This window comes from Calonectris borealis, chromosome 1 (assembly GCF_964195595.1).
Source record: "Calonectris borealis chromosome 1, bCalBor7.hap1.2, whole genome shotgun sequence".
NCBI lineage: Eukaryota > Metazoa > Chordata > Aves > Procellariiformes > Procellariidae > Calonectris > Calonectris borealis.
In genome coordinates this window covers 197,694,370-197,753,527 of record NC_134312.1, presented here as the reverse complement: position 1 = coordinate 197,753,527, position 59,158 = coordinate 197,694,370, and the positions used below count along the sequence as shown (strand labels likewise).

General features: G+C 44.6%; 1 protein-coding gene across 1 annotated transcript; it reads right to left on the bottom strand.

The window, feature by feature from the left end:
* Positions 1-24,640: 24,640 nt before the first annotated feature.
* LNX2 (ligand of numb-protein X 2) lies at positions 24,641-58,882 on the bottom strand. The gene is made up of 9 exons (XM_075139860.1): positions 58,382-58,882; positions 43,201-43,439; positions 41,932-42,131; positions 37,868-38,239; positions 36,184-36,330; positions 33,747-33,924; positions 31,741-31,972; positions 29,795-29,953; positions 24,641-27,019 (listed from the first exon to the last, which is right to left on the bottom strand). The coding sequence occupies exons 1-9, from the start codon at positions 58,780-58,782 to the stop codon at positions 26,884-26,886; spliced, it is 2,064 nt and encodes a 687-aa protein (XP_074995961.1). The 5' UTR covers positions 58,783-58,882; the 3' UTR covers positions 24,641-26,883.
* Between the last annotated feature and the right edge of the window lie 276 nt (positions 58,883-59,158).

The following is a 59,158-nucleotide window of genomic DNA, read 5'->3' as shown; positions in this document are numbered from 1 at the left end:
GGCGTGTTTGTGCAAGAGCTGTTTTACACATGGGAACTTTCCTACTGACTTTGAAGGGATAAAAGGCTTGAGAAAAGTTATGTATGCAGGAGAGTGCTTAAGAATTGGGACTGCTGATGGGCTCATTGGTTAGTACCTGTGTGTATCTTTGCTTAGAGCTTTAGATAATGATAGCTACAAGAATTATACTACAGTAAAATTAGTAAGAGCAAATCATGTTTAATTGGGGTGGAATGTTTTTTACAATGACCTTATGTAGAGTCTCTCGCTTACAAATGTGTCCTGTGATCTGCAGTATCTCGAGAAGACAGGACCCTCGATTTTGATACTTGTGTAATATATATAGGAGCAGAATGACCAGAAGTTGATTCCTGTCCCTTGAGGATGCAGGCCTGTGGAGCTTGACCTAGTTTTTAGCTATTAAAAAGATCAACACATGTCAAGCCTGATCCCAATATTGAGTTTCACCACACACCCTCAGATCCCACCCTCTTTGCTGTGTGACTCTGGAAAGCCCACATGTACGGGTGTTGCTGTGGTATTTACACAATACATGCCCTGGCGTTGTCAGCTAGATACTGTGCTGATCTGCCAGCTGTATTTTGCTGTGTGTGATCTGACTGTTGCTATTCCCCTCCCTGACTGCTCCTATTTTGCAGGTGGGGGACTGCCCATGTGGAAAGGTATAGCAGCTTATGTGGGAAGTATTGGCAGTAATGGCTATATTTGCATTTATGCTACAAGTGTGTGATGAAGGAGGAGAGTTGTTAAAATAATACTTTTTTCTTTGTATCCATGTGCAACATACGGCAAACATGTAAGATGCTCAGTGTGGGCAGCTGTGTGTGCTGGCAAGGTGACTCAATGAGGAGTTAAGATTCCTGGATTTAGTATTTGCCTCCTTCTACCCTAAGACCTTTAAAAGTCATTTCATTTCTCTATGCTGCCATTTTCCCTCCCACCTGTTATCTCGTCAGGTTAGCCAGCAGGCTCCCTGAGGAGTTTTCACTGCGTTTCACTTGATGTTCATACAGTGATGTTCATCATGGGGATATGCTTACCATGGCATAAAAAAGGACTGTCCATCCACTGAGCCTTAGTCCCTGACTGCGCAGCCACTTCTAATCTGTGGGATGCATGAGGAAAATATTTTAGCATAAACCTAAATGAAAAAGGTTCAAGTTAACACAGTTGATCGGTTTTGGCACACCAAGAGCTTACCACATTCACCCTGGCTCACCTCACTGAAGAAACCAGGCAGGTCAAGAAGAATGTCTGAAGCTGATAAACCAGCTGATAAACCAGCTTCAGAAGATTTCTGTCATGTTCTGAACATATTTTTCCTCCCGCAGCAAAGATTCCAATATGGAAGGAAAATAAAATGGCAGGTTTATCTCATTCCAAAGTTATTCTGACTTTGTCAATTTGATTTTAATGTAAATGTAAGAATGAGGTATCCTTTCCATTTTTAAGTTAGAATAACCTTCCCTTACCCTCACCCTGCCCATACATACACCCCCTAGTGCTGCTGGTTGTAGTAATTAGCTCAATGTGCTAATGAGAGTTTCCAGGGAAAACGCTGACAGGATTAATTAATGGGTGAATTTCACTTTAATAAATGTATAGGCAATTTTCTAAATGTAGATGGCACCACCACCCTGATAGGGGCTCAGCCTGGAGCTACTTAATACAGTAAGTGTCTGGGGAAAGTGGTTAATTTGTAAAATGCTACATGATACTGATTAGAAGAGAAATAATGCTTATGTTTGCTTCCCAATGCATTATTCATTTTTCAACAATTTGGAAATGTGGTGTCCTTTTATATGTTCAGCGTTTCCAGACCTGTCCATTGAATCACGAGAAAGGAATGGAAGTGCAGTGTCATTAGAGCAGTGTCTCTCATGTTTTTCCTGCAAGCCTGCACCTCCCATCAGTCGTAAGGTTTATTTTGTATCATAAAAGCAAAGTGTAGCATCGGGACCCTCACTTTGGTTATAACAAGGGCTAAGAAGTGTGACATACATTAAAACTTTTGATTGCAAGCACCAATCCTGCCCTTGCACGTATGCTTGACAGCGCCTTTCCAAGGAGCGCAGCTAGGTTAGAGAGGGAGGGGTGTGCTGTGCCCACCGACTCTAGGGGCGGTCAGGATCTAGCAGTCCTGGAAAAGAGAGGAAAAGTCCTGAAAAACCATTCATTATTCTCTTTAAGTTCAACCATAATATGATGGTTGAACTCAAAAGCAGGATGCCATGTAAGATGCGTAAGAGCTAGCAAACGTCAGGAGGGTCCAAGCTCCTCTGTAAACATGGCATTTATTAACTTAATTTTGTCAGGCGACATTCCCAATCTTAATACAAGGACAGAAAAAAAGTTCTTGCCCAGCAGTTTTCAGTGTTTTGCAGTTTAGCTTCCTTCTGACGCAGTAATCAGCAATGTAAACTGTTGATTACTTTTTTTACCGTGCCTTTCTTAGTTCACACAGATGCTGTTCTTTGAACAGAGGTGCTCACGTACAAATGCACCTTCTCTTTCGGAAAGCTTAAGCCAGCTGCCAGTGTCCCAGTGCCAGGTAGCGGCTGCGTGTGAAGTATCACCTCCAGTAGAGACCTGAGGGCAGAGAACAGGGCTTGACATCTGCGACAGTGATCCTAAAAGGAAGGGAGGGACACGTCAATGGGTCTTGGGAGAGACTGGCACCTGACAAGGACTAGTGGTGGATGCTTACAGAAGGATGTACAAAGAGCAAGTCAAGAGATTCTTCCTTGGTGTACCCTTCTGGCTTAGGAATAGTTGTGTTTGTGTGCATTCATGTGCATGTTTATACTTACATATCTGTTCCAGCTTATATACTTGTGGAAACATATATTTCCATTTTCTTGAGCTAGAGGTTGCATTGCCATCGTTGCTTGCATTAGCACTTGATTTTTTTCTTATGCTATTTGTATCTAATCCCTTTTACAACTCATATGTGCCTGTGTCTCATATCTTGTGACAGCGATTTCCACAATTTAAGTAAAACAGTACTTTTCTTTTTCTTTGAAAACTTATTATTCTTTGAGACATAGCAAATAGCCATTCTTCTTTGAGAAACAGCAAAGGGCCATTCTCTTTTGCTTTCTCAATGTCATTCATAATTTAACATTTCACTGCCTTACCCCTATTCATTCATTCTTTCTGTAAACTTCAGTGTCCTCATATTTGTGGTCACTTCCCATAAAAGCCACTCCATATCTTTAGTATCCTTATCTCATTGTTTGTGAGTTCTAGCACATGCTTTTAAGGTAGGGAGACCAGAACTGTATACAGTATTCAAGGGCTGAGTACATCCATACTATGGCATAATGGTGTTTTCTATTTTGCTCTCGGTTCTTCTCCTAATAACTCCTGACATCATATTTACCTTCTTGACCACCACTGAGTAGTGAGCTGGTATTTCAGAGAGCTATTCAAAGATCTCTTCCCCGGTGATAATAGCTAATTTAGAGCCCATCACTGAGCATACATAGTTAGGATTGTTTTCCCCCCTGCACATTACTTAGCATTTATCAATGTTGAATTTCATCTTCCATTTTATCCTCAAAGTCACTCCACAGCATAAAATCCACCTGCAGCTCTTCATAGCCAGTTGTCATTGTTACTCCCTGACAATTTTGCAACATCAGCAAACTTTTTCACCTCGCTATTCACCCCTTGTCCAAACCACTTATGAAAATGTTGGCCAGCACAGCTCCCCAGTGGTTATCTCCTTCATTGTGAAAAACTGCCTCATCTTTTCCACCTTCTGTTTCACATCTTTTAACCACTTTAGATTCATTATTAATCCTCATAGGAGGATTTTTCATGACAGCTCCATTTCTGTAAGAGCCTTCATGAGGGACCTGAGTGAGAGCTTTTTGGAAAAAAGGAAAAAAAAAAAAGTAACAGTACAAAGTTCCTTGTGCACAGAGGAGAAAGTACTTATGAAGGTGGGTGAAGCAAAGCTCCTACTGACCTCATCGTACCTGAAGGTAAGATGCAAGCAAATGGGAAATGAAATATCTGAGACAACTCTTTGGATGAAAAGACACTCCACGGAGCCAGGGTGTTCTTCCAGGCAGCCAGGGAATCCCCGTCTTTGCAGAGCTTCAGACCCTGACTGGAGAAGGCCCTAGGAAACCTGATCCAGGTTTTAAATCATGCTTTCCAGTAGTCAGTACAAGTCCCAAACCTCCACCCACAACAGCTGCAACTCTGGTTATTTTCTTTGTCAAGTTGTCCTGTAAATGTCTTGGCCAAAGATAGTGTTGGTCTAACCTTCTGTGATAGTCCCCGTGTGCAACCCAAATGATGTCTTTGAGCAGCACCTGCGTACGAAATCATTTCATGTCCCTCATTTTAGATAGCAAATTATCTTTCTCCCAGACAAATCTGATATTAATTGTCATTTATTACCACAAATTATTGTAATTAGAGATGCTTTGCTATTAACGGGCTGTAAAAAAGTGAATCACAGTTTAATTCAAGCTGCCATTTCATGATTTGGTCATGACTTGCCTGTGTCCTCAAGGCCAGCGGCAAAGGTGATGTATGAACTGCTCTGTCTGGAGAGTGCAGTGAGCTCCCCAGGTGGAACTGGGGCTCTGGGGTGCACTTCATCACCCTGGAAGACCTGGTAATGGAGAAAGTGATTTATGTCTCAACTGAAAGGGCACAGCAATGTGAGCAGATAGGCCCACTGAGGAAAGAGCTTCAGGTCTTCTCTGATTCTCTCACTGCTCCATGTGCACCCACCTCAGCTATAACTCCCCTGGGCTCAGTGCAAGACCCTGAGCCAAACTTGAGCAGCTGTACGCTGCGATCACCCCATCTTACTCCTCCCTGGGGGCCCACCACTTTCCTCCAAACTCAAAGCTTTGCTCAGACCTCAAAGTCTCAGGGGTTAAAAATATACCTGTATTCTTTGTTCTTCAAAGAACTAAAGTGATCCTTTTCAGAATTTCATTTAGAGCGTTTGTTTTATTATTTTTTTTATAGAGCTTAATTTACTTGGAGATAAAGGTCATAGACCAGAACTTCACAAGACAGTTTGTATTCCATGTTTATCTCTTCAGTCTTCATCACAGAGGAAAGTGTGACAATGTACATTGCATACTTCCTCTGTCTTTATCATACCGATCTTAAAAGAAACCCAACTCCTCTAGGAAGTCTTACATCGTTAGCGGTTCAACACAAATTGCACTAGCTAAGCTTGAAGGGGAGGGTTGAAAAATGTTGTAGTTAAGGTTGAGAAGTCTTCTGGGGGCACACACCTCTCACTTTGGTCCTGACTTACACTGCTCAATGGTGTTACTGTATGAAGCAGTCTCAGCAGCTGCTGTAAGTTGCATTTCTCTTGTTCCAGCCCATGCTATGTCACACCACCCATTGAATCGCACAGAAAGTACACCTGTGCTGTGAATCCTGACTGAAAAACTGATCTGGTTTAAAAATAAATATTTTGCAGGTTTTTTTAGAGGTGAGGCCAAGAGCCCTGACTGGGTTCACAATGTGGCTGCAAAATGGTTGCTCCAGAGCCAAGACGTGACACGGTACCAGGTGGGCAAAGGAACATGCTGCAGGAGTGAGGGGCCAGACATGCATTGCTGCTCACCACAAAGCCACAGCTTCATGTAAAGACAGTTCTCCATCAGCCACTGCTGTCGTCTCCTTTCCCTGCCCTTTCATTCCCACCCACCATGCTACCACCTGTGCTGTACTGGCACAAGTGGTTTTGTGTGCTGAGCCAGAGAGCTGATAGAGCTGAAAAATGACTTTGCAAAAAGGTGGGTTATTTTTCATCCAAGTAAGTACAGTGGTCCTGGTCAGCCTATGCTGCACAAATGACTGTGCTGGCACAACTGGTGAGCAGAGGAGAGCAGAAGCAAATGCTAAAGATGGGGTTGGGAGGAAATATGCATTGACTGGCTTGTTACTGGCAATGTAGAAATGTACATGATACAAATATATTTGACATGTATACAGCCCAAGAACCAGCCTCTATGCTCTCCATGTCGGCCACGGTCCTACCACATACCCCACACCCGGACACCAGGATCCCTCAGGGAGCACTGCCCCACCATCACCCAGGGCAGGTATTCATGGTCAGCTGGCTGGTGGTAACACCCTCAGCAGTGATGTTGACTTTGCAATGGTGGGATAGATGACACTCTGTCAGACTCCAGCAATACTAGGAAACATGCTTCAGTACCACGCGGTGTCACCAGGGTATTGCAGAAGTGTTTCAGGTGGCTGTGGGGGGCGCAGAGAACTTGCTTTGTCTCCTGACTGACCTAGTGCCTGATGGTGGAGGTGGCAGCACAAAGCAGAGCCTGTCTCTGAGAGGAACACACGTGTCCGGGGTAGGTGTTGCTGAGACTGCCATAGCCCGAGGGCCTGATTGTTTGGTATCATGAACATCTGGACTGTGATACTGCTAGGGCGTTGGTGTGCCCCATCACCACCTTGGAGCCCAGGGAAGTGCCCACGCACAGGCAGAAGAGTCAGTGGCTGCTCCTGACATCTGAAACTCTCCATGTACATCTAGTTGTGTCTCTCATATAGACTCCACGGCTGTTGGGTGTATTAAAATGCACAGTTCAAACACCACAATGGCACACACTGATGCATTCGTATTAACACCTTTCCCCCTGCTCTCCAGCTAAAAGCCGTTTCCAAGGCACGAGACACAGGACAAAGTCGATGTTGCTGAGCAGGTTTCCATGTCAGCTGTCTGTGTGTGTGCGCCTTTCCTCTCCTCGCTGTGGGCCAAAATAAGCCAATGCTCCAGCCCTCCCCATGAGCTCAGGGCACACGTGACAGGTAAGTTGTGGAAGTTGACAGCCCGTGACTGCCTCTGAGCCCTCTGTCTTGGTAAGGTGACTGTCCCCTGTGAGCATGCCATCGGGGCTGTGCAGGGGTGCAGGAAAAGGCTGGTCCCTCCTGCACCCTTGGAGCAGGCAGGTCAGGGTCCCCTCTGGCATGGCAGGAGCTGCTCGTCTCCCCGGATGCAGGTAAATCAGAAATCTGGATCTCTAGACAACTTCTGCTCCAGTTCCTTTCCTTAACCTGTTAAAGCAAGTCCTACCATCCCCGCCTCACCCAGCACTGCCCCGAGACTCTCTTTGACCAAATCATTTCTCAGTTTAAAGTGATTTGTTCCAAGCTGGCTGTAGATCGTGCAGGTTGAGTGTCTCCTCCTCCAGATCTCTCTCTCAGGCCAGGAACACCAAGGTGGACAAAGCACGATCCTTCAGAGAGCGTCCCCAGCCTCGAGGGCAGCAGAGCCCCAGCGGCATCTAATGTGGGTGAAGTGCTGGGACATCCTGGGCATGGGTTGGCCACCAAGGGCACAGAAGCTCTACATGATAGCAGGGCACTGGAGGAGGCTCAGACAGCCCATCGCTGCCTGTGCGCAGGCAACCTGCTGTCATCTGTCGGGCATGAAATACGCTCCGTGGCAAAGCCTTTCCAAGGACACCTACTCACAGGGGCAGCAATCGTGGACTGCAGGCTCTGGACCCGCCTCTGCAGCCTTCTCTGGAGGCTTCTCTGGAGAAGGCTGTGCAGAGAGCAGGAAGCATTGCTGGGGTTAAAAAGCTCCATCCGTGCAGGGGCCGTAATTACTGGCAGATAATCCATTCATCTGGTCATGTCGGCAGTCTGGGGGGGCAACTGTGTTCGCTAGTTGTTATTTTTAGTTGCTGTTGTGGAAGGGAACACACTTTTGTCCATCTTCAGAAGGGAATGGCGCTAGATTTCTCCTGGGGGAAGGAGAGATGCTTAGAGAGAATTACAGAGCCTTCAGCTCCTCTCTTAGTACAACCTGGCACACCATGTGCTGTGGATCATTTTCCTGGGAAAAAGGCTGTGTCTCTGCATCCAGCCTGGAGAAGGATGTAACGAGCAGCTGTCAGCATCGTGTCTGCAGGTTGCTGTGCACTGCAGTGAGCTGGTTGTCAGCTCTGCACCAGGTTCCTGCCGTCTGCGCTCTTTGAATGGAAAAGTCCTTGAAAATCCACCCATTTCTTAAAATGGAGAGATTTGATGAAATTCATCTGACAATAAACTATGTAATAGGATCAGTCTGGTGTTGTTTGGTTTGCTAGTACAGCAATGTATTTGTCATTGTGCACACAAACTTCCATTTTCACTAAGCTGCACAGTGATCTCTTTGGATTTGGGTTTGCTGCTGCTTAAATTCCCGCGCTAGCCCACGCCTCGGAATGGCTTGTGCCAGGCTGCTTGAGGACTTTTAACACAGTCTCATTGCCCTGATCTTAACAGGCTCACATCAGGGCTTAATGCTGTCGCCGTAAGCAGGGAGAAAGGAAAAATACTGATGGGGGTGGGAGGAGGGGACTTCTTCACCACTACCCACGTTGTGCTTCTGGGGTGTAGAGGGAAAACTTAAACCCGAACTTTGAAAAGTCCAGAACAACCTAAACCAGTGACCACGTGGTTTTCTGGGTTATTCAGGCTGGGATCTGTTGCAAAGCATCAGCTTGATTGACAGGAAATCTGATCGTGATTTTCTGTGCTGTATGCCATGTCAGAGGGACCCGCCGGGGGAACTGGGGCTTTTTGGGGGTTGCACAGGCAAAGGCAGAGGCGGGAGGGAAAAGCCAGCCATGGCGATGCTGCTGCCCTGTGTCTCCTGCTAAAGCATGAAGAAATGGGAAAAAGCTCTGTTCTGTCTTTCTCTGTACTCTCACCAGCGTGCCTGCAGCTTTTCTGCCGTCTGTCTGTCTGACTGTCTGTCTGTCTCTTTCCTTAACACACATACACAGATAAGAGCAGTTTTGGCAAGAGGCAGGATGAAGGATCTAAAAAGCACATTCCTTTCCCTACTTGGGTCTCTTCTTGCAAAAATAGTGTTAATTTTTATTACTATTACATAAAGTAAATGCTAAACAGCATCCGTTAAGGAAAAACCAGAAGCCAGGCCCGAGGCGGCACAGCTGAGGTGCTAGACATGGGGCTGGTTGCCCGGCGAGCGGCTGACGCTTTCTGGCTGGATCTGCTGCTCTGCACCGAGGGCGGGCGCCGTGTCCGTGACTGCCAGAGCTGGAGTTAACCTCGAGCTGTCTTCATCAGAGACAAAGGCGAGTGTGGATATCTGTTGGGGTTTCATCTGTTTACAGTGGAAGGAGAAGAATTGATATTTAACTGGCTCCCATGATAAATCTCTCCCTTCCTGCCTCCACCACACTCTGATGTGTGCAGAGGACCTCACAAAAAATCCTGGTTTCTCAGAAATTTCACAGGGTATATTTTATTTACAGAGCTAAAAGTCTGGAAAAATCAGCAAATGTGCTATAGTTGTGCTATTTAAGCGTTTTCTCCATCACAGTCCTTTCTGACCTGTATCTTAGGTGCGTGCCCAGGTGCGCTCCCCACTGACCTAGCTCTTCAGCCTGCAGAGCCTTCTCATGAATTCGCAGTATTTAAGGGCAGAAGGGAACCTCAAATCGCCTGGGCAGACTGCCTGTCTATCACAGGCTATTACATTGCATTTGCTTACCTCTGTCTGGAGCCCAGTTACTTGTGTGGGAACACAGGCATCTGGCCTTGAGCTGGCGATAGCTATTGCCTTTGGCACTGGGAGTTAATGGTTAAGCACCCTGGCTGGTGGACGTCTGTGCTCCACTTCCAAGCTGAATTTGTGCGGCTGCAGCTTCATTCCTTAGTTCTTGCTATGACTTTCTCCTCTATATCATACAGTCCCTTTACAACCCCTATTTTCTCTCTGAACAAGTTCATACAAATTGTAGCAAGGTCAGCTCTCAATATCCTCCATAAGCTCTTCAGGTTTTTCACAGCAGCATTTTCTTCAAGTCTTGAAATGGGTTTTTTTTGGTAACTTCTTAAATATTGAACACCTTCCAAAACTGCAGAGGCCAGAAGTGGATACAGTGTTAGTATGCATGGTTAAAATAGCCCTTTCAGCCCCAGTTGGATATGCAGAGCCCTTTAGGCACACAAGGGAGACATTTTCCCATTTTTGCCCTGAATTCCTCATCCCTCTTTGGACACAGCCCCACTGTCCTGCTCCCTTCCCTACTGCTCCGTGTCTGGCTCCAGGATTCAGAAGCCTTTTCTTCATAAGGCTTGGCAGACTGAGAAGTCCAGCTTACGGTGCACGGCTGTCCTGTGCCTTCCACCGGTCCCTGGGCCACCTGCTGCTCTCCTGGCCACCGAGGAGACCACCAGACCCTGCTGACTCCTGGGGAAGCCACACCATTCTGCACGCACTCCCCGAGTGCTCCGGCACTGCTGGCAGGGGTTGGCAGCCGGCTCGTCACTCCTTTCAGGTGTGAAATTTTTTAAATAATTCCTCAGAAATGCCTTTTAGCATCTTTTAGAGATGGAGTGATGCAAGAATCTGGCCATATAATGGAAAATGCAGGACAAATCACAGGGACCAAAGACAGAAACCAAAGTGAAGGTCCCAAGGGCTCGGGCACACATCTGAGCGACTGAGCTCGCCAAGCCCCTGCCGTGTGCTGGCTGCTGGGCTCCAGCTGCTCCTGGGAGAGCTTCTAGGCAGTGGCAAGGCGAGGCAATGGATGTCGGCTTCCCTGGCAGGGACAGAGGCCCAGCCCAACCACGATGTCTCGCCTGTGATGAGCGGTGGGAGAACGGAGTCAGAAAACTGCTGAAGCCCAGACGGGACGGTGTAACCTGGCCCAGCACACTCACCTGGCTGGGTTTTACAGCTGTCTTGGGGGCCTGAATAATTGCTGTGATTTACAGAGGTCACCCAGCAGCTGCTCCAGCATTTCATAAATCCTCACTATGGAGGTTACTGTAGAAACCCGTTTAAAAATCATCCTGGTGGAAGAGCTCACGGGACTTCGCTCTTGCCTGTCCATCCCCACAGAACCTGAGCATCTCCAGCCTGTGGAAGCAGCTGTGAGCAGGGTGGACGGTTCAGCCTTCCCTAAATTGATGGATACATAGTCCGTCGCAAGGGCATTGAGCCAAATTTGCACTGGTGCAAATAGATGCAGCTCATGTTAAATTCAGTGCAAAACCAGACGTATAAACCAAAGCTGAATTTCAGTTGAAGCCTCTTTATTCTGTAATAAATTCCTAAATGGATTGTCAGATTCTCTCATAAATGTCTAATTAAGGAAAAAGCAAACCTCTGCTTCATAAAATCCCTGAGTGATAGTACTAATAAAATGTCATAAATGCAATGAATGTTGTGATAATGCTTTTAGAGACTAATTGCCTTTCATTATCATTAGCACAGAACCGATCAGCACCCGGACCAAGATACCGCTGTGCCGTGGTGGCATCGCCGGATGCAGGACAGGGACTAGCCCGGAGGAAGAGGAGAGAGGAGGGGTCTTTGTGCCAGCAGCTGGGTTTGGTACCTTCCTCACCTGTCCCTGGAGATCACCTTGTGGCCCCTGGAGCGGGGACCCCTGTCCCCCAGGCGCTTGGGTGTTCACCGACACGGATTGTCCCCGTGCACGGTCTGCCCTCCGCCCTGCGGAGCATTACCCTTGCGGCAGGGAGCTTAGCGTGAGGATCGTGGCTTCCACCACAGCAATTTGGGAAGCCCCCAGCTCAGCCCCTTGCCTGTGTTGGAGGCAAGGAGGAGGCTCTCAGCCCGACTCGCATGCCCCCGGGCAGGGATGCAGGCAGAGCTTTGCTTTGCTGCTCCCCTGGCGTCACACCAGTGAGCTCTGCCTGCATCCTGCGCTCACCCCCACCCCGGCTTACAGGGGTTTTAAAGTTGGAGATGGTTGCGTGGAAATTATGTGCAAATATGCAAATTATTTCATTATGTTGCTGGCATGAAATGCCACACACAGAGCGGATAAAAGCTTGGCAGCTACAGAAATGGGGAAAGCAAAAAGGAGTTCAAAGTGGGATGTTAAGCTCCCTTGTCCTCCTCTTGTCCTCTGCGTGAGCGAGCTGCGGGGGGAAAAAAGCCTCCAGGCTGGCCTGGGAAAGCGTGACATCTCCACCTAGCTTTCCATGGCTACCTCCATCCTGTTTGGTTAATGCAGCTAAACATTGATGCTCTGGCTGGAATTTATTCACATATTGAGCTGCATCCATGCCGCGTTTGCAGTACGTGTGTATTCTCCCCAGCCTCGCCTAGTAACTCGTGAGTGGTAGAGACAAGGAGGGACCAGGAGCTTCTGTTTTCTTTATCCTCCAAAGCAAAAAGTCAAGACTAACAGCAAGAAAAGATTTTTTTGCGTAATTTGTTGTCTAACACAGCGGTGCCGGGGGTCAGGAAGGTCCCGCAGAGGATGGGACATGCACATGTGAAACACCTGGAGTTAAAACACCGCGGAAGTTTTGAGAAAATCAGAGTAAACCTTCCCAGCACACGTATTTTCCCACCCCTGCCTGGTGTCACGCTCGCTGCTGTTAGACGGCTGTACCGATCCGAGGCCGGCGGCTGCCGGCACTCACCCGGCATCGCACGCCGCAGCCGACCCGGGAGCCCGCCTGCTCCAAAATCCCGACCCCGGCTGGCTTCTGTTGGCCGTGTCCAGCCTCACGCTCGTACCCTCGGCAATTAGATCATTTAATAAACCATCTCATTTCGGGCTGTTTTGTGTAAAGCATTTTACCCGGCTTTATTTCTCGCATTGCTTTGTATTCCTTCAAACTCCAACCCCGCAAATCGATGCGGTGCCGCTATTGTTGCCTCTAAAATGTTTACTCCTGGCTCTCTTTAGGACCTAAAAGGCTGAAAACTGCATCGTAATTGCCCAATTAGTGCTAATGCTGCGTGGTGTTGACTGTTTAGTTACCATATATTGTGTACAGAACTAATTGTGGTGAAAGTAAATGAATGTGAAGGAAACAAACAAGCTACTAGAAAATAATTACTTGGAGTGTTTCTTTTTAGTACCTGTACAGCAGATTTCATTATAGTCAACAGCTTCTAAAGCTGCTTGAAATAGCGGTATTTGTCATTTTCAAAGAAACTTGATAATGACATTAATTTATCTTAATGGTCTGTTCTATTGTTATAAATAGTAAAATTAGCTTAAATTGTCTTGCTTTTGCTGGTTTTGGATGGCTCCAAAGGGCCCCACAACAGCAGATGAGTAGATAATTTGGTGTGCTTGACAGATTTCCAATAATTTGTTATGTGGAACATGAGGTAATGCTAGTACCATTAATGTTCATTTTCGTCTAAATTCATTACTGCCCTTTTCCCTTTTATCTTTTTTAATGTCTGGGCCATTTTTCTATATTTCAAGTGGAGCTACAAAGCCTATTCATATTCAGCTATAGTAGCTATTAACATTCTGCACATAGAGAACATCATGTAGAAAAACAACTCTTTATGAAATGATGAGGCTGGTGGCTATTTATGCTGCAAAGTAGGCAAAATGGGTTGTTTGCTGGTATCAGGGATTGGCTGTAATTAAGTCAAATGTAATTTTAAAGAAATTTAAATGTTTTCATTTTTATAGCCAAGGTAAAACACAATTCAGGGAAATTCTAAGAAGGTGTAAATGCATTAATAAAAACTATTTTCCCTGTTTTCTACCACTCCTGTTCAAACTTCACCGAGGATTTTATGCACGGCTAGTTATTTGCACAATATTTTCTACCCAATTTAAACCTAATTAGTCTTGGGAAAGTATTAAAATTAACGGTACTTTTATGTGGCTTTGCTGATATGGTAATGATCTGAACAAACAGGAGAGCTTTCCGTCAGGGAAGAATTATTTTGCCTTCTTCTCCTTTTCTTTCTTTTTACTTTTGTATCTAACCAGCATCAGCAGCCTCTTCCCCTCCAGGTGCAGAGATGCAGAGCAATGGAAGGGGAGGAAGGGGATGAGGTTTTGCCATTCATATCTCGCCAGCGTGTACGTAGCATATATGAAAACCCAAGCAGAAGCAGCGAGACACGAGGCTGGCTGCCATGGGGTGACTGTGGAGGGATGCCCGGCACCATGGCCACATCCCCATCATGTGGCAGGGGAGCAGGGGCAGGCCAGGAGGTGACAGAGCTTTGCTCTGGGAAGGGGGGTTCTGGTAGTGCCTTGCTGGTGAATGGTGGTGATGGTGGTGGCAGTGAGCCCCCATCCAGCCACACAGGAGAGGGACGACCCTGTGGGCACCCCCTTTCTGCTGGAAAGCGCTTGGTGAGCTGTAGCTCTTGGCAGGCCAATGTGAATGCTTCCACCAAAGCGTGTCATTTTGATGAAGCTTCAAAGAGAAAGCGCTCCTGAGTGATGAAAGTATTTTTGAAAATTGCCATTTCATAAAATCTCAGAGTCGTCTTTCAGGAAAGGCTTCATTTAGAGCATTCTTAATTTCTGTATTTTTACATTATTTTTAGATTTCACAGAATCACAGAGGGGTTGAGGTGGGAAGGGACCTCTGGAGGTCGTTTGGTCCAACCCCCTGCGCAAGCAGGACCACCTAGACCCGTTTGCTTAGGACCATGTCCAGATGGCTTTTGGGTATCTCCAAGGTGGGAGCTGATATTTATTCAGTTTAGGTGTATCAGGCAACGTGCGCCTCTGAGAGACCACAGGTTAACATGATAGTCAAAACAGTGTGTTATTTTAAACTTCTCTTTAAAATGAACCGCTGCTTATCACCAGTGTAAGTGTTCTACTTCTAAGTTCACCTCCCAGCATTGCCGCTTGGTTGTGACGATGTAATGATGGGACCCCCTCACCCAGGTTTAGCCACGCAGGGGGGCCCTCAGCGAGCCCCCTTATCGGTCAGGGGGCATAAAAGCCTCCAGGGCTGGCCCAGCCCTTGCTTGGGCAAACACCTAAGTACGTGGAGGGATCACCTTCCCGGCTCCCTGCTGCTCGTGGAGGCACGATTAGAGGAAATGCTCAGCCTCCAAATGGCTGAAGTTGGCTGAGATGGACCCTCCCCACAGCTGCCAACAAGGTGGATGGGCATTTTCCCTCCACAGAACTGGGGAGGTGGGTGCCCTAACCCCAGCTGGCATCGCCGCCTGGCTCCCTGCAGCTGACGGCAGCAGCCAGCGAGGGTGCAACGAGGGTAACCTTGAGGTTACCCCTGAAGAGGTCACGTTTCCCTGACAGCCCCCAGACCACAAGCTTTGAGCTGGGTTTTGTCTGAGATGCATCATTTCCAACCCAGGAGCACCTTACAGGAGGTGGCTTGTGGTGATGGCCCCCCAACATGGATCTCCCCGAGTACCCCATCCTTTGTAACTCTCTTGGGTGCCCCATTTTCATGTGTGCTTAATGTTGTCCTATGCCGCCTGCATGCCGGGAGCGGAGCTGAAATATTCTTCATTGCTTAGATTTTCGTGACTGCTCTCAAAACCAGCCTCTCTTGGGAACTTTACATCTGACTTATTTGGAGAACTCCTGCGAAGCACTAGCTGTCTGCGGTAGGATTCATCTCACCTACCTTTAGACACTGTTGTGCCAGTACCTCGGCTGCTCATCCCCACTCGCTTTCAAGACAGGGGGAAAAAAGCTATGCCTGTAGTGTGAGTCACCTGATTTATTTTAGACAACTACATTAGGATGAGATGAACAGCATCTGAAAGTGCCAATTTCTTTCCAGCAAGGAGAAAGGGAGCCCAAGCTCCCCCGTATAAACATTACGTATCACCATGACGGATATCTGTGCCTGGGCAGAAAATCTCTATCCTCATGCCTCACATCCAGGCCATCGGCAGGAGAGACGCCCGTCTGGTGAAATTCTCCTCCATCGTGAAGCTCCCGGGCTTCAAAGGTTGCACAGTTACAGCTGTGTTTTACTTCAAGGTATGGAAGCGCAACATAATTATGCATTGCAAAGTCTTTCTGGACTTCCAAAGCTTGTGTTTCTTTCCAAGTTTGGGCTGAAGCTTACCTGCTGTCTTCCCAGAGGTTTATTTTGCAGTTCCTGTTTTCTATATATGAGTTCTAAATCTTTTCTTTTTTAGAGACGTTCTTGTCTTATTTTTAAGTTCTGGAGATGTTGCTGTGCACGCTGAATTTTAAGAAAATCCTTTTTGTCTGTCGCTGCTCCTGTACTGAGAAATATATTGACTTGACTGAGGATTTATAATTAAAATATCTAATATTCAAAGCTTCCAAAGACTCACCGAATGACAGCCAGACACACCTGGCTGAAGCTGGAAACGGCACATTTTATCTGTTGTTTGCAAGTGCCTGTCACAACATGCCAGGTTTGCTCCTCGCTCCCTGGTTAGCTTTTATCTATTTGACAATGAAAAATCCCACTAAACGACAGGGAAATTTGCATCGCAAAGATGCATCTCTGTGCTCAGCCTGCCTGCCTCGTGATAAAGTCGATAGGTTTTTCATTTCAGCATCGCAACCCACATGATTGGTAAAAACCCACTCTCAAGCCCAGGTGAGCAGCTCCTTATTCTTTGCTGTGAATGGGAGAGAGCAGGAGAGCAACGCAGCGCCTGAAGGTTACGGCTGATAAAATGTTCACCCTAAACCGAGGAAGATGTCCATCTGGCTGTTCATTTGTAAAATAATAACCGAAGAATGAGCTGCAAACCTTGCGTCTTATTCACTTCGGTTGACTTTACCTGGAGTCCCTTAAAAGAAGCTGTGGCTTGTGGCCGGGAAGCCCCTGCCGGCCCACGGCAGCTGATGGCCCCTGCGAGGCCACCAGCGTCAGGCAGCGGCCTGAGGGCTGGGGCAGCCGTCGGAGTGGCTCTGAGCCAGGGCCACTAAAACCTCCTCTTTCTGGGCTTTACCACACGTGTGTAAAGGTTGATTTGCTTTGGGGCTCTGCACAGAGGACTTTTTAGGGAGCAAGATTTTGTTCTAGTTGTCTTTCAAAGAACAGATACTTGAATGCTCAAGCCGTGAGAAACAGCAGTAGCTGAGGAGCTGTGGCTTCTTGGGCTAACAGAGCACGAATTCAGGCAAAGTCAAGCCATTACGGACACCTCTTGTTGATAATCCACGCACCGCATAGTCGTGTAGCCCATGAGACCATAATACATGCAAAGACTCGGGTGTAGTTATCTATTTGCTAATAGAATTAACCAATTCTAGCAATAAATGAAGGATTTTCTAAATGCAGATGAACGCATTAGACTTCATTAGATTGGGGCAAGATTCCTCTGCCTGATGCAGGGTGGGCGAGCAGCAGCAGCCGCCTGCCGAAAGACGTTTCTGTGGCGCTTCTCGATTGACTCCACTCCTGACAAAAAAACCCTCCCCCTACCTTCCTTGCCAACAAAAATAATGAGACACAGAAATAAAATGAAGTAAGTGTAGCCAGAAGCATAGCTGCTGGATGCCTTCATAGCCTGCCCTGGGGTTGAATGACCAGTGCTGGCTGTAGCTTGCAGCAGCAGTTCTGGTCCAGGGGTGCTGGGTGGGTGGTAGGGTCAGTCCTTCCCGGGTCTTGGCACTTTGGGAAATGTATAGATCATATAAAAGGTGAGGGGAAGGTGAATTAGGAGAGAAAGAAGCAAATGAAAAATGAGTGTGGGGTTTTTTTTTTTAACCTAGCTAAGACTGATTTACAGCTGTGTAAGGAAGCAGAGCCGTGCCTTGAGGAGCTGCGAGTCTGGAAGGAGAACAAACAAGTGAAATTCAGTCTTGCCCATGCTGGGCCACCCAAAAGGCTGCAAACTTTTAGGTAGTTATCTATAATTTGTTACCTATAATGTATAGGTTGTTATAGTTAATTGTGTGGGTAATTATAGTATATGGGTAATACATAATACATAGATCGTAAAAATGTATTATCTGTAAAATATGCTAGAAAATTACCTACAATTTCCCTGTCCTGAAGTTTTGATTGATTATGCACCCTCATTCCTGACCACATCCAATCTTGCCTACTGGCAGGATGCTACCAAAACCCGTCCTTGTGCAAGTGGCTCTGGGCCCAGGCCAGGGGTTTCAGAGCACGTTGTGGGAAATTGGTGCCAACCAACATCTGAGAAGGTACCTGGGGAGGCCACTCGGTACAGGTTCATGTGCCATTACTGAGGGTGTGAGTGTGCGAGTCCCAGGAGACTCAGCTGGTGAAAAATATTTTTCTGGTGTCTCACCAGATTTCTGGCAGATGCTTTTGGAGAAAAAAAGAGGGAGCAAGTGTTTCATTAAGAAGTTCCTTGCAAAATACAGTATCTTTAGACTGCAGTTCAGGTTGCTCCGGACAGCTGAGAGAGATGCTCTGAAAATACAACTATTAATGTCAGAGCAAGTACTGAAACTCGCATAGATGGTGCTATCATCCAGGGGAAAGGCGGTAAAACTGGCAACGCTGACGCCTGAACACCCCCCGGCAGGACACAGCATGTGGGTGAGGACTGACCCCGCACCCCAGGGGGACAGCCCGAGGAGGGGACTTCTTGGGCAGGAGGCGGTGCGCTGGGGGCTCTTCCTGCCCAGCTAAATGAGGCAGGAGCGGGGAGCCAGCCCCCGCGCCAGGCTGCTGGTGGCACTCAGCCCCCGCTCTGCTTTAGCCTCACAGTGCAAAGGTGTTCAGTGGATGGGAGATAAAAATGTAGACCCTGAAATAGTATCCATAGAGGAATAAGGCACAGGGTCACAGGTTTCCGGAAACACCGTGGCCGGTGCTGGAAAGCAGCAGCTGCAGCACAAGCTAATAGGGATCACCCAATTCAGCATCTGGCTGTGCAAAGGCCAGTGCCAGGAAAAGCTTCCCAGTTATGGGAGACGAACATTGACCGAAAAGGCTGAGCAGCTACCTACAGCTGTTGTGAGAGTGGACTTACTGACCAGGGGCCAAAGGTGTTGAAACGTTTCTCGCGTGAGCTGTGGCACTGAAGGAGCGGGCAGGGCTGGTGGCCCATGGGTGCTGATGGCTGAGGGAGAGAGGGTGCCCCTGCGGTACACCCGCTCCATGGAGAAAAAGCCCTGTGGTTGCTCCTGGTGGTTATTCCCACTGCTCTGGACCTCTGGCATCCCCAGTGTAGAGAGCAGTGGGACTGGTTTCACTGTGGGAGGTGCAGAGTTGGATCCTCAGCCCAATTCATATGCAAAACACAGCGGGGAAGGAGGGACCACTGGCTTTTCCGCTCACTTGCAGAGTGATGCCATAGCCGCACCTCTGCTCGGTGGGCAAGGAGCTATGAAAGGAGGCAGATGCAGTAGAAGACACGTGAGCTATTTTGCCCCTGCCTATGGGGCAGGTTAACTGGGATGTAGGAAAGGGGCTGGCTGCCTCTCTCCCTGAGATTGGCTGCAACCCACCAGCAGCACTCCAAAATTTGCCAATTATCACAGCTTGAGTTTAACTGAGCCGCGTTGGAGATGGGGTAACTCAAATTCAACAAGTCTTGGAATATTTGCTGTTCTGCCCCTGCATGAACTCATGCAAATCTATTTTTCAAGTTTTATGGTAAAACCTTTTCATGCAGCTCGGGCCAGGCTGGAGCTCTTTTCTGCACCATTAATTCCTTAGCTTGTTTTTCTTTTTCCAAAGTTCTCTGCAGGTCATTCCCCCCAAGTGCAGCGAGGGATGGAAGAGCACATTGAAATCATTATCGATAAACAGTTACATCTCAAAGCTACACAGAGCCATTATTTCACAAAGATGCGAACAAAATGGTTTTGCATCGTGTGAATTATTTTCCTATTTGAAACACAGAATCTCTCTCAAATAGCTTTAAAACCCATATTGTAGTGAACCATCCAGTTTGTTCCATTAACTACTCACGGAGTCAACTGGAGAACCACTGTTATTAATTTCAGTGGAAAGCTAAAATGCAGTTCATTTTCTGTAATTGCAGGCCCATCACCTAAAGACCCGGGAAAAGCTTTTAATCCAAGGCATTTTTAGAAGGGTATGATTACATCGCATATCTTCATAAGGTGCATAATTACCAGGGCGTCAATCAGAAAGAAACACAAAGAGCCAAACTTCCCGGGCTGTTAGAGAGCACTCCCCTCCTGCCGCCCTGGGGCCGCCGGTGCATGGGGTGCTGGGGCGAGCACCGGAGGTGGGGGACCTCTCTGGGACCCAGCCGTGATGCTTCCCCCAGCTGTCCCGGCGCCGGGCTGCACCCCCAGCGCCGATGGTGCCAGCAGCGATGGAAAGCCCAAAGTACCCTTAGGCCTCCCTACGGCACGCTACCTGTCAGGGGATGATGCAGAGAGACTGTGAGCCTGGAGGAAGGATTAGCGGGCTGGAAGACGCCTTGGAAAAAGCAGCTCTTAAAGGCTCGTAGGGGAGCGGCTGACCATGACAGCAGTGGGACAGGGGACACACGAAAAGGTCAGAAAAAACGATGGAAAGTTTGGGAAGAAAAATCTGGGTGTAAATGCTATTTATTTAAGGATGAGAAAGAGTCTGTGAGGTGCAGAATATTCAGCAGAAGAAAATTTCACCCCAAGGGCGCAGGAGAACTCACCACAGCCGACGGCTGCCCCGGGACCCCTGGCTGAGTGCTGTGGCGGTGCGGTGGCTTATGGACATCGCCCCGTGCCAAGCTGCCAGCCGCGCTCACACTGCAGCCAGAAGGGACCGCGCGGTTTAAATCCGAGGTCTTTGCTTCCTTGACTCTGTTCAATCAAAACAAATCGCATCGCTCCTCCAGCCTGCCTGGGGGAAGAGGAAACTCCAGCTGGAGGGAAGAAGAAAGGAAAATCTTTGGTTTTCAACTATTGCTTGGCCTTTTCGCTCAAGGAGGGACAGCCGTGACCGCCTGCTGCGATTCAAGGCTGCTGCAGCCCGAGGCGTGCCGGCAGGGCTTGCAGCCACGGGCAGAATTTCAGCGCAAGGCCACCGTTTCCAAGCAGGGTCCTTTGTACTCACAAACCTGAATCACGGAGGAAACTCAAACCGGTGGAAACACATAGATGCCAGAAGACGGACCCACTTAAATCAGGCATTTAAGGTGCATTAGCAGCCCCTTTCCTCCAGCTCTTGGCTCCAGTCCTCTCCTGCTTTAAGCACCGCTGGATGCTGAGTGGTGGCTGCACCGGCAGAGGTGTGAGAGAGCTGAAGCTATTTCTTTCCACGGCTGCTTCACCAGTAAAGAGGAGCCACCTCTTGCTGCGTCCCACAACGAGGGACCCTTTAATTGCTTGCAAAAAGAGCTAAGTGTACTTAGCACCTCAGTAGATGAGGACTAAGGTGGGTAATAGCGGTGGCAGAAGTAGCTGTTTGGGAAGCAATTTAATTAATAAAAAAGTAAGAAACAAAAAGGTCAAGCCTTGCCTCCGCTGTGCTGCATTTAATCTGCACATGTATGCAGGACTTCAGGCTCCTGGCTTTTTTTTTTTCATCTGGCACATTTCCCCAAACACGATAACGTTTTTTAAACTTTAGTGGATGACATTTTGTAATATGTTTAAGGTTCTGTAATATTTTATGCTTGTAGCTTTTTGTGATTGTTGTTCCAATATGGCACTGATGCCGGTATTAAAGTTTAATATGATTAGAAAGCTCAATTGTATAACCACGGGGTTATACTCTTTATCTATTCTAATCTGATTAAAATGCTTCTCTTCAGTAGCTTTCCACAATCGCTTTATAGCAAAACCTGGGCGCAAAGCCACCAGCACTTTGGTTTGTCCCAGATCGAAAGAAATACCAAATGGGGTCCTTAATTGTGTATTTCATTTGCTACCGTACAAAGCTGGGTCCAAACTGCAAACCTGGCTCCGTTTGGCTTTAGCGGAGCTGCTCGCGGAGAAAGGGCCGTGGAAGCGGCCGGATGCCCGGGCTCGCCCTGAGGCTGGTTAAGGTTTAATACCTGCCTGCTTTAGGGGCAGAAAAAAGGCATTTTGGGCCTTGCTGCCTGGTGCCGAGATCGCTAAGCAATGAAGTCACTACAAGTAGCTAATGTCACGGCCTCATCTAAACCCCATCATAGCATTAAATGCATCATTATAATTACATTCTCTCACTGCCTATGATACCATCTCCCTTACGTGATATTATCTTGTCCAGCCTAGTGCTAAACTAGTTAATGCAAGAGAACACATCCGCCTCTAATTTCCATTGCCATTTAGTGCTCATACGCCACAATTTATTATCAACCTGAAGGCACAGCACAGAAAATGTACAGTCTAGCTGCGATAGTCCATCAATAGGTAAAAGCATGCCCTCTGTTTTACTAAAACTTACCTCCTCTCCTTCAACTGCTCCTCTAATGATTACCAACACTGGTGTGGCAGAAGAGCCGTGGAAGACCAAACACAGCTTCTGAAATAGTGGTGGGTTTGCACCCCATGCATTGGGGGTAAAGCAGAGCTGCTAGATGATCCCCCCCCAACAGAGGTTATTCTGTGTGCTACGGATCCGTAGCATTAGGCAAGCCTAACTCCGACACCAGAGTTAGAGTCCTCCTTGCAACTGTATCTTAGAAGGCAGGGGTGGTTGTTTTGCAGACCACCTCCCTGCAAGATGCCCAAGACTGAGTCACCACCGAGACCATGGCCACTGACTCCGGCGTAGCCGAAGCTGGTATTCGCCACCGCGGCAGCCTACTGTGGGAAGCAAAGCAGCCTCGGTGCCGCTGCCTCTTCTCTCTAAACCTCGGCCATGGTCTCCACAGCTGGTTGCTACGGCTGAGGCAGGGTAGGAAGGGTCTGGGAGGGGAGTTGAGGTGTTTAAGGTAGCTACTACTACTTGGGAAGGAGGGTGAAGAGGGGCAGCCCCTCCTAGATGCGCTATTTGCCCCTAAGAGTCGCAAAAGAGGCTCTCCCATCTCTTGCCCAATTCCTCCCCCTCCTGCGATGGGAGCGGTTGGCTCTCATTCCTCCTTTGGCAAAACAAACTTGGCTTTCCCCGCAGAGGAGCGTGCTGTTTCTGCTTGGCTGTGCTCGCAACCCACAGATTCCTCCAGCCAGCCTTTACCAGCATAGCTTAACAACAAAAACAACCCCCAAACCCAAACACATTCCTTCTCCTTCTAAAACAGCTTCAGGCGCAGTGCACACCACGGCTGATGCTGAGCAGGCTCCACACCTTTGACTGGAGTTTCAGGCCTCTCTGATTTCTGAGTTGTCTGAAGTTTTCTGCGTCACTCTACAGAAGGGAGCTCCTCACCATCGTATCAATTGCAATGCATCACTGACATGGGCATCGCATCCATATTGCACTGCTAATATTCAGGGGACCCATCCATGTGATATGGCAACAAACTAAAGAACAACATCAACATTTAGCTAGAATTAAGCTTTCTTATCCATGTAATATTATTTGAATTGTCCCAGAAGCATAAAGTCTAAGGCTTTCTCCATCCTCTGGGCAACAAGTAATCCAAGAATTGTTCTTCACTATCTGGACGGATTTATGTCAGGTGTGATGAGGCCATTGCAAATCACTTTCTGTCTCTCCTTTTTTCTATGTGTCGGGGGAGATCCACTTTTTAGGATCTTGCCTAGAATTTGCCGGAGACAACTGGGTTGAGGATGTTCACTGACCTTCCTTGGTGTTACAACATCTTCTTGGGCTGTGTGGCATCAGACACGTGTGGCCTTAATTCCGTGTTTGCCATCACTGCTGCCCTGCCTGGCACACTCATTCTTTTAACGCATCAGGATCTCTTACCTGAGTTTGTTAACAAATTGTTATGATCCATTAAAATTGCTTCAGAAGTAAATGGTTCCTTTCTGAACTAAAAGGAACTTGCCTTGCTTCTGATAGTATCTGGGTCACACTATATCTGAGAACCAGGCTTAGATTTTCATTATACCCGCCCCAAATCTATTAGGGAATTTGCAAATAAATGAATTCTTAATTCTTTTGTGATGTTGAATTTTGCCCTCAGTTGTTCCTGACTCTGAATAGGAATTTTAGAGCAGCAAATGAAAGATCTTCAGATTTTGCTTCACTGGCACGCTGTGAAGCAGAATAAACTGTTTTACATTCTTCGCTGGAGATCCCTAGGGTTGTTTGGGGAAGGTGTTCCCTCCCACGAAGCTCCAGCACACAGATGACTAGGTCCACCACCTCACACAACAGCTCTGTGCACCTTCAGCTGCAACCATGAGTTCATTAATCTGTCTGTAAATCAAAACTCTGATGGTCTGGCTCTTACCTTACAAGAAGCACGAGAGCTAATAACCTGCTGGCAGACGTGGCTGGTTTCTTCTGTGTTTCAGTACATAGGCATGGTTTTGTTTTAAAGGAACTCATCTATTCGTAACCCACTAACTACTGCAAGGAGTAAGAATCCAGGTTCTGGGCAACTTTACTGCAAATCATTATGAAATTGCTTTTAGACTCATTCCAGCTTCGCAGACATCTAAAGATAGAGCATACTTGCCTGCAGGACATGGAGATGGGAATTGATTACCAGGAGGCTCAAGTTTCAGCTGTAAAACTGATGTTTCCAGCAAGACTGTCTCCTTGCATCAAATCTATGCTGTGAAAACATCCTCCGGCTGATCGGTACCAGCTGGCGTTGAGGGGAAAAGAGGAAACGCTGCTTGCGGCAAAGTACCATAAGGCACAGATCTTACCTCCGCTTTAGAAACACTTCTCAGTGCTGGAATTACTGGTTAAACAGCTGGTACGTTACCCTGGCAGGATGAGCATGCCCTCAGACTTTTGGTACATTCAGTAACTAATCCATGATAAGTCACAGCAGAAAAAGAAATATCTTTAAACTGAATCTGCACTGAGCTATCCGTATCTTTTGCAAAGAATGAGACAATACTTTGAGTTATTACAATGAGTAGAATGAAGTTTTATTTTCATTCATCCTTCATTAATACCATACAATTAGATAGCAATATCTGGGAAAAAAAAAAATCTTGAAATAATTTAAAACAGAAGGCACAGAAAACCAAACCCAACTATGCAGCTACAAGAGAAAGGAGGAAAATTATTCAGGAAGGGAATTAATTCAGAAAGGTTTTATCGCTAGACATTCTGATCAAGAGCTACAGCACACAGAAACAAAACTGCACAGTTTAAGCTAACCCATGCTTTTGTTACATATACATATAAAAGAAAAAAAAAACCTAAAAATCTGATTTTTGCATGGTTTTGAATGAAAAGTGTAATTTTTAAAATAAAAAACATTAAATCTAATACATGTGTCAAAATCTTCCTTAAAGTCTACACTAAGATGTACTTTACAAAAAAATCTGCATTAAGAGCAAAGCATACAGTTAAACAGCATCTGGAGATGGAAGGAAACTTGTTCTCCAATCAGTTAGAGTATCAAATAAGTTTGGTGTTTGCTTCAGAAACAAAGATTCTCAATACAGTAATATACTGTAGACGACATTCTTTTGTATTTTAATATTAGGAAATTAAACCGATAGCATACATTACACAGAGGAATAAAACCACTTCATTCATATGAGATTTTTACAATTTTTTTGCAAAAGAGTAACTTTATTTATTTGGAAAACAAAGCTACTGGAATTAATGACATGCGATAATATGCCCCAATATTATACCGGCTAAGTCGGAAAATAAAGTTCATGCTTCACAATGGAAATATGCTGTGATCCTCAAATACATTCTCTGGTAATTAATAATACAATACAGAGGTCATTCATAAAATCAGTTCAGGTTGGGAACCTCGTTTATAAATGAAGTTCTTTTTCAAATATGCAGAACACTGACAACACACAGGGTTGGCTCCAGATCAGCACATTTCTTTTTGCGCTCCACCCCTCTTTTCTTAAACAAATGGGTGCTTAGCCTGCAAATATCATGGAAAGGCAAAGTCTAGAAGTTACAAGTTGGTTTGTAAAAACACTAAATACAATCCAAGATAAATAGTATTACTCTCACTGACAACTTAATAGCAGGTGCTATCTAAAGGAAAAAAAAAATATCCTGAAATGCAAGAGAGATTGTTTCAGCATTTTATATCAAGGCATTTGCACATTTGTCAGGAGGTGACAGAACAAGAGTGAACTTTGCAGCTTACTTTGCAGTTGGACTTGAATTCAAAGAGCCTTCCTTCTAGCCTGCCCACCTGTAAACCATAACGTATGGTTTCTTAATAGCTTGCTTTTTTCCTGGAAATAATTCTCTCCTTTAGAAAGTACAAGACAAAGTATTGTTTCCACACATGAGTAAAGAGAGCTGACAACTACAATAGAAACGGTAAAAATGATCTTCGTAAAAATGTTCATCAAAATTCTCTGACATAGCAAAACATTCATTTGTAAAGTCAAGTCTAATACTGCAAGCATTCACTCAAAGGCGACCTCGGGCACGTGTATTCTTGCCAGCATTGCAACAGTAATTACTTCCATATTTCTTGTCATTATAGGATACAAACTCTGTAATATATTAAAGTTTCCTAACAAAGAGTCCAATTATTGCACATTATAAAAATTCCAGTAATATCAGGCTTTTGTCCTACTTTTCTATGAACACTGATGCCCTGCAAGAAAAATTTGGGGGAGTAATTTCAGATGAGTAAGATGGATTACTTGAATCAGCCTGGAATATTGAATCAAAAATGGAAAGGCTTACGAAATGAAGAGACATACCTTTGGAAACGGCTTTTGATTCATAGCAGCAGACAGATGTGTCATTGTGGTACTGACACACGTTCTCTTCGCAGGGAAGAACGGGCACATGGCTATTACGTTTATATATCACATATAACTTGAGGACTGTGCAGAGAAACCCGAGGAACCACTAAGTTCTTCTGCTGACTCTACGAGCCTGACGGGGAAAGCTCAATGACAGCTGTATCGGAGTGGGAGTTTCTCTGTGAGCTCCTGTATATTTGCATTTGCGTCAGCAATGGCTATAGCAAACAGAAATGGCTATTTCAGGATGGAAAGATACATAGAGTGAGTCTGAGAGGCCCATAAAAAAGAAAATACAGCAGTTTTGGCCCTGCTTATAACCAGCTGTATCAATAGGGAAAAAAAGATAGAGGAGATTTTTGTGCCAGCTGTCTAGAAAAAGAAGCTACTCGAACCAAAGGGATTCCCAAATCTAGATGAGGCTTCCAGGCCAGCAAATCACGGTTAAAGTTACTTTGTTCCTCTGCTCCTTCAGCATGGGAACGAGTGCAGAATGGCTCATTCCGACCGTGGATAGTCCGTTTACAGCAACAATCATATCACCACACCTAAAAACACAAGAAGAAAAAAACCCAAATGATGATTACTGCTCTGCAGTAACTAGTACACACCAACAAACAGCACTTCACCTCTGGGGTGACAGGTTTCCATCAGGTTGGACGGGTAGCTAAAAAACCCCAAGGGTTTCAATTTTAAGCCTGTTTTACTACTGAAACTCATCTGGGAAATTCCCAAATCACTGGATTTCAATTCTAATACAAAAATAATTCTGTATTAAGAGCTGACCTGTAGGGAAATGTGAGGGAAGAGAGTTGGCAACATCTAACGGAGTCAAGAGAAGATAATGAGATAGCATCTGCATGACAGAAGCATTTCTCTTTGTTTGTGTGGATTATAACACATTTACACTAAACATGCCTTTACCGTAGGAGGTGTAAGTAAAGATACTTATGGTTACCAACAGCATTCCAACCGAAAGCCTTGTTGTCAATGGCTTACAATTTTGTCAAATTGGCTTGAAATCTCCCTCAGCAGATGGTTCAACTAAGAAACTGTAGCATCTCTATGTTTTGAAGCAGGGAGTAGAAATTTGGGAGGGTGCTGTTTATTGGCCTTGAGAAAATTGACCTCAAAGGGTTACGTTTTGGTTTTTACAAGCTCAAGAGAAACTTTAAAAAAGCACCTAAGCTCTTCCTACGTTGAGCGTGCTCCATCTCCAAGCATCTCTTCTTTGTGACTTGAGTGTGCATTTGGCATCCCCCAGAGCAGTCGCAAATAACTCTGGAGATCAAACAGGAATTTTCCTGAAACTGATCCTCCCAACTTACTGGAGGCACCAAAATGGATGGCAAAAAGATGCTCTCCTGAGCTCTCCTGGTGCCCTCCACTAGGGCAGAGCAAAGGAAGACGAGGCAGTGTGACCAACACCAGTCAATGTGCACTCAAAAGCGCTTCTCTGCCTGAACCAAGGTACCCCATCAACCAAACCAAAATTCTACAGTTCACTGAGTGGGGTCTCACTCATCCAGCCTTTTTGCTTAAACCATTTCACCTTCTATGAAATCACACCAGACAGATAATGTAGGCAGAAAACTGTTTTAACCATTGAACTGTGAAGTTATTTTCTCCCTTCTTCTCTAGACTAACAAAACATTCAGATAATTTAAACAAAACAGAACAGCTTCAAAAAGACCTGCCCCACGATAACTCATGGTGCAGGTTCTAAGGAGCTCTCCCTTGTTGATGGCCCATTTTTAAGTCCATATTCTCAGTGAGACATTTGAACTGAGGGTACTATATCACAATATCACACAAGAGCATCTTTTCCATTCCTTACAAGAGGGTAAGTGTGACCACAACCACTTTTCCCCTCTTCTTTGGAATGATGCTTGAATTTCCATTTGAATACTTCTAGTTATTAATTCCCCAATCTGAAATTATTTACTTTGGGTTGAACTGAAATCTTTCATTTAATCCAAACTGTTTCATAGCTGGCCAAAAAAAAAGTAATTTTGTATTCAGCCAAGCTACTTTTTCATTTATTTGTTTAGTCATTGAACTGAAAAATCAATTACTGGCAAGGCTCTAGGCATAAGTACTTTTTTTTCTTAAGCTGCTTTGTAAGTAAATCTACATGTAAAAATCAAGCCATAAAACTTCAAGTTGCATATTCTTTACTGCCACCTTCACAAAAAATCAGTTTATGAACACGAGAACCTTTAACAGGAAAGGTCCTAGTTCTGAACTAATCCTAAACGAGGCTAAGATGCCTCTTTGGATACTAGACCTGAGGGTTGCATCCAAACATAACGTGTAAGTAGAATCATATAATCTTTAAGGTCAGAAAGGACCTCAGGAGGTCTCTAGTTCCACCTCCTGCTCAAAGCAAGGTCAGCTGTGAGATCTGACCAGGTCTCTCAGGGCTTTATCCAGTCGCGTCTCAGAAACCCCCCATGCAACTTGTGCCACTGCCTGACCGTTCTCACAGGGAAATAGTTTCTCCCTATAACCAGTCTCAACCTCTTTTGTTCAACTTGTGCCTGTTGTCTCTTGTCCTCTCGCCCTGCACCGCTGTGAAAAGTGCAGGCTCTGTCTCCTTGATAATCTCCTTGTAGATATTGGAAGGAGCTGTCAACTGCCCCCCTCTCCTCGTGGGGCAAGTGCTCCAGCTCCCACCATCTCAGGGGCCTTCGCTGAACGTGCCTCATTTATCAGTGTCTTTCCTGCCAACTAAGGACTCTCAGGGCACTGGCATGGGGACTCGGTTCCTTAATGATCTTTTCAGAGATCTTTTTCATCTACTTTCTTGCCTTTCCATTAAACAGCAGCACCCATCTTCATCACTAGAGTTTCCAGCAGTGGTTTCAGAAGGCTGTATGAAAGAATAAAGCAGTTTTCCCCACTTTACATCTAAGTTTTGGCTGTTCTCTAGGGAGACAAAAATGTTATGAACTAGCCAGTTCTGCATATACGTTCTGCAATATCTCTTGGCCTAAAGAAGAGTTCAACAGGGAGATGGAGACAGCAGGTGAATCAGCACTGCAGCTGGGGAGGAGGACAGGAGATGGAAGAGGTGCCAGCACAAGCATCATCTCTGACAGACGCCCCTTCCCCAGCAGAAACACCCCGTACTTCCCTGCATCACACTCTTCAGGGAGGCAAAGCACTACTGGGCTGCATGACCCTCCCCAGCACAAGATGCTACCGCACATTTCATTAAGCAATTAGTTGCACTGGCACGTAACTATTTAAAAGTTGTTGTTGTTGTTGTTGTTATTATTATTACTATTATTATTAATATTATTCCTGTTATTTTAGCTTACTTTAATCTTCCATCAAAGTACGCGGGAGTTCCAAGAACAATCGTTTTAATGAAGAAAGGCTGGTTCGTGTGGTTCTCCTCGTAGCCACCAACAATGCTGAAACCCCAGCTCCCTAAATTGCTCCGCCGCAGTACTACGTCATGGCAGCTATGTAGGCAGCTGTGGAATGGAAGCACCAGATAGCAAGAGAAAAAGCCGTGTATACCACATATAGATATTTTTATAGTAGGCACAACACCTGCTGTCTCATCATTACCACCATGCTAAGCGTGGAAGAGAAGATGAGGGATGATGATTAGACTTCTGTTCCCAAACAGAGTAATTTTGCAATATTCAAACCGATTACCAAAAAACTCCACAATCTTGCGACAGAAAAGCATTTTAAAAGAAATAATGCAGTGCTAGAATAATTACTTAAACACAGTTAACTCTGTAAACTGACAGTAATAGAATGGCATTTTAGGGATTTCGCAGGTGACAAGGATGTGGGTGGAAAAGAGATACCCGATGTGTTTAGTTTGCAAGTCAAAAATGCAAAGTGTTTTTCTTCCACCCCCAGCCAGTTTAGGCTTTTTCTACTTTTAAGTAAAGATCTAAAAATCCATGCATCATCTTCTCTACCTCTGAACTGATGCATCACCAGTAATGAAAACAAACGATTAACCATTTTATTACACAGAATGTAAATAATCCAGATCATGCTTCACTAACTGTACTGGTATACGTTATCTTCCCCAGTGAAAATTAATTCTTGCCAATGAAGTAGAGAATAATTTAAAAAAAAAAAAAACAAACCCAAAAACATAGAAATTAATTTTTGGGTAAAAAAAGTTGCTAAGTTCTTTACTGATGTACAACACTCCTTTAAAGAATAGCAGCACAATGCATAGTGTAACTTTAGGAGGCATGCATGGGCATCTGTAGTATATAAGCAATAAATCACTGCAAAAGCATGGAAAGCAAGTACATTTACCAAAACTGAGAGCTGTTTATTGAGATTAGGTAACTCCTTAATATTTGAATAGAAGAGAAATTAATTGATAGTAAAACTCAGAAAATAAAATGAAAAAGTGTGAAATCTTTGGACAGCCAATGCATGGTTCTGTTACCTTCAACTGCAATTCTGCTACCAATATGCCTGGTTCTTCTTGTGGTTTTATGCTTATACTACACACCTGAGAGTGGGACCTCTGTCAGAAGGAGATGAATTAACCTGCATGCCCTGACTGAAGTTAATAACGCTATTCTGGGTAGTGGGAGCTCTTCTTGATAGGAAGCAATGCCAGAATGAGCTTATAGCTGTAGCCACGAGAGAGTGAAAAAAAGAAGAGTAAAAATGAAACACAGTGACGTCCAGTAGACTGCAGTTTAGTCAAGGGGAGGGAACTCACTGTAAATCTTGATGAGTTTTTACATTTGGCAGAGATAGTAGTGGGTTCTTGAAAAAAATACATGGGGATTTGTAACTACGGGCTCGTACGTGTGCAAGACACCTGTGTCGAGAGTCTGTGAGAATGGCAAGTCTGATCCAATATTCTAAAGTTGTGTATTTGGCCTCATAAATTTAGGTAGCAGATTAGCAGAGACACATGTGGGTAAATACTTTGTGTTTTTATTAATGACCTCTCTGGTTTTAGATGTTCTACAGGAAGTTACCATATGGTTAAGCAATAGAAAAGATGACTTGTGTTCAATGAGAAGAATCCACATGGGTAGTTACTGTGGTTTGTGAGGGGATAAACCAAGTCTATTCATCTTCCAGTTTCCTAAGGAAACATTGCTCCTGTTCACAGTCCGCTTCGTAAGCACACTGCCAACCGAGTATAGCTGACATGGTAGGTCAGGAATAAGGGCAGAGGTGCTGTAACTCGTAAGGTCTGCTTTTGTATCTCTCTCAGATTTAGCTTAAAACAGGTAACTAATTACTTTATCAATTAACTCCGTACCTCGGAAGTCCCAGCCACATGACCCAGGACGGTGACCAACTGGCATCATATTCATTTTCACTGATGGTACTCAATTGTTCTTCATTAGCTTGGGGCTGCTCTTCTACAATCTGGACTTCCAGGGCTTTCAGGGCGACTACCGAAGAGGCAGCACTAGCTTTCAGCATGGCCACTGCCTCGCTGTGACTTAGGTTAGTCAGATCAATGCCGTTGATGTTCAGCAGCACATCACCTGTTTAAAGGCGCAAGTGAGAACACATCAGTCTGTCAGAGTCGTTCCTACCGATAGCGCCTCTCTTGCCAGGGTTTCATTTCATACTGTATTTTTTGGAGCTGAGACAGTCTGAACTAACAGCCTGGGAATGTGAATAGCTCTGAAGCCTTATACCGGCAGTCTGAAACATTAATGTATTGAACTATTAAGCTGGATCAGTATAATTTATTTCCACATAACACATGCTGTGGCTTCAATGGTATATTGCCCTGAAAATTTGAGACAAAAATTACCTAAGCACCTCCATCTCGACCGCAACTGCCATTGCAGATGCCACTAGATAATTGTTTCCAGTGGTGTAGCTTAGGTCCACCCTTCCCTTTAAAAGGGAAGGAAGAATGATGGAAGGAACAATATAGGCACCACAAAGTAACCAAGTCTTGCGGGTAAGTGAGGCTCCATAGAGTGTTTCAGGTTTTCTGCTTTTTCTAACTTGTTACTCAGGAGAACAAAATGGAATTCAAAAACTACTGGAAAGGTTGGTACAAAAACCAGTCCATTAGAAGAAAGAAAGAGCATCTCTACAAAGATAACCTGGGAAGAGTCGAAGCCACTAAAAAAATTGCCACATTTTTATTTTATTTCAGAATATTTTTAAAAAGCCTCAGGATGAAAACAAGAATGTTATTTACTGACCAAGCAATGACAGTCTCCTCTTTCACACAATGTCTCACTTACCAATGAAAGCCAGAAAAACCAAAGCAAAAGTGTGATCACCTGGGTCACATTCAGATTCATTTTTTAAAAGCTTTTTCCTCCCAGGGAAACCTAAAGTTGAGGTGCAGCTTAACTTGAAATCACTTTTGTTGCTGCTGTGGCTACTTTAACGTTACACAATGAAAGAGCAATTGCGATTCTTCCATCAAGTGTGTTTTTCATAGTAGTACAGAAAAAGAAAGCATACCCGTTGGTATGTGGGTGTAAATCTCCCTCTCTCAGAGGCATATAAGGATGCTCCCACACTGTTCTTTTTAAATTTGCAATCTGTGAAGTTTTTTTCCTATTTTTCTTTCCCAAAGCAATCTGTAATTCTGTGAACTCTGAATCGCAGAGAGCCCATAGGCAGTCTTTGTTTCACATACAGCACAATATGTTTTAATCATCAAATGCTTTGCTATCGATCAGGCAGGATTGCCTTCACCTACACCGAGTCTAACTTCCACCTCCTGGTTCCCGTCTGCAAAGCCGAGGAACACGGATGGCTGCTGTAGCACCCCTGAAGACCGGCAAACCCAAGCTGTCCCAGAGGATAAGAAAGCATTCAGGAACCAGGGTCAGCACTGATGTAGGTTTGGGGGTAAACTTAGCACGGGTGAGCTGTGGCTGCCATCAGAGCATCTCTGCTGTTCCGCTATTACACTGAGGAGCGGAGGTTCCTCGGACAGAGATGGGGCCCAGCCCACCACACTACACACAAAAACAGGATGCGTGCACTACAGCACAAAGCATCGCACCAGACCCTCAACTCAGCGGATTACCGTCAGCTTTAAAGAATTTAACCCGACATTTCCCGGTCTTATCCGCTTCCCCTGCTATCGTTCTCTAAACATCCCTTTCCTAGAAAAGGTGGAAGTGTGATACTAAATACTGTATTTCCATTATTGAAACATGAAGAAAAGCATCCATCAGTGCTTCCTTACATCTGTGAAAAGACTTTTTGACACCACCTGAGAACATACTCATCAAACAGCAATCAGGGGCCACCCGTGCCACCAGGAAAGCCAAGCCCCACCTCGTTTAATCCTGCCGTCTCTTGCCAAACACCCGTGAGGCTGTACACTTGTCACAAAGATGGGCAGTTCGCCACTTTTGCTGCCTCTGCCTCCTGCCACTGTCATTCCCAGAGATTCATGTGGCTCTTTTTTCACAGTAATGTGCTTTTCTTGGCATGTAACACACTGGGAGAGATCCTGTTTGACAAGGATAAATAACATTGTTAAAACTTAAAAAAACAGAACAAACCACAACTAAATACACCCCAAAGCTATACTTCGGCACTTTAACAGAATGGTTTAAAAGAACTAAGTAGTGCAAATCGGGTTCGGCTGGATTTGCTCCAGGTCAGGAAAAAAAAACAAAACAAAACCAAAAAAAGCCACTTAAATATAAACAGAAAGTTTATAAAGGCCCATCTTGAAAATCTCACTCCAGTTTTTCTTAGCATCCTACACTGGAATAGGCTAAATTTTAGGATTGCACTACAAAACCATATGGTCTAAAGAGTGGTCTAATCATACGGTCTAACCATATGGTCAAAAGAGTGGACACAAACGAGAAACAAATCTTTTGATGTCTTGGTGAACATCAGCATTACCTCATCTGTCAGTAGAACATGGCCCAGAACTACAAAGAAGCTCCTAAGAAATTAAAACACATGTGTGTTCATGCTGACAAAGAGAGACCATTTAAAGCCCTTATATGTCATGTTTTGTTTCGCAGCTGGTATATAGAATCTCCTAGAGCACAAGTAACTAAGGCCAATCAATGCTATAGGCTGGTAATGGGTGCCTTGTGCAGACTCCATAACGATTACAACGAAGACCCAAACTTGAAGCAGGAAGACATCCTGCATTTCATTTTCTAACACCTGAATTATAAAGTTTAGCCCGTATTTAGTTTTGCCCCATCAAAAGGATCTAAACCTGAATCAAAGTATATTTTACTTGCTGAAGCTCTTCCTCTTCAGGATATTTAGTGATACATTCAAACCACTGCACATATACCTGTACTAGTATCTTAAATCAACAGAATATTTGCAAGGAACCCAAAATAACAGAACAAATAACCTGGGAGATTCTTCCAACTACAAATACTTAATTTATTCCCCTGCCTTCTCTTGGAAAATGGCAACTCATCTTTCTTCGACTTCCAACGCCACATGCTCCTTCTGACTCACTCTGCTCCTCTTATATACGTGTTAATCACATATGTAGGTACACGTATACATACCGTAGCTTATAAAGACAGCTCCTTCTTAAGTCTTCAGGCTTTACGACTAACTGGCTGGTGCCATGCAATTATAGAAACATTTTTTAAGCCACAAGACTTCTGAGCCAATGGTAGGTTAATGAGGGAGAGGCAAAGATAAACGGTATGAAACATGGGAAATGTCCACTTGCGGTTACATGGGACCTCCCACTCTGAAAGAGCCCACAGGTGGTATTGATACGTGAGGGAAATCAGCTCAGCCAACAGCTCAGCTTTGGAACTGCGATATGAACACAGCCGATGCTGGCAGATGGAAAGTGGGCTCAAGCTCTGATCTAGACGAGCTCTAATCATTGTGTTGATATGGCCTAACATTGTGGCGAGTACTAACAGCCACTAGCTGTATTCAGGAGCCTCATCTTTGGCCCTCAGGAGGAAAACAAGCTTCCTAGAGCCTCACTTGTTCTTTTCTGAAATTACCCAAACTTTTAGAAGAAAATAACTATCAACGCATGTAAATCCTCCCAACAGAAATACGATGTTAAACAGTGATGCCAGCAGAGTGGACAGGAGGAAAGGTGGCTTGGTTGACATGGTCAATGTGACAATTATTTCACAAAATCAACTTCTCAACAGTGAGAAGTCATATTTTTCTAACTACAAGAACGTCTCAAGCACAGGCTTTATTTCTGCAGGTCTTCTGGATAATTTGACACTAGCTTCATGAAAGTCTCTTCATTCTGCCTTTCTCTCCCAGCTTGACCCTACAGAACTCAGCAGCCTGGCAGCCAGCACTGCTGGCTCATGGAGGAGATGACACATCCCTCCAACATGCGCTTTATATGCTGGATGGTGTGCACCACATCTCCTGCCCTTGCTGGTTGCAGCCAGCACAGCAGCAACAAAAATAACGTTCCTGAATGACAGCTCTCCCATGCACCAGTAACACTCGAGCCACTGTCTTAGATAAGGTCTAGCAGCTACAGCTGTATGAGCTCAGAGAACTTCCTTCTTCCATTGCAGTCAGCAAATCCAAAACATATTGAAAAGCTGTTGCATATCTTTTGTTCCCACTCCAGACATGATACAGGACTTGAGTACCTGGAAGTAGTCTTTTAAAAAGGAAAAAAAGTAGGTAAAAAAGAAGATATAACCCCTTCTTCCAGTCTTGCCTTGCTACACACTTAGACCACCACAAGACTAAAACTGTATTTATATCTTTTAGAAAGAGAAACACCAACCTTATGTGAGTTGGGTCTGCTGTGAAACAGCTGCTGGGACTGGTGTTGGTGTGAGTTGCTGTTGTGAGTCCCCGTGTCTCGGATAATACTGACCGTCTGTGACTTCAGGGGTCTAGAGATGATCAAATTCACTCTCTCCCCACTAGCCTGCCAAATATATAAAACAAAGTAATGAAGTTCATAGGATACTGATTATTAGCAGAGTGGGAGGAAAACGTATGATGAAATATGAAACAAGACAAGAGCAGAATTTGTTTTCCAGTTCCTGGGGGTGCCACAAACTTCTTAGACTGCACAGTCCCTTACTTGCTTCTTGCTGCAGTTCCCCCCAGAATGGAGGGGATATTATCACTCCTGCTTTTCCCCTGGTGTTACCTCTGTATCAGCTGGAAATCCTTTGCCAAAAGGACTGTTTCTCACTTTGAGTTACAAAGCTTCAAACATTAAAAATCACCCAATTCCATTTGCAGCCCCTGCATATTTCTGCAACACATAGCAATAAAAGAAAGAAATGCCACATGATGGCTCCAGGGTCTGCAGATTTTGGTCAAAAGCTCCAAACGCCTCTGGTATTTCCCAAAGAGACTTCCCAGAAAAATGGTATATATGAGCAGACCATCAAATTTTGGAGCTTGAGAAGTATCAGGAAACTCGGATACCAGATGGTAAATGAAACATCAACTCTTTCTATTGCTGCAAAAATACACCTCAATAGATAAAAGTTACCCAGTGTAAAATTCTGACCACTTCACTGTATCCAAAAACTGGGAAACTGAAATTACAATTCCCAAGATAATTTTTATTTTCCTTTAACTGCCATGGAAGCTCTTAAGATGATAGTGGAAACAAATATTTACTACTCATTTGTATCGCAGCTCTCTATGTGGTCCTGGGTTAAGCAAAGACGACTGCGTTAGACTGCAAGCACCTACTACTGGTCTATTCCAACTTTCCTAAAAAAAGAGCAATTTTCACCAACATCCAGTCAGCAGGAAGCAGCAATGTGCTGCAGTTGTTTCCTTACGGACTGGGAGAAAGGCATGGAATAAAGGTTTTCCTGTGGGAACAGGGAAGGGTCATATGTCAGACTGCATCAAGCTTTGGGTAATATTTGTGTCCAGAGCAGAGCCAGTCATTTGGAATAGCCCTTTCTGGAACACTCAGAAGATGAGTTGTACTGCACGGGACTCACGGAAAACCTATTATTTTCTTCCCAACTGCTACCTGTTGCCTCTACAAAGTCTGACAAATCACTTTCCTGTTTTAACCCCAATTCCATCCACAGGCGAATCAATACAAAACAAAGCTCACTTTTGTAGAGCTTACTGAGGGATTAAAACTACACTACATACATAAATATAATAATAATAATCCTCATTTTTTTTCTGCTAAGCAATAGGTTACATGGTACTCTCCCTGCTCACATGAGCAGTCTTCTAACCTTCGGGCTGTATGCCAGGGAAGACTAATGCACTTTTCACTTCTGAGGAGGTGAAGTTCATCTGCTAGGTGCCAAAGCAGACCTTGTTCTGCACTACTATTTCCAGAACATAAATCACAGTGAATTGCATCGCTGCAGGCTTTTAGGTGTTACACAAGCTGTTCTGTCCGGGACAGACTCTACCCCAGGCTTCGCCCAAGAAATAAAGCTGATCTAAGGACTCAGGTAGGGAATGCAAATTACCTGTATAACCTGAGCAGCAAGCTCAGGTGTCCCGTGCTTCAAGTCATGTCCATTGATTGCAAGCACACGGTCGTTGCTGCAGAGCCTGCCATCTTGAGCAGCCAACCCCCCTTCCAAAAGGTCGAGAATGAAAACTCCTGGTTCGTCTGTTCTGCGTACAAGTTTAATGCCAAGCTGCTCGCTGGAGTCGCGTTTATGCAGCGTCACTTGAAAGCTGTCTTCCCGCAGGGAGCTGCTGGTGTCCGCGTGGTTGTGTGTGCGGCTGCCGAACCGCCTCTCCCTCAGCACAGTGAGGTGCAGCACCGAGCAAGGCTGGGAAAGCACAGCTCGAGCGTGGTTGTGAGACACGTTGCTTATGTCAAAGCTATTGACCTGCAAAACAACAACAAAAAAAAAAACAAAAAAACCCAGAATGATATTTTCACGTGTTTAATTGTTCCTGGTTATGGAAATAAAGTTCCTTCCAAACTAAATTCAGAGGTCACTGCAAAACCAGCCTTGGAGCGACCTACGTATCTGACCCTACCAGGCTTCCTCTCTCGTCCTTCCACCCTCTCCTGCAAACCCACTTCAGCTGCTCAATCTATAAACCTATTTTTAACTTGGAAAAGACCCTTAAGATCATCAAGTCCAACCAGTAACCTAACATTGCCAAGTCCACCACTAAACCATGTCCCTAAGCACCACATCTACACATCTTTTGAATACCTCCAGGGATGGTGACTCAACCACTTCCCTGGGCAGCCTGTTCCAATGCTTGACAACCCTTTTGGTGAAGAAATTTTTCCTAATATTCAATCTAAACCTCCCCTGGCGCAACTTGAGGCCTTTTCCCACAAAGGTGACAACATCCCTCTAACAGTGAATACCCTCTGTCATCATAGTCCAAGGGTTTTGTTCTCCTGGTCTCCTACGCTTTTCTTCCTTAGATCTTTACATTGTTCTCCAGGACAAGAACTTTGCGTGTGCTTTCAGTGTTGAGCCTAGCATCACTTAAAACTATAAAATAATAGCTATAAAAAGAATACATCCAAATCTCTGAAGAAAGCTTATATCTAACAATATGCAGTATTTCCATGATGTGAAAAATTAAAAAACCCCTTGAAATCCATAATAACGAAATTTGTTCATTAAGACAGTAGAAAAAGGTGGTTGTACTAGTTCTCAAGTCTTAGCATGAACTTAAGAGATTTTCCACCGTCTTCAACTAGGTCAGAGTTTCAGACTTATAACCTGTTTCACACAAAATTCAGTTGTAAATGAAAAACAGATTAAACTTTCCCTCCCTATAAACAAGAATTGTGTTTATTATGTTGCCCACTGATACAAAGATCAGTAATCTTCAGTCGTTTCTTGCACTATAAAGTTAAGATAAAAACTGACAGTGCAATGAGATTTGCCAGAAAACGGGAGCACCGCAAAAAACCAGCACAAAAGCTGTATTTGCCTTGTTCTGTAAGAAGGGGTTCGAAGTTAACACTAAAACTTCATCCTTAGCACGTACTATTGTGCCCTGAGGGAGGAACCCCTGCCCCGTCATTTCAGCAGATAGAAACTAACACCAAATGGACTATACTGACCTGCCTTCCCTAAGCCTTTTAATGGTCCCCATTGCAACCTAAGTAAGCAAAAATATAAACTTGCAGCTTCCCACCATCTAATAGCAATACCAACACTTAAAAAAAAATAGGAAGAGAAAGGACCCAGAAATCTATGTATGTCAGCTGCCACATTTACATCACGCATCTGAGTTGAGAGGCTCCGAGAGGTCAATGCCAAACAATTTGGCCGTGGTGGTTTCAGCACGGCAAAGGGGTAGCTGTAACCCAGCGGTACCCTACCCCTTGCAAGAGGCTGCCGCTCCAGCAGCAAAGCAGGAGGTAGCCCTCCCTGAGCCACTCCATTCTCCAGCCCAATGGCCAGTACAAAGCCGCTGCTCCCGGCAGCACCGCAAGCTCAGACACCGAACCACGGCCGTGTCCTGGTCTGCTACTGCCTTGGGCTGGGGAAAGGAGGGCACAGCTAGGAGAAATGACATTTAGAGTTGCCACCAGCAAAACCCACCAGGGCTCATCCGTCAGAGCTCTTAAATTAAATCTGGTTTTATTTTCAGCTGTCGCTAGCTAAAGTAAATACTTAAAATATGGAAACATTCAAAGGGCATAGAAGAATATATGCAATAAAATGTAATTCTTCTTTCTACAAGGCAGTTCACAACTTCAGAATAAAACAGCCTTAGCATTTCTTGGGAAAAGAGATTCTCATTAGGACATGTTTTACATGAATTACAGCCACAGTCCAGCACAAAAAAGGGACAATTTGTAGAGCACTTTGGAAATGTTAGGCACCTATCTATACCTTGCAGACAACAAGCACTTTTATATAGCTGTTACTAAATGCTGTTCCCTTAGATCTTGAAAGGGTAATACTTCTTGTTTGACTGGGGAAGAAAATGCTGAGTTTCATCTCACAGTCCTTTCTGGCTTTCTTTTAGTCCTTTACTGCTCATGAAAGCCTTTGAAGACATCTTCAGAAATATCTGACTGGAGTGTGCATGCTGAGCTGCATCTAACTCTGCCCTTAATTACAGCTGGCAGAGACCGAGCCTGGGCATTTTAATACAACAGCTCAGCATCTGCCACGTAAATTCAAAGCAATAAAGACATTGTATCTTCCAAAGAGTTTGGCTTTTACCTCCTGTACCTCTCCCTCGGCGTGACAGAAGGACTCTGATGGACACCCCCCGGCATCTGACAGCCCCAGTGCCAGCACATTGATAGGGAAGACCCACTGCAGCTTATAAATCCTATTTATAGCCAATTTATTGCCACTTACGGCTTTGAAAACTGTAATTGACACCTGCCCAAACAGCAAGGATTTCCAAAGCTTCACTGGAGCTCAAGCTCCCTATTCTGGCAACCAAGGAGAGCCCTTGAGTATGGAAATAAATTAGGCAGCACTCAATCAGTGTCTGCAACTGCTTGTTAAAAAGGCAACATTTTGGAAACCTCTTGGGTTATTTTCTCGGCCAACCACTATGCTAACACTCCAAGAGAGGAAAAAGGCACATTTCTCAAAAGGGACTTTATTTTCTGAAGTGCAAACTGATTTCATTCCAAGGGTAACTACAGTATTTAAGCTACTCCTATCAGCTTGATTTCAAAAAAGTGAAATGAAAAAGGCTGATACTAATTTTGGACTGATCTTAGGCTATCAGATGAAAAGCAAACATTGTTACTGAAGTCATTTTGAAACGATGGTAGTATATTTGTTTCAAGTGGAATGATTAAAAATAGAAAAAAGCTGGAGGACTGTCTTGATTATGTAGAACTCTGTTAGTGCCTTTCTTAAGAGTCCTATAAATAGCCCCTTTTCCCAATATAAAACTCCCAAATTAATAGAATTTGATCTTTTTACACTGACTGTGGCTAATTACTTAAAACCGTAACAAAAATACACACTGTATTGTAACGAACTTAAATTTTAATTTTTTTTTTTTTACTTTTTTGGAAAAATATTTAGAGCACCTTGCTTCATATCATGTCAGTGAAGAGTATCACTGACTCTTTTACACATACTGAAAGATGCAGGTCAACTGCCTAGGCTAATGGAAGGTAACAGTGAAGCCAGATTAAAATAACAGTTTAGATGAAGTCAGTCTCACAATCCACAAAATGCTTTTTACGTAGGACAAATTATGCCAACTTGTTAGCCAGAAGTAACATTGGGTTCCTTCGGAAAGCATGCATAAAGTTGAAATAAAGATCAAGTTCCACAACATTTAAAACCAGAAAAATAAACTCGTATTTTAAACACCGATAAGAGATGCTAAGGAGGAAAAATAATTCCAGGGACTGGTCCGACAAACAACATAAAGCACGATAGCGAAAAGTGCTAGAACAACAGGCTCTTCTCTGAATATTAATTTGCCTTTCAACTGATAATTGCAAAGCTAACATTTACACAACAGTCTGACAAGGAAAATCTCCCATCTCATTTAACAGGCAGTTCTGCAAGGAGTGAATGGAAAGCAAGCAGATGGAATACGTAATTAGGTTCCATACTTGAAGTATTTGGTCTCCAGCAAGAAGTCTTCCATCTCTGGCAATGATCCCATCTCGATAAACCTCTTGAATGACAATGTTGATCAAAGGCGTTTCATTGCCACCCACTATGCTAATTCCTAATTCGATGTAAGGATTGGACCGATGAATTTCAATAGTAGTGATCTCTCCTTCAGGCAAGGTAGGTGGCTGTTGATTTGCTGCCAATTATTTTTAAAAAGAAAGATGATTAATATCCTTTATACCTCATTCACTTTCAATAAAGCAAATCACCAAAGGACAATGTAGACAGGCCACATAACAACGGTTTAACAACAAACTAAAAAAGTGCAATTGGATTAGTTCCACTACTTGTTGGAACACCTAGCTCGTTAGAAACAGCTCTCTAACGACTTAGTAGCATCCATGCTTCCTGAAATGGGGTCATTTGGATTGGAAAAGGATATTCTGAACCCTTTGGATCCTGTCCTTTATAATAAATTTCATACACTTTATTTCCAATTGGGTCACTTGTGTATTCACATTTGGTGACGATGATAAAAATGTGTTTTAGGGGTTACCCCACGGCACATGACTTGGTCATGCCTCTTCGTCAGCTGGTCTCACAACTGCTCTAGGAGCTGCTATTGAGTTACCAGGTCAAGAGAAGGAGCCCATTTCTGAAGCAAACATGGAGACAACCAAAGAGGAAAAAGGGGGATGCTAAAGGATGGCAAATACAGAGGAGAAGGAAGGGGACAGCACCACCTTCCTCTGTGGTAAGGCTCAGCGCTTCCTCTCTAAAATCCCAGATGCTAGAGATGTTACTGCTCGTTCGGTGCAGATGGATGCAGGAGTTACTCAGCTGCCTTTTCACTTGAGCAGGACAACACTCCGTGTGTGGGAAGGCTGCTGATCCAGGCGGGGGGAAAGGGGAAAGAAGGGAAAAGAAATCTCAACTTAGAAAACAACTTTTGTAATTTTACAGAAAATATGCTCCTTCCGACTCACTGCGAGGCCAGTGCTACTAATAGATTAATATGAACTACTGCACCATGATACTATAAATGATGATATAGCACCAGGATATCTGGCACACACTCTGAGATATTCCTTTCCTTCCTAACTGTGACCTTACCCCAGTTGTATACAACCAAAACCCACTAATATTTCTCCAGTAATTGCAAAAGAAAAGAGCAGAAGATGAAGATGCACATTCACGGTTGGTAAGAGACAAGCTCTGACACCACATCTGATAAAAAAGACTTGAGAAGATAAGTGATGACATACTGTCTGCTACTGTGTTCTCCTCAAAAGGCGGATTGTCGATGCCGGACTCATCTGTCCACACGGGAGGGGCAGGCGAGGTGAAGCTCTGCTCGGCTGGCACTATTCCCTGATCTGTGTCTGGAGAGAAACTGCTAGGCTGCTCCGTCCCACTGGGACCGCTCTCCCCCTCTGCTTCTGCTTGCAGCTTGCTCGTTTTCCTTCTCTCCAGAGCAACCCTTCGATGAGAAGCCCCAGGACACCTGTGAAGACAACGTTTATGCTTCAAGCCTGCAGCAATGTTTGTAGCACAAAATGCCCAAGTACTCCATGAAATTAAATCAGTCTTCTTCAAAGCTACAGCTTTAAACTAATCATAAAAAAATACTAAACACATTGGATTTTAAGGCCAAAATAGTGGACAAAACCCCAAAACAATACTGCCGTCTTTACAAAACTTCTGCTACGTAGTTTTTTGTCCATAAACTAAATGTGCTGTAACACCTTCTGATTGTGGACTTACTCTGTTATGTACATTCCAGTTTCTGGAAGATAACCTTGCTGAAAAGATTAAACAGGACTGGCATAAAATTCCACGGAAGAGAAACGCCATTCAAAGACACATTTGGAGACCCAATGAAGCAATCTGCTTTCACCTTAGTAAGCCAAGAGAAGGAAGCATCATATTTTCTTGGGGTCATTCGGGGGAGGAAAGAGATGAAAATTTTACCTATATTGCAATCTAAGTGTTAAAATACTGAAAAAAAAATGCTTGTCTAGGAGTTTATATGAAAAGCTTAGCAAAAGTAACAGCTCTGCTCATCATTTCCTCTTGCATCAGTAGGTGGTGTTTCATCCTCCTCCTGCCTCCCCTTTTTTCTTCCCGACTTCACACAGGAGGTGCAATTTTTTGCTTTCCCTCATGTAACAATGCTCCATTAGCATTTGGCGCTTTTCACTATTAACTCATTTTTGTGAGTTCCCATTATTCTTAATGCAATAATTTTTTTGCTTATGTTTAAAATCCTACAATAGTTTATTGCAAAGAAGGGCTGCAATGTTGCAAATTCACGGAAAGCCTTCATTTATCGAATGGTCTTACATTTACGTGTAGATAACTGGATGTGGACATTAATATTACATCTGCTTGTGTGACAGTTTTGCCAGTGTCTGATATGTCACTTCTTACAGTATTTGATGTCTTTCCTACAGTATCCGCTTCTGGAGCCGCTGACCACCTAAAAGATGCTCGTACTGTAGCAGCGTCAGAGAAGAGGAACCGTCTTCTTGAAAGGACTCCTTGTTTGGGAACTTGACAGATTGTTACAACAAAAGAAGAAATTATTTATTTTTGCAACAGAAGAAATGTGTTCACAGAGTAAAAGACAGCAGAAGTCTAACAGTGTCCTAACTTGTTAAACCAGAATGTTTTGAGAATCACAATTCTGTTCTGACATTCTGTGAAGGGGATTTGATAATTATATGGTCAGACTGTTTCAGCATGAGGGATTTTGAAGAAATGTTAACAAAGTTATTCAGCTCCAAAGAATGTTGATAAAGACACCTGTATAGCTTTTGTGACCCCCAGCAGCATTATACATACATAAAGTGATATACATATCTATCAATCATTATAAATATATTAAAGTCAGGATATACATGTTTAGAAGAACAGCATAAGGTAACCCAAATGTGCTGTGAAATATGCATAAATTAGAGACAGTTCACATTATGAAATGACACATTTAAGAAATCATTTCTTGGGGCTTTCGATTGCTTGGTCTTCAAAGTTAAGAAAGTGCAAGCACGAAAGATGAAAATGACTTGAAAGGTTTTGCTTTGTGAAAAAATTTCTCTGATTTTAATGATGGGACACAACCCTACTTTTTTTCGTTTTGCGCAGGTAATATTTACTACATAAAATCATTGGCATAGTGCGACCGATCAGCTAAGAAATCTGGCCAGTCTCAATTTATTCTGGTGGCCAGACACAGACAGTTACAGGTGAACCTCAGCAGGAAGTTTTTATCATTGACCATTTCACAATGCAAACCTCAAACCAAGAATCCCAAAAGGCCAAGAAAAGGCGAGATGCAATCCCTTCCCTCAAAATTTCTAAAATACTTTAACTTGACGGGTTAGCCTCACACTCCCCCAAATCTTAGCACTGGCAACAGGAAAAAAAAGGACCAATCTCCAACATCACTGACTTCTGCAGCAACAACGGCAAGGGGTAAATGCTCTTGCAGAGGAAACCTCTTCTCTACTGGGAGCTCCGACAGATGTGCTTTCCCACACTGATCCACAAGAGTTCAGGACAAAGCCACCCCAAGCTGCAAGTCCTTGCTGTCCCTGAACTGCTCTGCTACAGGAGTGGTGATTTTTCAGCAGAGAGGTGAATGAATAGCTCAAAACTGACTCTGTCAGAGGACCACGCTTCCATCCCACTCAGTTTGGACAACAGAGTCCAGCCTTACTGGACTACTTCAGTGAACCAGATACTTCCTTACCAAAACACTGTGCTGTTGACTCCTGTTCAGCCAGCTCACAAGGCCTGTGGATCCCAAAGAACCTGTTGTAGATGGCAAAGCACACCTTGGGAATTTTTTTTTTTTTTTAAAAACTGTATCAAACCAGGACGGAACAAAAATCACCCCTGGAAGTGTCCTATTTCTGTCAAAGCCTTCCAAACCACAGCCAAGTCCTCCGCCACCCTCCTTCACAAAGCACATACCCCCATCGTTACCTGGCAGCTGATGAACGTCGTGCGAAATATAAATAGATTTGAGGTTTATTTTTGCCAATGATATTTAATTATCATTTCAAAGGCTAACATCAAGAAATGTAAACAGCCTTCTAAGCACACCTACTCAGCTCAGTGGAATCCCTTTTGTGAGCACTCTACAAGGCAAAAAAGGAAAAAAAACCCAGATTCTTCCCCAAATTAACCAGTAATTGTAACAGACTATGACTTTCAGCCTGGTTTAGTGCAACTACATTGCCAGGAAAGTAGTTGTCTGGTGGAGACATTAATTCTTGAGATGCCAATTCCTAGGTCTTTAAACACAATATACCACCTACCAAGCAGCAAAGCCCAGTATTGGTACTCAAGGAGATCTATAAGGAGATCTTTAATTTCCACTTGCAACATAAAAAGATTTTTATTGGCAGTAGGAATGTATTATTCACAAACAGCAAAACCATACAGCAGTTGTAACAGTTAACAAGCACCAATAAATCTCTAAAGGTGCACACCTTCACTAATACTGTTTTTGCCAAATATCTGGGATAAAGAGTGTCATGGTTTAACCCCAGCCAGCAAATAAACCCCACGCAGCCGCTCACTCACACCCCCTCTCCCGTGGGATGGGGAAGAGAATCGGAAGGGCACAAGCAGGAAAAACTCCCGGGTTGAGATAAAAACAGTTTAATAATTGAAATAAAACGAAGTAGTACAGTAATAATAATGGGAACAACAATAATAACAGAACATACAAAGCAGGTGATGCACAACGCAACTGCTCACCGACCGCTGACCGCGTGTCACGAACGGGGGGCGAGCCCCCCCACACCCCTGGTTTTTATACTGAGCATGATGTCACAGGGTATAGAATACCCCATTGGCCAGATGGGTCCACCACCCCGGCTGTGCTCCCCACTCCCGGTGCAAGCATCACCCAGCAACAGCCAAAGCATCAATGGGCCATCAACGCTCCTTTCACAACGAACCCAAAACACAGCACACCCCCCAAGATACTGGGAAGAAAGTTAACCCTGTCCCAGCCGGAACCAGGACAGTATCCACCCCTTGTTCTGTACCATCTACCTCATGCCAAGGTCGCACATTTTCTAATACATTCCAATTAGTCGTCACCACTTTCCCTGCCTTTTAATATATACGCACACAGGGATATCATTCCCTTAGTCCATGGGCCATCTCTCCAAAATGTCCGTTGAGTTCATTTAGTCCATGACTTTGGGTTCCATCTGTTGTAACAGTCTTTCAGGGCAGGAGAGATGGTGTGTGGTGTGGGACTCTTGCATGCGGAGGCCAGTTCTGGGCGCTCGTCTGGTTCTATTATCGTTGCACCTTGCTCAGTTTCATCGGAGTTCATTCTACATTTATCTGGGTGATTCTTACTGTAATACTGTTAATATGGCATATAGTAACCATAGAAGTGATGACATATAGTATTATATAGTAATTAACATCATACAATCCAGTTCATTGGCTATTTTCACCCAAAATTAAATCCCCTTGAGGTACACACCAGACTTCTTCATTCTTTCGCATCACCCACCAAGTGCACCCAGGTCCCTGAGCAAAAGCAATCCCGCGGATGGGTTTTCCCTTGCCAGAGGCAGGAGTAACTCAGACTGTCTTCCCCAGTATATTTCTCATATGCACGACAGGGACTTCATCTACAGTACGTAAGGGTTTGGATTGGGCAAGGCCAGCTCGAGTGACAGATCCCCTAGTGTTCACTAACCAGGTGGCCTTTGCTAAATGTGTGTCCCAATGCTTGAATGTCCCACCACCCATTGCCCTCAGTGTTGTCTTTAGCAGCCCGTTGTATTGTTCAATTTTCCCAGAGGCTGGTGCATGGTAGGGGATGTGATAGACCCACTCAATGCCATGCTCTTTGGCCCAGGTGTCTATGAGGGTTTCAGAAGTGAGTCCCGTTGTCTGACTCAATTCTTTCTGGGGTGCCATGTCGCCACAGGATTTGCTTTTCAAGGCCCAGGATGGTGTTCCGGGCGGTGGCATGGGGCACAGGGTATGTTTCCAGCCATCCTGTGGTTACTTCCACCATGGTGAGCACATAGCGCTTGCCTTGGCAGGTTTGTGGGAGCGTGATATAATCAATCTGCCAAGCTTCCCCATATTTATACTTCAACCATCGTCCTCCATACCAAAGAGGCTTTACTCGCTTGGCTTGCTTGATTGCAGCGCACGTTTCACATTCATGGATAACCTGGGCAATAGTGTCCATGGTCAAGTCCACCCCTCGATCATGAGCCCATCTATATGTTGTGTCTCTTCCTTGATGGCCTGAGGCGTCATGGGCCCACCGAGCGATAAATAATTCACCCTTATGTTGCCAGTCCAGATCCACCTGAGCTACTTCGATCTTAGCAGCCTGGTCCACCTGCTGGTTGTTTTGATGTTCTTCAGTGGCCCGACTCTTGGGTACGTGAGCATCTACGTGACGTACTTTTACAGCCAGGTTCTCTACCCGGGCAGCAATATCTTGCCACAACGTGGCAGCCCAGATGGGTTTACCTCTCCGCTGCCAGTTGTTCTGCTTCCACTGCTGCAACCACCCCCACAGGGCATTTGCCACCATCCATGAGTCAGTATAGAAATAAAGTACTGGCCGTTTTTCTCGTTCAGCAATGTCCAAGGCCAGCTGGATGGCTTTCACCTCTGCAAACTGGCTCGATTCACCTTCTCCTTCAGCAGTTTCTGCAACTTGGCGTATAGGACTCCATACAGCAGCTTTCCACCTCCGATGTTTTCCCACAAGGCGACAGACCCATCAGTGAACAGGGCATATTGCTTCTCGTTTTCTGGTAGTTTGTTATACAGTGGGGCTTCTTCAGCACGTGTCACCTCCTCCTCTGGGGATATGCCAAAATCTTTGCCTTCTGGCCAGTTTGTGATCACCTCCAAGATTCCTGGGCGACTGGGGTTTCCTATTCGGGCCCGTTGTGTGATCAGTGCCACCCACTTACTCCACGTAGCATCGGTTGCATGATGTGTAGAGGGGACCCTCCCTTTGAACAGCCAGCCCAGCACCGGCAGTCGGGGTGCCAGGAGGAGCTGTGCTTCAGTGCCAACCACTTCCGAAGCAGCTCGAACCCCTTCATATGCTACCAATATCTCCTTCTCAGTTGGATGTAGCGAGCCTTGGGTCCTCTGTATCTCCGACTCCAGAACCCTAAGGGTCGACCTCGAGTCTCCCCTGGTGCTTTCTGCCAGAGGCTCCAGGTAGGGCCATTCTCCCCGGCTGCAGTGTAGAGCACATTCTTCACATCTTGTCCTGCCCGGACTGGCCCAAGGGCTACTGCATGAACTATCTCCTGCTTAACTTGTTCAAAGGCTTGTCGTTGCTCAGGGCCCCATTTGAAGTCGTTCTTCTTCCGGGTCACGTGATAGAGAGGGCTTACGATCAGACTGTAATTTGGAATATGAATTCTCCAAAAACCCACAACACCTAAGAAAGCTTGTGTTTCCTTTTTGTTAGTTGGTGGAGATACGGCTGTTATTTTGTTGATCACATCCGTTGGGATCTGACGACGTCCATCTTGCCATTTTATTCCTAAAAACTGGATCTCCTGTGCAGGTCCCTTGACCTTATTTCGTTTTATCGCAAAGCTGGCCTTCAGAAGGATTTGGACTATTCTCTCCCCTTTTTCAAAGACTTCTTCTGCTGTGTTGCCCCACACGATGATGTCATCAATGTATTGCAGGTGTTCCGGAGCCTCACCCTGTTCCAGTGCGGTGTGGATCAGTCCATGGCAAATGGTAGGGCTGTGTTTCCACCCCTGGGGCAGTCGGTTCCAGGTGTACTGGACACCACCTCAAGTGAAAGCAAACCGTGGCCTGCACTCTGCTGCCAAAGAGTTTGAGAAGAACGCATTAGCGATACCAATGGTGGCGTACCACTTGGCTGCCTTTGACTCCAGTTCCTATTGGAGTTCTAGTGTGTCCGCATGGCAGCACTCAGTGGCGGCGTGACTTCGTTCAGGCCATGGTAGTCTACTGTTAGTCTCCACCTGCCATTAGACTTTCACATCAGCCATATGGGACTGTTAAAGGGTGAGCGAGTCTTGCTGATCACTCCTTGGCTCTCCAGTCGATGAATCAGCTCATGGATTCCCTCATCAGGGAATCTCAGTTGGTGCGGTATTGCCGCCAGTGCACTGTTGTGGTAGCGATCGGCACCTGTTGTTCTTGGACCTTCAACAACCCCACAACAGAAGGGTCCTCCGAGAGACCAGGCAAGGTGGACAGCTGTTTAATTTCCTCCGTCTCCAGGGCAGCTATACCAAAAGCCCACCGGTACCCTTTTGGGTCCTTAAAATACCCTCTCCTGAGGAGTCTATGCCAAGGATGCTTGGAGCCTCTGGGCCAGTCACAATGGGGTGCTTCTGCCACTCATTCCCGGTCAGGCTCACTTCAGCTTCCAATACAGTTAGGTCTTGGGATGCCCCTGTCACTCCAGAAATACAGATGGGTTCTGCCCCTTTATAGCCTGATGGCATCAGGGTACACTGGTGTCTATGGGAGCCTTATACTCCTGTGGCTCTGATGTGCCAGGCCATCAAATCCACACAGTCCAGTAAACCTGGTTGTCCCTTTCCTCCACCTGGCCGGAGGCAGGGCCCCTCTAGTCCTGGTCATCATATCTGCTATCCACTTCTTGTAAGTATGAATCAGAAGTCCCTTTATTAAGGTCGGAAGTGGAATCAGCCTTTCTACTCTGTCTGGGGGACTGCTCACTGGAGACTGGAGCAGCAGTTTTCCTGGAAGAACCCCCTTTTGTGGTTGTTTTTCCTTGCAACTCATGTACCCGTGCCTGTAGGACTGAGGTAGGTTTTCCATCCCACTTCGTCATGTCCTCTCCGTGGTCATGCAGGTAAAACCACAGGGTGCCCCGGGGTGTGTACCCACGATGTCTCCTCTCTTGAGCAGAGGGACCCTTGCTCCTAATGGCTGAGACACTGGCCCGTGCAGGTGGGGACATATCCTCTTTGAGTTGCTGGACCTCCTGGGACAGTTCTCCACAGCAGACACAGGCCCGTAGGGAGGAAGAGCGACTTTCTTCATATTGCCGGAGTTGGCCAGCTTGTTCATCCACTGTTTGTTCCTCTCCATCTCTCCAGGTCATTACTGCCAATGAGTTTGCATGTGACGCTGGTGCGCTCCGTACAAACTTCCGCCACATGGGTCGGGTGCATTTGACTTCATCTGGGTCTTTGGATAACTGCTCGTTGTTCAGGTCATCATAAATCACTTCCAGCACAGCTAATTCCCTCAGGTACTGGATACCTTTCTCCATGGTGGTCCACTTGCCTAGGCGATATATAACATCTTCCTTGAAGGGATACCTTTCCTTCACACCTGACAGGAGTCGCCTCCAGAGGCTGAGGACTTGTGCCCCTTGTCCAATTGCCTTGTCAATGCCCCCTTCCCTAGAAAGGGATCCCAGCTGCTCGGCTTCCCTACCCTCTAATTCCAGGCTACTGGCCCCGTTATCCCAGCATCGGAGCAGCCAGGTGACCATGTGCTCGCCTGGACGACGGCTGAAGTCTTTTCGCATATCTCGCAGCTCACCCAGGGATAGGGATCGGGTGGTCACCATCTCATTTACGGGTTCTGCCTCCTCCTCCTCCTGTTCCCGTGATGGCCCTGGTTCATCTTCATCCCTTACTAAACAAGCTGATTTTCTTGTGCATTTTCTTTTTTTGTATAGGGGCGACTGATACCGGCATGGGTTGGTTCTCTGTCGCAGGGGGCAGAGTAGCTGCCGTGCCTGCCCTGGGGGGTGGGGTAGCCGCTGTGCTTGCCGTGGGGGGTGGGGTAGCCACAGGGCCTGTTGCTTTGTCATCAGCTGCAGAGATGTTTCCTTCCCCTTGGGGGTTCTGAGTGGTGTTGAACAGGGCTCGGTAGGCGTGGGCCAGGCCCCAGCACATTGTAGTGATTTGTGTCTCCCTAGAATGGCCAGGGTGACAGCATACTTCTTCCAAATATTCTACTAATTTTTCAGGGTTCTGCATTTGTTCAGGGGTGAATTTCCAGAACACTGGGGCTGCCCACCGTCTTAGGCATTTGCCCATGCTATCCCACTCGCCCTGCCACTTATAACTATCCAGCCTTGGGGCAGATCTCTGGATGACATTCTTAAATTGCTTACTAACCGTGGATAAAACCAAAATAATATTCCCAAGGAGCACCAATAGATGTATTTTAACTACCCAGGGATGTTCAAGGTACTGACAAGTTATTTTAACAAAGGAGATGACATCATAGAGAAAGGTAGCGAGGGTGCCATTCTCTATTTCCTCCGTAAAAAAATCTCTCAGAGGAAAAGGTATAATTGCTAATGGTCTCCATGAGGTGGTACCCGAAATACAGTAACGGCTTCATTACGAATCCCAAATACCAAATAACCCCCAATGCCAGCGTTTTAGTAACAAATCTTCCAGGCAAAACATCATTAATCACTGCAGAGCACAGCAGACTACAAAACCCAACTCCAATCTTTAACAGGTACAGCAAAAACAGGAGCATGGTGCAGAACAAATTAATATGTTAACAGATATAAATTCCTTAATATGCTCTAATTAATCTGTCGTTATCTCAACCCTTTGCTGCCCCACGTTGGGTGCCAAAAAGGACTGTCGTGGTTTAACCCCAGCCAGCAAATAAACCCCACGCAGCCGCTCGCTCACACCCCCTCTCCCGTGGGATGGGGGAGAGAATTGGGAGGGCACAAGTAGGAAAGCTCCCGGGTTGAGATAAACACAGTTTAATAATTGAAATAAAACAAAGTAGAACAGTAATAATAACAATGAGAACAACAACAATAACAGAATATACAAAGCAGGCAATGCACAACGCAACTGCTCACCGACCGCCAACCGCGTGTCATGAACGGGGAGGAGCCCCCCCACACCCCTGGTTTTTATACTGAGCATGATGTCACATGGTATAGAACACCCCATTGGCCAGCTGGGTCCACCACCCCGGCTGTGCTCTCCCTCAGTGCAAGCACCACCCAGCAACAGCCAAAGCATCAATGGGCCATCAATGCTCCTTTCACACCAAACCCAAAACACAGCACACCCCCCCCCCAAGCTATGGGAAGAAAGTTAACTCTGTCCTAGCTGGAACCAGGACAAAAAGCATTTTGGACTAAATCTTGTAACAAGTTATGTACACAGATGGGCATCTCGGGATCAAAACGAGCATTGAAAATTGTTTTTATGGGTACAGGAATCCATTCTCGTACAACAAATTGCATAAATTAGGGCTGAAATGAGACTGAAATGTGTCTTACAGGAACGGCATTTCATATCTACCTACAAAGCCAGAATATCTTGGCTAGGAGCAAGAAGAAAGGCAGGAATGTTTTTTAGAATTTCCAGAAATTATTTAATTTCTTTCATGAATGAAGATGCTCAGTAGTAGAGATACTGAAACAACAGCTAAAGCAACTGAGTGATGTTATTTATCGGGAAACTCAAAGGGCAGTTGTTCTTGGTATGCAAAATGAGCTTCTACTTACAGTCATCGACTCCCTCCTCTCCTCCCTTCAGAACCAGCTTTTGCTCAATTCTGGATGGTGACAAAGAGTAGGTTTTACCTTCACCTTCTCTTAATCCATATCAGACAGAGAAGATAAGTTTTCTTTTTTTTTTTTTTTTTTTTTTTTTTTTTTTTTTTTTAACAGCCAAGTCTGCAGGGTTTCTCATTTAAAAGCTGACTTCTTGGAACACTAGCAGCAATCCCTCTCTGCAGATAAAAAGAGCTTTCATACAAAATTAAGATGTAGTTTACAGAGTATTCCGTGGAATAACAGTAGGGGCTCAAAAAACACATTTGCTCACTGACTACTGAAAAGAAAGATTTCATTGTAACTTATGCCATCAGCTTCTGCCCAGTCTAGAGGTTCAATAAAAGCAAACACACCAAATAGCCTCAAACCAGTTGCACTAAATAGTTTTCCAAGCAGGAGCTGAATTTAAGCAAAGACTGCAGAGAAGCAACCCAAATGCCTTTGCTATTGCTCATAAAACTTAGCCAGCAAAGTGACCTTAAGCAGTAATTCTGGCAAGATTTACAGCTGCAATTCAGAGTAGGACACGGTGCTGCTTCAGAAAGTTAAGTGTTTGGGTCTTGGTTTTAATTTTGCCAGCAAAAAAACAGAACAAAAAATTTTCCCATGGATCTTGTTAATCTAAATCCATATATTAAGCATGCTGACACACAGTGAATAGCTCAGTAATTTCTTCAATTCCAGAAAATACAATCCTATATAAAGTTCAAACTTGACATAAAATTGGCTTGAATGTTGGCCTCAACACTAAAACATTTGGAAAAATGTCTCCATCCAAAACGATAACTTAAACTACCATAGGAGTACATAGGAGGGGAAAACTGAAGCCCAACTCAAAAGCAATACATAAACACAATACCTAACCCTCTCATTAAAACGTTGTACAAATTTCTGAGTATGTTTTTGTACATGGAGTTTCTTCAGGTTTGAATAATTCATAAGAATTAACTGAATTAAAGTCATACACAGAAAAGCTCAGTAATTTTTTTATCAGATTTCCTTCTGATAAATTTACCTTTGATATTTAGAAGTGGAATTGCACCTCCTTTACTAAACATTAACAAATTTTCTATACCGAGTGACTGGGAAAACCAGTACAACTCAGCATTACTCATATTTTTTTTCCTTTAAATCAGATTATGCGCATTGTGTTTAACTTTGAAAACCACAGTTCCCAAGTGAATGTGATGAAACTGAAAGACTGATAAATGAAATATTTTCTTCATGCAATGAGGTATCATGGAGTACAATTAACGACCATGAAGCAATCAAGTTTGTGTCTCATGCCTCTCATCTCCCTGCTGGAGCAGCTTGCAGTAACCTTACACTCCGAGGTGCTTGGTGGATACGATGACATTTTCTTCCAATTTTATGCTCAAATGGAGATGATTAAAACACTGGAAAACCTGAGTGTGAATGTTTTTAGACAGTGAAAACTAACCAACCATATTGCATTTCTTAGAAATACAAACTAGCGCATGTAAGGGCTTATTGAGACTGGTTTATATTAATCTATGCTGAAAATTATAATAATGCTGAATTTTTTATTTCTTTCCTACATTTAATGATCAGTAGTAGAATTTTACTGGAATAACTAATCCATATAAAATCAAACTCAAACTACACAGTTGCTGCTACCGTTATGTCAGCAATGATAATTTACAGGTGTTCCAATGTTTGCAAATAAACTTCAATGAAAACTGTAAATCACCATATACTCAAAATGTGTATCGGCATCTCGAAACAAAAGAAGGAATTGAAAACGAGCAGCCTTCTGCAACTGAAAGCTTTTTTCCAGCCGACAAACAGGAAAAGCTAGTGATTCAGCTCACTCAGATTTCATAATAACCTTGTGCATTAAGTAAATGAATATTTCATATATACCTAAAGAGAGCATACATAGTGTTCCATGTACAAATAAATTATGTGGCCTTGTTGTAAACAGCCCTAATACAATTCAAAGAAATACCAACCAAGGAAAACGGACTGAAGAGGTGAGGGATATGACAGTGGAAAACCGGAAGATGAACTAAATATGTAGCAGGAGTCTTGCTAGCATTTTGCCTTTATTAAAATCAAATAAATTTAATATTAGGATTATAAATTGAACGAACAGTTAGGCATCCTCACCACCCCCAAGTCATAATACAGATCAGAAATTACTTGCCTGGAGGAAACAGAGCCTAAGCTAACATGGAAACCGTGTGGAGAAATAAAAAAAAAGGAAAAAAAAACGAGAGAGAAAGGCTCCTCATTAGTCCCCGTACCTCCCTGACACGGACACCGCACATGTATACATTCATGGTGTAGGTACAACAACCAACAAAACCCAGGCAACTCCAGGCTCACCACAGTCCGTAGGGTTGCTGCATGTCCTGCGTGCCCAAGGTCCTCCCAGGCTCTGAATCCCCAGAAGCCTTCAGGATGTGGGGAAGAAGGAAGAGGGCACGCTGGAATACGCACATGAACAAACTGTTTCCAAGGCAGGCGGTGGCTGCTCTCTTCCCCTTCTCTGCACGCACACCCACACCACGCCTGACTCCCAAACAATCTCCTCCGCAATGTCACCCTTCACCTGAAGATGGTCTCCAAGAGTCTCCAAATGGACAAAGACCGAGACTTGGAAAGAAGTTCATGGGGTAGATCCATGCACCTCTCAAATAAACCTTTCCATCCGGGTGGCCACCAGTGTTGCTGGACCGGACTGAGGGCGGGTGGAGGAGGCACACAGCTAATACGGCCCTGCTTTTGGGGAGGGCAACAGGAAAGGAAACCTCTCCCATCCCACCACAGCCACCACTGTCCCTTCCTTTGGGCCTAGGGTATTCAATCCCAATGTGGAGGGCTCTTTGCCCAAAGAGCCAGCACAGATAAGACTACCAAACCATGAAACACCCTCATGAAATGGGCAATTGCTGAAGTTTATGCAGGCTGGTTTAAAAAGTAACGAGGGGGAAAAAAAAAAAAAGAGTATCAAATTGAAAGAAAGCAAAGCAGGTAAGAACAAAGCCCATGATGAAGTCATGGAAATGAAAAGATCTCATCTCAGCCGGTGACCGAGGAGACCAGAAGAGTTAGGACTCATACCATCCATTTTCACAGAGTCGCCAGACAATATGCTTGTTTTTATGAACGCTGCTGACAAAAACGCTCACATATTGAATTGTATTTCCCTAGTGCCTTTTGTCTATGTACAATGGATACGTGCAATGCTTATTCTTCTGGGTTTGATGCTTTTTTGCAGGGACACTTACATACTTTTGTGAAACCTCTCTCTGCAAAATGAAGATAGGTTTTCAAATAGCATTGACTTGTACACAGGGAATATTTTCTGGTAGCAGATGCAATTCACCCGAACTAGATGGATCCTTTGAAGTCAGATGCATTTCCTTTGAATACATAATTTCCTTCTCCACGTAATTCTTCACTATACCCATCTTATAATTTCATAAATCTCTAAACAGTTTAAAGTTAGTTGGTATAGATATGCATAATATTTTTTTAGCCCTGACTCATTAATTCCACCGTATTTTAGCTTTAACATAAATGATATGTCTAAGTTTTTGTTCATGACTTGTGTAGTGAAATCTAATGATTAAAAAAACTCTGTTTGTTTACTGAAAATATTCTCCAACCTATAGAGGAAACAAAAGAAGTCAAACATACCCCTCAAAAACAAGTTTAACATTTTTCCATTAGAAAAATAGCATCGCCTTACAGAGAAGAATGAAACATCTTCAATGTAGCATGGTACTGCACACATAGTATGGAGGCAATTCCTTTGCTAGAAGAACGAAGTGCACTAGTCTGCACAATATGAAGTATCATTCTATCTGAATTTGATAATCATAGAATCATAGAATACCAGGTTGGAAGGGATCGCAAGGATCATCTGGTCCAACCTTATAATAATCTTATTTCCCTCTTTCTATCATGGCCTCCTTTCAATATTTAAATATTAGGGTAGGACAGCATAAAGCAGAACAACTATAAAATTATTAACAGTTCAAAATAAAGTCCTAAACATTTAGGTGCAGGTAATATTGGACTGTATCTCTCTGACATACTCAGGAAAGCTGCACCAAAACTTTCCACTGGTGTGAAGTGATGAGTTTCTACCAAATTAACAGGGTGTTGGAAGTGTTCTATAAGCAATCAAAACAAACAACAAAAAATCCTAGAAACTACATCATTCTCACAAGACATACGATCAACCTGTTCAGTAAACAGATTTTTTTTAAAACAGAGAAAAATAGGTCTCGCAGGAGCCTTGAGAGATACCCTGTCCATCTGCCTACCTCAAAGTAGAATCAATTCTGCTGTAATTGTTCCTGATAAAGGTTGGTTTAACATGTTCATAAACACTTCTGAAAGTGGGGAATACGCAATCACCACCCAAGCAATGTATACCAGTGCTGGACCATTATAAAGCTTTTTTTCCCAAAATCTGAACGAAATCTCCTTTGCTCCTATTGCATTATTTCCTTCCTCTTTGCAGACAGAGTTTGCACATCTCTCATTTTTCCCCTGCCTCAGCCTTTTTTCCCCTACCATAAACAACCCCCATTTTCTTTAACTTTTTCTGCTAAACCATGTTTTTGAGACCTCTAATGAATCATGTCGTTCTCCCCATGACTCTCTCCAAGTGTTCTTCACTATTTCTGGTGCGATATCCAAAATGGGATCCAGTGCTCTAGTTGTGCAGAGTTCCAGACTGACCATTTCCTACGGTCTTCTACTGTGAATTTAAAAACCACCACCACTCCTCTTTCCCCCTCCTGCCCCCAATTTCTACTGCTCCACAAACTGGCCTACCAAGCGTGTAAGGAACATGCAATGCAAGCAGCTGCACCGCTCACCTGTTTTTGAGATGTGCCGCCAGGTCACATCGCTGCATGACTTCCTGACACACGGAAGAGAAGGGGCACAAAACAAATAGCTTGTCTAACAGTTTATGAACAAGAATGCTGGATTTTTTGCAGAGTTTAAAATGGAGTCTTTTTCGATCCAGCGGGCAGAAATCCTTCTCCTGCAGAAAGTTCCTTAGGCACTTGTAGCAGAAAGTGTGTCCACAGGGAGTGTCCAATGGCTGCAACAAGGGCTGAAGGCAAATGTGGCAGACCAAGTCGTCGTCCACTTCGTTCTGGTAGTTGTAGAGGTGGTTCTCCCTTGTCCAGTGCTGCTGGCCACACTCAAAGCACAGAGGGTTCAAGGAGGCATTCTGCTCCACCGAAGCCATGTCGTCACCTGTAGTCCCCATCGTACAGCTAAGGCGGCTGACGGATCTTCCTCCTCCTCCTCATAGGATGGGGTTGCTCACGTGAAGCTCAGATGGAAGCAACTTCTTCCAGGGTGACTTACGCTCTTCAGCCAAGTGTCATTTTCTGCAACAAATAAAGAAATAAAAATTATTCATTTTGCATGAATTATGAAGGTTCTTGTCAGAACTTTTCACTACTTCTGGGTTTACCAAAACACAACAGCTAGACAGATTAAGAGAATATTCCTGTTTTCTGTAAATTTGTTGTAGAAGAGCACAACAAAAACTTCTATAAGTACAATTCCTTTTACAACATAAATGTTTTACGGCTTCATAACAGCTGCTGCACTGCACAGTTTTCACCTGCAAGATGACC

Coding starts and splice junctions, on each gene's coding strand:
- LNX2 (XM_075139860.1), bottom strand. CDS start 58,782: ATGGGGACTACAGGTGACGACATGGCTTCGGTGGAGCAGAATGCCTCC. Junction 42,132..43,200: donor GGAGAACACAGTAGCAGACA/GTATGTCATCAC, acceptor AATAATTGGCAG/CAAATCAACAGCCACCTACC. Junction 31,973..33,746: donor AGACGGCAGGATTAAACGAG/GTGGGGCTTGGC, acceptor GCCTTTAAACAG/GTGATGTGCTGCTGAACATC.